Source organism: Elaeis guineensis, chromosome 3 (genome assembly GCF_000442705.2).
Source record: "Elaeis guineensis isolate ETL-2024a chromosome 3, EG11, whole genome shotgun sequence".
In the NCBI taxonomy this organism is placed as follows: Eukaryota; Viridiplantae; Streptophyta; class Magnoliopsida; order Arecales; family Arecaceae; genus Elaeis; species Elaeis guineensis.
In genome coordinates, this window is record NC_025995.2 from 87,386,741 (window position 1) to 87,458,829 (window position 72,089).

The 72,089-nt window shown below is 34.4% G+C and overlaps 2 protein-coding genes across 23 annotated transcripts in view; both read right to left on the reverse strand.

Moving 5' to 3' along the window:
- LOC105041814 (omega-amidase, chloroplastic) overlaps positions 1–10,051 on the reverse strand; it is a 62,021-nt gene extending 51,970 nt beyond the window's left edge. For 2 of the 22 annotated variants that reach the window (XM_073253922.1, XM_073253920.1), the window contains exons 1-7: positions 9,893–10,051; positions 9,562–9,678; positions 7,410–7,631; positions 7,179–7,272; positions 6,332–6,406; positions 2,361–2,498; positions 1,978–2,056 (exon numbers count right to left, since the gene is read on the reverse strand). In XM_073253922.1, the coding sequence (XP_073110023.1) occupies positions 1,978–2,056; positions 2,361–2,498; positions 6,332–6,406; positions 7,179–7,272; positions 7,410–7,631; positions 9,562–9,678; positions 9,893–9,952 (785 nt within the window). In that variant the 5' untranslated portion in view covers positions 9,953–10,051. Of the gene's footprint in view, positions 1–908; positions 1,223–1,283; positions 1,367–1,467; positions 1,555–1,667; positions 1,684–1,977; positions 2,057–2,360; positions 2,499–6,331; positions 6,407–7,178; positions 7,273–7,409; positions 7,632–9,561; positions 9,679–9,892 lie in introns of those variants that run through there. The other 20 variants (XM_073253924.1, XM_073253923.1, XM_073253911.1 and 17 more) reach the window with 19 other exon arrangements.
- Positions 10,052–19,138: 9,087 nt separating this feature from the next.
- LOC105041813 (uncharacterized) lies at positions 19,139–48,769 on the reverse strand. Its single transcript, XM_010918845.4, is given in 18 exon segments — positions 19,139–19,499; positions 19,707–19,793; positions 19,867–19,939; positions 20,017–20,199; positions 20,331–20,395; positions 23,656–23,791; positions 23,877–23,982; positions 24,813–24,963; positions 29,689–29,750; positions 29,866–30,020; positions 30,105–30,167; positions 36,658–36,729; positions 37,138–37,183; positions 43,121–43,232; positions 45,043–45,144; positions 45,526–45,576; positions 48,462–48,569; positions 48,572–48,769. Coding segments are annotated over 17 exon segments (1,593 nt in total). The 5' UTR covers positions 48,612–48,769; the 3' UTR covers positions 19,139–19,499; positions 19,707–19,725.
- Between the last annotated feature and the right edge of the window lie 23,320 nt (positions 48,770–72,089).

Genomic DNA, 72,089 nt, shown 5'->3' on the forward strand with positions numbered 1-72,089 from the left:
CAGAATACATAACATGCAAGAACACAATTTACAGGAGTCGTCAAGATGACCTGGCTTAAGTCAAATTCAGTTTTATGTATTTCTGGTCTAGGTCACATGAACACAATATTATCTCCTCCAGAAGGAAAGTAACTTGGCATCAGTGGGTGGCAAATATGGGCCCCAAATGGGTAGTCATATAGTTTGGAAGGAAACATTTCCTCCAAAGTCTGACCTGCGAGAGTATTGAGACATGATGTAGATTGTATAGCTTACACCTCAGGAAACAAGGCATCATCATGCTGGAATGCAGGGAGAGAAAAAAAATACTCTGTAGACAAGATGTTAGAAAAACAAGTGGTGACAATGGCATGACACAAAATGCTATTTGTAGACATACAGTCTGAAGTAAAGCAACATGGTTTTCTTTACTGGTATTTTGTGAGCTAAACTTGGCTGAGGGAATATAAACAAAATATATTAAATACAATTTTCAAATTTGTTGCATAAACCTCTAAGTTCTCCCAAGAACCCACACCCAAGACTTAGAAATTGGTAAGATTATGACACTTGGGTGTGGATCTGCAAGAAGAAATTCCTAGCGATTAAAAGAACCCAATATTTAGGCACATATTACACCTGAAAATCATAATCAAGTCCATGTAACATAGATCTTCGATCAATAAAACCATACAAACTTACTTGTTATTTTGATTTGTTTACACTAGTAGCATCATAAAAATAGGATCAGTAGCATGTAATTATAAAAAAAAATTCATATACAAAAATATTAGAGTCCATGTCTTATCTTTTGCTTGTTCAACATTTTATGTTTGTGTTGCTTTCTGTATTTCTGAAATCTGATTTGTACTGAAGTAGACATAGATACATTATTAGTCAATGAAAGGATCAATAAGACAAAGTTTGACTTGACAGAAGAATAAAATTTGAGCAAATATCAGTTGCCAGAAAAAAAATTCCTGAAGTTATAGATACAACCATGAATCCCTGATATTTCTCATAAATTATTCTGTTACTAGTTGATGTACTTCAACATATGGATACAACAATAAAGAAGTAATAGAAGAGCGATGCTAGTTCTTATCAGACTGAATAACTTCATGTTAGAGATGCAAAAATATTTCCATGAGCATCACTGGGCATTCCCTCCAAGGACATCAACCATCTTGTACATATCTCCCTGCCTCTGCACCTCAAGAGGAAGGTTCTCCCTGCAGATATTCTATTGTTTGGTTAGAATTGCAAATCTTAATGAGACTTGAGTGGCTACTACAGAACAATACCTATGGAACTGGATCAGAGAATAATCGACCTCCGCAATGACGGTTGTCTCTTCATGCCCTGCTGTTGCAATTATTTCACCGAACTTCAAAAATGTGAAAAGTAAAAGACTTACCAACTGAAGGCCTCCATAAAACAGCAGTTGTCAGTATACAGAACAATTTGCTGCCTTTATTTTACACTTACCGGTCCAACAAGACCAGAATGACCCCATGTAATGTAGTCAGCACTGGTATTAGGGTCCGGGGCTGGTGCACAAGTTGCAACAAATAACTGCCATGAAAATTAGTATTTGTCAAGATTAATTTGGAAAACAGGATTTATGCATTATGAAGCATAAAACAAGTGAAATGAGGAGCAAAAAGCAGAGAGCGAGAGATTATTACCTGATTATCAGCAGCCCTGCAGATTGTTATGATTGAAGCAAATAATAGCAATAATTAGTGCAATTGAAGTTAAGTTTCAAGAGAAAATTAAAAAGGTGTATGCAGGGATGCATGAGCATGTGCACATACACATGCACACATTCACACATTATGGACGATCTATCAGTTTGTGTTCATAAACCATATGCAAATGACACTTTTTTTTTTTTTTCCAAAACTATTTCAGTTTAAGAAGTCCTTAAGACATAAGGAAAATGACTGTTCAAAGTAATGAAAGAAGTCGAAGCGAACAGTTATAGTATTTTTTGACCTTGCTCTTTGCATCAATTCCCACAGCAATTCACCAGTGCTCATGTTAAATGCTCCAGGATAGCATATCAAATGAGCCCCTGAAGGTCAAAGACAAGCTACAATCATCAATCCTTTACAGCAATCTTCATTATAACAAATTCTAAAAGTCAAATATCAGATATATTGACACTGGAACAAAACATGTGAAGGAAAACATCTCTTGATTTTAAGATATTATCCTAGCTCAGAAAAAAATGGCCTATTTGAATAGAACATTACAATCTAACACTACATGATTTTGTATATTTAGATATGGATGGTTTTTATTTAACCCTTGCAAAGGGTCAAACAGTGCTTTTTGAAGAATATTCTAAACAGATTGCAAGCCTAAGATGTGCAGACCTTTCACTTGATGTTTCTGTTGTAACCAGTTTGTTGATGTCCATCGCACAACTCTCCAGTGCATCATCCAAACTTCTGTTTCGTCCTCATTAATATAGATCTGGGTATATGCTTCCCTATTTTGTGTTAGTGATCTTCCTGATCAATAATTGTACCATTAGTTTTGCAGCTTTTCTATAACTTTAGAACTTAAGGGAAGGAAAAAATTGGCAGAGCAGCTAAAGTATATTTTCATGAGTATCAAGAATGAGAATCATGTGAAGTCCCATATGTCCATGGAGATTCTGTCTTTGTTCCTTCTGACAGACTTATAGCGTCACTTATTCTTACCTCTCTCTATTGGTGTAATAGACAATGGCAGTAAGCTGCAACCTTATGAACTACACTTTGATCTCATTCCTTATCTACAGTTTGCTGATGGACTTCTAAGACATATTAATTTGTTTTCTGATTCCTTCTAAGAAAACTCTCACTCTATGATCCATGATTTATTATGATCTAAAAGAAGGGGTTACATAAGATTCCAAGCCGCTAGCTAAGGACAGCTGACAATAAAAGAAGAACCATACAAGGTGACAGTCTACTGACAATGAATATTGGCATCTAGAACAGAGATCTAGTGTCTTAAACACACCAAGAATGTATTACAAAGGTGATCCTTGCTAGAAAAGGTGACATTACCAAATTTGGATATGGGGATCAGCCCAAAAAAAATAACAAATGAATGAAATGCATATTAAGACTTAAAAAGTTGAAGTTAAATTATTAAACCCTAGTTCCTACCACATCTGGACTTCATGATCAGATCGAGTCGCAATGGATCTTCATGTTCTTAAATTTAGTAAAAAAATGTCATTTTGGATCTACAAGCTTCTAGACTAATGAGTCAAATTGAAATGAACCTCTAGGTCCTTCAACTCGTTTTGTTCTCTCTTGTGATGTCTGATGTAACTCAATGCAAATGCATTATTCATTCACATACATTTGACTTAAGCATTGTAATATGATGGAATCAAAATTAATAGAAGACAACTTTTATATTATTTGAGTCTTCTTTTCAGCATGTATACAAGGTCATTTGATTGAAGTTAACCCGATAACAAGGATTGGCTAATGGCAAATTCTTGAGCTAGATAGAACCACATACCAACATGAATAAACATGCCCTCTTGTATAAAGTGAATTATATTATACAACAAAAATAGAAGCTCTGCGTGTGCTAAGCCCTCCGTTCACCACATGGATGCCCGTATTAGTAATGTTATCAATACAGTTCGTTATTTTGTATAATAAGTAGAGTCCTTACCTAATACAGTTCTTCATTTTGGATCTTATTGATAAGATATTAGTACAGTTCTTTATTTTAGATAATACGCAGGACTTTTATTTAACATGGTGATAGTCTATTATAAACATCTAAAATGACTACAGTCATTCATCAGATTCCCTACTCTCGATGAGAACTGATCATATTTATCAAAAATTTTTTGCTCTTAATAAGTTTATAAAAGCATAATACCTTCCTTCTTGATGAATGAATTTCTTGTTTTTTATCATGAATATCTTATAACATATGACATATTGTTATAATAGTTGGTTTTAATGTCAATAGCAATCATTATTTTCATTTGCATCATTTTTCACTAAATTTTTTTTCAATATTCAATTTTTTGCATCAATTTTCTAAAAAAAATTGCATAGTTTGAGAAAAAATATTTTTATCGAATGAAATGTGATTAAAATGATCATTATTTATTATTATTACCTATTACTATTATAATATTACCATATAACTTTAAATATTAATTTAATAAAATAATATACTTTGTAGCAAAAAAAAGATATTATTTATATTTATAATAATAATAATATACTTTGTGTATTCATTTTTAGACATTGCCAATGGGGTTATATGTTGGCACTCTATTTTGGGCCCTACCAAAGGGATAAGTGTTGTGGTAGTTATAACTGTTGAGTTATATGTGTTTTATTTTGAATCGGATATATATTTATATAAGTCTATGAATATTTGAAAGGATTTTGATTTGTATCAATTAGCATGAAATATGTTCTTATGTTTATTTATGATATTTATTTTCGAACATCATATTTTATATCTGAAATACTTGGTTGAGATATTCATTACTTACTAGGCTATCAAGCTCATTACGTCTCTCTTTTATTTTCATATTCAAATTCTTAATTATGGACATAGGTACTATTTTACGAGCGAGCTAGAAGCGAGAGTCAATAATATCAAACGAGTTTAAACATAAACTTATTATTATCTGAGGTTTAATTGATATAAAAACTTCTAAATATTATTAAAATTTTATGAAAGATTAAAGTTAATTTTAGTTAGTTAAATTTTGAACTTAATTTATTATGAATTCCACTGTGATGTATTGATATCTGTTGGAAATAACTTGCATGCTTGTAGGAAGAGTTCTTCATGAATATGCGGCAGTTACTGCGATCTTTAGCTCACGATCTCAAGTCAAGGGCATAACAACTATTATAATTGTTACCATATAAATTTAAATGCTAATTTAATAAAATAATATACTTTGTAGCAAAAAAAAGGGTATTATTTACATTTATAACTGATATAAGAGGTAGATAGATCTATCGGGATTACTTATAAGTGAGTACTATATTATATTATGTGTTGTCTTAATGATAGGTGAGTATAAGTGATAGATAATAGAAAATCTTGATAGCATCAATTAAAGTTAATCAATACTTAATTGTTTAATGTAAAACAAAAATTTGGCTATCGAAGACTTTTATTATTATAATTTATTATATTTCTATATGTATTTTAAAGAAAGAAAGGAAAAAAATTGTATCCAGTGCATCATGCAGATTATACCCCTTACAGATTCTGATAAAATATGGGTTAAATTTGTGATTTGACAACCAATTTTGCCTAAAATTTCTTCTTTGTCATAGAAAGAGGGAGAATACAATAAGTTAACAATTTTCAGTTCTAAAAATCTGCAAAAATAAGCTAATAATGACTCAAAAATTTTAATGTCGATGATTTATTTAGCCTTCTCCCATAAAATATTGGCATGATTTTCGATGTTTTTGTTCTTCTGCTTTCACTTTTCCAATGATAGAGATGCAAAAGATGGTTACTCTTTCAAATCTTTCCCCTTGCTAATCAGCAACTACAAGAGAAATGTACTTTCAAATGCAATGAATGTGGCCAAATATGCAGATGTGGTCTTCAAACCACACTACTTACTGATATGTTATATTGTATATGGACAGAAAAGGCGGTCAACTCAGCAACCCACGACTACATATGCAGCCTGTGTAGCATTGTCCAGCTGCATATACAACATGCTTAGCATTGTGGGGCCATATACGCAGCCCTTTATATTGAAGTGGGGCAAGTACATGAATTAATAATATTAATATGTTACTTATTTTACAACTATTGCTATCACTTATAAACTAATATTGTTAGTTGTCGTCATCATCTCAAAATTGCTGCTGTTTATCCAAAAATATTACTATAGTTATTGTTGTTTTTTATTGTATTTAGTATACTTATTTATTCTAAATAGTTTAAAATACTAACTACTTATGCACTTTGCAGTCCCTTTAACTGGTCACATGCTTCAACCGCCTTTTAAAGCAGTGTGTGAAAATATCTTTTCAGTCCTCAATTCCTTCATTTTTTTTGTCATAAGATGTAGCTCTTAACGGACCTTCTCACTTATACCACTTTCTGCTCCCATGTATTTGCTAATCTGTATATACCCTCATCTTCCCTAGAGCTCAAGATATCTGCATACATCACTATATGTTACAAGTTTAGCCTCGCTAACTCACCATTTTCACTTCCAAGTTATCATTCAACTACACTAAAACAAACAAAAATTAAGTAATAAACAAGAATTGCATGTAGCCAAGGTAAAGCTAGTATGTCAATATGATTAATAAAGGGAAAAGAATGATACCTCTTGATCCATACAACATTGCAAGTTCTGGAAAACGGATATCATGACATATACCTATCCCAATACGCCCAACATCTGCACCAATCTTCCATATCAGTTATTTGAAATATATTGGATTCTTGAAGAAGAAACAAAATATATAGTTATCGCATCCTTAAATCTATGGTTATAAGAGAAACTCTAGAAGAAATAACGAACAACAATCTGATGGAACATGAGATATATTATGATTTAATTTTGGATAATTTTAATATTGAAACATTAGAGCTTTGGATTATAATTTTGGAGAAATAATGAACAACTATCTGATGGAAAATTAGCCACCTCAAGTGCCAAGCTTTTTATTCTAATCATCTGTCAATTCCTCGACCTAAACCAAAAAAGGTTGGATGCCAGATTTATTACTCCAAATGTTATTCCACTAAGATATCTCAATAATGTTCTCAATTTCAGAAGACCAATTTTATTTCTACTGAAAGAAATTCACATTAAGAATCATTTATATGCTGATTTTTTTTTTTTTTTTTTTTGAGATGTTATATGCTGACATATTCAAAAGTATAACTTGATCTGATTTGGACGTGGTCTCAAATTATTCAGGAGTTCATTGATTATCAATAAAGCATTAGAAGGTTAGCAGTAAGGGCCATATGTTATTGTCCAATTCATCGCTACCTTTTCTCAAACAAGACATAGAACGCGAGTAGCCAATCTAAAGTTTGTTTAGCTTAGTAATCAAACATACAACGTTCATGACTAGCATTTTATTTGCAGTACTTGGTGCAAAGTCAAAGAAATTGGTGCAACATAATTGAAAAATGTAACAGCACTCGGCTTTGAGAAGTACCTGTGTCCACAATGGTAGGTTCCTCTCCAGCTGTAAGAAAATCAGATTCCCTGAAGGCAACCTCTCCAGGGACCTCAAAATCAAACAGATGCAGCTGTAAATCATCACAAAATTACTTAAACACTAGATTTTTCCTGATCCATCAATTATTACTGAAGAACTTAGTGTACTTGGAACTGTAGGTTTTTCCATAATTACATGAATCACACAAAAGCAACAAAGAATCCTTACTTTTCTATGCTTGGCCTTTAACTTCCCATCTGGTCCAAAAACACAACATGTGTTAAATAATTGACCTGCAGACAGTTCAGGTATTGATCCACCTACTAGCGTGATTCCATTACGAAAAGCAACTTCTGATAGCATTGAGATTGATGGGCATGCAGCTTCAGCATCTATATCCTCCGCATACTTTGATAAGTTCTTCAGTGATAAAGGACAATTCCATATTTCCTATTATAAATGTTAGAAGAAAAAAAAAGAATAACTCCCCCATGATTTTTCAGTTAAGCATGAGCAAAGTTTAGGACTAGTGAATAAAATTGACTGAAAACAAGCAAAATTTCAATGGTCATACTCTTTTACCTAGATCTGCGTCCATGGTTTTACTGTTAAATTTAAGAGGCAGATACCAATTGCATGGGACCAAATTATTATAAATTACATTTAAAGCTACAAATCTTCTATAGAAAACGTCAAGCCTGACTACATCATCAGAGGTACCAAATCAAATTAAACCATAATACAAGCAACCATCATTCTATAGGCATCAAAATAACATATTAAGTTAAGAAAAGGAATGTTCAAGAAATAGAGTTTGCAGTCCCAACAACAAACTCTTCCAGTTCATAGGTTGAGATGGCTCCAGCAGACCAACCTATAAATCAAGGTGCGACGCCAACTTCATTCATGACCAAACCTTATGTTATTTTTGATGCACTTATAACAGCTGTAAGAAACTGATACCCAGATATTATGAGTCCACAAAAGGAAATAAAGTGAAAAGACAGAGATAACTCTTATTTTATTTGCATTTGGCTATAACTAGATTTTCTAGCTCCAATCGCAAGTCAAGTCCTCTAAAGTAGAAACCATCTTCAAACCCCTAAGAAATCGCATTCCGATATTCTCTTGTCTACATTTTCTCCTAACCTTTCAACATGAGTGGCCAAACCATCTGAAATAGTTTCAAGATTCTCTTTGCACCATGCTCCTTGTAGAGTTGTCCGCCCTGTCAAATCTCCTAATGACAGCGCCCAAAATCCATCCAGCCTAAATGAAATTCAATGATTACATGGCATCTAAAGGTGTATTTCTGCTTAATCTACCCAACTTCAATCCTACTTTTGACATTGTTGCATCTCTCTATTTCTTTGTATGAAAGATGCTAGCAAGAAAGAAGATTCTTTTTTAATGTAAATGCCAAACCAAAACAGGCCTGTGAACTTGTTCATTATCTTTTAGATGTGTTCTGAAACATATACATCATGGAGCATCTAACTGGCCTGGCACAGGAAACCTAAAATCTGCAGTTTCCAAATTGGACCACTCATCTCATATCAAACTAGACCACCCATCATCATTACAAGTAGCATTGGCTAATGGAGCTGCATTTTAATTAAGAGTACATAAATACATGATAAATATATATCAAGTTTCGAAGAGAAATTTATGGGGAGATTGGTGAGCACAATAACATAAGCAGTCCATACACCATTTTTCTTTTTAAAAAATCATCTTGATAATTAACCATCCTTGCATATAGAAAAACTAATTTTCAAAAAAATCTTGTTATTTTGTCTCAGCCTTTAATTGTCTATGCTCTCTCATAACTTCATAATACAGCACATAACTTTGTTACTGCATTAGTTCATGCATTTTTTCCTCCCCATTATAAATGTGTATCATGTGTTCTCATCTATTCATCCAGCATTTCTCTGCTCTTGAAGATTGATGCAGCCCCTTAGGAGATAAGATAACTACAAGATTTAAGCCAACAGAAATTTCGATACAGATCTGAAGTTAAGTCTGAATCCTAACATTTTCAAAGTTATTTCTTTCACATGATGGTATAAAAAGCCTCTGATCTGCCTTTTGACCTGTTTACCAGCAAGATTTCTGTTGTTTGGTAGCAGACTAGCCGTGCTGTAAGACAGGAAGAGGGGAGATAGGGCAAAGTACAGCAAGATCAAGAAGAATACATAAGAAGTAGATAAAGAGAGACTACTTTAAGACCAATCAGGGCTCCTAGTCAACAACACATATACCCGAGTACACATATTTGCAATTACTAATATTAAATTGAAGGGGTGTTCATAGAATGTCATATTAAGATTCCCATCGAGCATCACCATACTGTTACATTGGAGGACTTGGATCTTACAGGTAACACAACCAGCTTCGCACCCTTCCTTGCTGCATCTTCTATCAATTTCCGAGCATGAGCAATGTTCCTTTCCTTGTCCGGAGTGACCAGCAACTGGCAGAGTGCAATCTTAAACTGAATCCCAAGTCAAAAGTTACATACACGAATCACATATACAACTGAGGGAAAAAATGATGCACGATAACATGAATCATTTGATAATTTCATACTCACAAGAGAATGTTAAGAATGAAGATAAATTTTGAGAAAAAAAAAAATTATATATAGGATGGTTGATTGGAATTTTAATTTGAGATCAATCTATGTTTACACGAGTCCAGAGAGAGACCTTTGAGATCTTTGGCTGGGGCGGAGGGATAGGGGCCGGGATCCGGGCGTCGGAAGCCATAGCGCGCGGGCCAAGTCGCTCACTGTTCAGGATAGGAGTTGACAATGCAAAAGAGAGACGGCGAGATGATGAAGCGGAACGGGTTTACATAAAATGTACCCTGACGTGGAGTGGAAATTTAATAATATTGGGCACGTGCGGTGCGCGTGATGGAAGGCATGAATTTAAAGGCGGCCGCGGCTTCCGAGGTTGGGACGGCAAATAAATTATCGTTTGGGCAGGATTTTTTTTTTAAATTCTGCCGTTGAATCGGATTTATTATACCAGACATGAAAGATGCGTTCCAGGAATCAAAATATAAAATATTCGAAATATAGCTGGATCGCATGGTGTAATGTCCAGCCAATTAGCTACACTACTAGTTTTGCTGTAAGTGTGTGCCATCTCAAGAAGGCAAAAAGTATAGCAATGGCCAACAATCCCGAACAAGATGATGAAGTATTTGCAAATAATTAATCCGGAAGCTATTTAATAACTGTCAAAAAATCTCTTTCCAAGCAAATATATCTTAAGAGGCCCTTAAGATATCTGAAGTATATTTTGGGCCCCAAGCAGGATTTTGTTTTAAGAAAGATAGGAAGAAGTGGGTTGTTGAAAGAGCTCAAGGTCTGTTTGATTGGAAATAATCTAGTATAAAAAAATAAATATTATATCATATTATCATATTTGATATGAAAAATAAGAAGAAGAGACGGCGAAGAAAATTACTGAATCTCATATTTATTTTTTTTAAAAAAAAAATAAAATAAATATCATGAAAAGTTGGTATTTGATAAATTTTTGAAAGATGGTAATCAATATTTGATAAAAATATTCTCAGTAAAACTATATATGTAATCATTAAATTTATTCTGATGTCTTTTTAAATTTATTTAATAAAAAAATTTTATAAAAAAAATTAAGATGAAGGTGATATTATGTAAAGAACTATGAGATTATAATCATTATATTAAAATTGATGAAGATGACAATGCTATCTTCATATTAAAAAATTATTTTATATTGAAATGTATATTTATAAATTTTATCATATTTTCATATAAGATTAACTTCAATCAAATGTAATAATTTTTTTTTATATTATTTTTTGGAGTAATTTTTCTACTAACCAAATATAATAAAAATTATTTTCTTTCATAACTATTTTTTATCACGCTCCCGACCCGAGATTTTGAATCGAGGGTCATGGCAACCGCCGCATACTCATAGAAAACTCTTCCCATAAGCATGCAAGGCATCTTATCATACTATCTTAAAACAACAGCGGAATAATTAGTCAACAATTAAAATCTAAAATATAATGACCTAAATTTTTTTTCTTTAATATCTCGATAAATTCAACAACAATTCAAAAGCTTTGCATCAAATTCAATAAGCCTTTCAACCTAAAATAAAAGTACGAAGATTCTGCTTCTGATCACTCTTCTATTCATATCTTGTATCATCTTAATTCCTCAACATCTGTAAAAATAGTAAAATAAGAGGTAATGAGCTAGACAGCCCAGTAAGCAACGATCACTTCTCAACAGATTTCATCAGGCATATAAGTAAATAATCATTTCTAGAAAATAAGCATATAGAGTTCATCAATTCGAAATCAATTTCAATTATGCAATATAATTCATGCCAAATTCATTTCTTTTTCGAAATTTCAAGTTTCTTTCAAGATTTAATTTCTTTTATTCTTCAATTTCTTTTCGTCAACCATGAGCTATGATCACATTTTTCCTGTGGCAGGGTCATAATACCGCATATCTGCTTGCGGTAGGCTGCGAATCATCTGGCAGCCATGTCCTTTGGAACCGCTGGTCTCGCTGGCGGTTTGTCGCTGGTCTCTCTGGCGACATGTCGCTGGTCTCGCTGGCGACATAAACCCTCAGGACAATCAATTGCCAACGTATATGCCCCCATTTGCGGGGTCCTTTACATAGTCAGGTTGTCAATTCATAATGTTTCTTATATCATAATTCTTCATAAATCATATTTCATATTCTAATTTCGATAATAAAACATATAATCATGTAATATCGAAATCAATCAATATAATGCATCACGAAATCAATATGTTCAATCATGCTTCATCATAACATTTCAAATAAGATATTTTTATAGCAAAATACCATTCATCCAATTCATGCATCGTTTCACAAATCATGTCAGAAAAATACATTATAATTTGCCGATAAATCTAGAAAAAGTGAAACATTACTTACCTCGAACGCACTCCAATAAATCCACATAATTCTATAAATTTTCTTTCAAAAAATTCTGTTCGTAGATCATATCGCAATATTTCATGATCAAACATCCACAATCCTATACAGAATCAATTTCAATAATTAGAAAGAATACGAATACCATATTTCAACGGTTTAGATTGGGTCCGATCATCTAATTTTATCTAATCAAAATCTAATTAGGATCTAAATGATCCAAAGTTTGACTATCAGATCAAATCGGATTCGAAGTGATAGGACCGAGGTTTCTTCATCGATTTCATAAAATCAAGTAGAGAGAGACAATCAGAGGAGAGAGAATTCATGAGGTATAATTCGAATTGATCAGGTGACACAATCCAACATTACGATTGATCCAATATCTTGATTGGTGAAATCAACATGATCAAATCAAGTCATGACTAGATCGGGATCATGGATGATCAAATCTAAAGATTCATGGTCTAATCAAGGTGGGTGCCAGTTCGCTGTCTAACAATCATGGATCAGGGTTCTTCATTAGAATCAGATCAGACTTATTAAAAAAAATTCTTCATTCACTAACCTTTTTTTAGAGAGAGAATCAATCAAGAGAGAGAATATTTTAGAGAGAAAATTCTAGAGAGAAAAAATTTAGAGAGAGAAAACTCATCTTGAATTCTTCAGACAATATGATTCAATAAATTCTGATCGATCAGATCAAATCATGCTAAAATTATCATGTGGATAATTAAATAAGATCATGAGAAATAAAATCTAAAAATACCTGATCTGATCAAAGTGGATGTCGGTGTATCGTCCGACGATCACAGATCAAAAATCCATTACGATAATCATTTAAATTCATCATCATTCTTCTCAAAATTCTAAAAATCTTAGGAGAGAAAAATAATCTAGAGAGAAGATTCTAGAGAGAGAAAGTAGAGAGAGAAAGTCCAATTCTAGAGAGAGAAAATACTAGTTCAGGCTGAAGAGAGAGGGAAGAGAGAGAAACTCTCTTTCTCACATTTTATTATTTACATCATTATTTATTAATTAATTTAATAATTTTTCTTTTCTTTTCTCTCTCTCTTTTTTTCTTTTTTTTTCTTCACGGAAGAGAGAGGAGAAAATCTTATTTATTATTATTATATTATTATCATTTTATTTTTCATCTTTCTTCCTTTTTTTTTTCCTTTTCTTTTTTCTTTTCTTTTTTTTTTCTTTTCTTTTCCTTCTTTTTCTTTTCTTTTTCTTTTCTTTTCCTTCTTCTTCTTCTTTCTTCTTCTTCTTTTCTTCTTTCCCGGGCTTCTTTTGGGCTGAAACAGGGGACCTTAAGATCCCCTCGTTGGGTGGCCGGTCGGCGACGCAGCCGGCGTGGGGCGGCCGTTGGCAGGAGGAGGTGACTCACCGATAAGAAGAGGGCCAAATCGGTGGTCGGCGGTGACCACCGGCGACGGCAAAACGGCAAAAAAAGAAAATTCTTCCGCAACAAAATCCGGCGACTTCGGTCGCCGGCGAGCGTGCACATCGGCACAGGAAGGAAGGGGGAGAAGAGAGGAAGAGGAGGAGGCTTACCTCCGTCGCCGGCGAAGCTTTTCCGGTGAGAAATTGGACGGCACAGCGACGGATCTCCGTGAGGAATTTCCGATAATTGCCGCCGTTTTGCCCCGGGATTTCTCGATAAGAGGAGAGAGGAGGATTCTCCTCCTTAAATAGAGCCGGAGGGAACTCATCTCCGACTCTGATTGGGAGCCGACGAGAGGAGGAAGAAGACTCCCTTCGGGAGTCTTCTCCCCTGTTATCTGTTTTTTTTTTTTTTTTCGTTTGGGCTGGCTGGATTATCACATTTTTTCAGATAAATAATCTTCATAAATCATTAGATTACCTCATAGTCTGTTATACCCCAACCAAACATATCTTTGGAGCTACTAAGGGCAAGTAATCCTTATTTTTAAGAGAGAAAAGAAAATAACCTTAGAAATTAGATCACCTATCGTATTACTAGTTGTCCAATCGAGCACCTCTTCTGCTAGCCGGATCTCATTCAACTGCCCAGTTTCAACCGTGCCTTCAAGAGAGATCTCTACATCAATTATTTGATTTGTAAGATCTTTCAGAACCCTAAAGGATCTGGATCTATAATACAAACCACTCCTAACTTCATCTCATCCACTCTCATGCCATGGGCACCCAATGTATTCACAAGAAGGTTACTGTTCACATGTTGCGCAGCTGGCAAGACGGGGTTTGGTGCAACTCAAAGAATCTTCTTCCTTTTTTTTTTTTTTTGGGAGAATGTATGAGATTTTATTCCTATATCTCGAGGTCAGTTGATTATAAAATTGCTAAAATCAGCAGTTGTGGGCTGGATATGGATAAACTTTGCATTGCATGCACGCATAAATGATCTGATGCACAGCCTAACGGTGAATGAGAAGCGACGCTTTAACAGCACTCATGGGCTAAAAAGAGGTAAGGTGGCAAGGTGGAGCCAAGTCTAGGTTTTTCCCCTTTTTTTTTTTTTTTTTTTTTTTTTTTGGGGGTAGTAAAGGCAGAAAATTATATGAAAGTAAGTTGCAAGGAAATGCAACCATGCGGTACATTCAGAAGATTAAGGAAACTAGGATAAAACAGAACATGAAGAGAGATACATATACAGCCAAACATAATGTACAAGGGAGAGAAGCAGAAGTCTGTAATCCAGAAAACATCCAGTGCAAGCTCTGAAGTATAGTAGTCAGTCATCTGAACCTTGAAACTAGAAACGAACATACATAATGATAGCATCGCCAAATGGAATCCCGGATGAAGTGGCGTTTGATAATAAGGGAGCAACGGTAACTACGTGTGAATAACCTGAGCAAACCAGCAGCATATAGAAAACTTTTGGATATAGTAGACATGCTTGTAGCAATTAGAAGCTGAACAACGAACAGGAGTTGATTCTTTGATAGAAATTGTTGAGCTAACTATTCCTGGATCATGAGTGAGCGAAATAGGTAGCCCATGACTGTAGAGCAAAGCCAGTTGTGAAAATGCATAGTTTTTTTGGTAAAAGATGAAAAAACATAGTTGACTATTGAAGTAGAGCAACAAGAATGGAATGACAGCATCCATATGATAGAAAAGAAGCACCATATATATATATATATATTTTTTTTTTTTTTTTTATATTATATATATATATTAGCATCAAGCCACATGACTCACTAACAAGTAATCTTGAGCAAAGAAAGAGTGCCGATCCTTCGAGAGATAATAGAACAACATGCAAGCAACATTCAAGAGAAGAGGACCCTATAACCCTGAATCTTTGCAGAATATTCCACAACCCATTGGATGTGCCAATAGTGCCTCTGATTGAGGACACCTGAGAAAAACGCATGACTGATAGATGATATTCTGTACCATAGTAATATCCATTTGAATGGCAATATAAGCAGAGACAAAATGAGAAGTCCAATTGCCTAGAGAAAAACACCAAATTTGCACTATAATTGGGAAATTTAAAACAACTGCACAGCAATTAGGTTTCTTAGATGTAACCAACTTCCGACACTTCGCAGGAGCTTTCAGGTCTGAAATAGTCCAGTAAGGTTGAATACCTTGAACGAAGGAGGATGCTATAGAATAGAAAACATATGCACTGATCCATGCAGACTTTGCCATTCTAAATAGTGATAATCTCAAAAGACTCTGAGAATCATAGGTAGGCACAGAGAAATAAAGAACCACGAATTACAGAAAGATAACATTGATAAAAAGCAGTAGCCGATATAAAGTTTGAGTAAGCAACAGTTGTGCACATGTGACTTGGAAGTTGAACCAACCATGCAAAGAGCAGTCCTCCTAATTCCAAAAAGTGTAATGTGTTCAATATGTACGGGCAGAAGCAAAGACATCAATAAGCTGTAAGGCAATGCACAATCCCAAGCAGCACACAGTAACCAAGATATCAAGACCATTGTAGCACTGAATGTGGATACCAAATGCACACTAGGCCTACGTAACATAATTTCTATATTGTTTCTGTGGAAAGAATATGCCATAAGCATCAGCCTGAGAGACACGCAGCATCAACATCAGCCTGGGTATCCCATTAAAAGACTCCTGTAGAGCTTTATGGGCTACATAATCAGCAGCCTGGTTAGCTTCTCTGGGAACAAGAGACACCTTAAGATAAGAAACAGTGGTTGGCCAAAGAAGGAAATCATGTATTAAAGGTGCATACTTAGAATTATTGGTAAAAGGGGCTTGTAATCAAGATACCACATTGGATGAATCACCTACAAGCCAGATACTATGTGCATGAAACTGGGTGACTACATTTACCATAGCAAACTGCATGAAGCTCAGCCACCAGAACAGCTGAAAGCAAGATTTGTTTACCCCTTTCTCTCAAGAGAGCGCCATTACAATCTCAAATGACATACCCAATGACAAGTCTAGGTATCTTCAAAGTTGGAGTCTAGACTACATTCCAAAGTAGCTTCGTTCCGAAGTAGTCGTCACTACCCATCACAGAAGATGTTTTTTCACCAATTGCCCCCACATATTGGGTCTCTATACTAGTTGAATTGCATATGGATCAAGCTATGTCCCATTTTGAGCAAGTACTATTATTTAAAAAACTTAATTTTCTTTATTATCTCAGAACTATTTGATAAGAACATAAATTCAAAGAGTAATTGATAAGTTCAATAATAAACGTGAGGAAGTAATGGTGAAGCACAATAGCGTTGAATATATAAAAGTCAAAAATGCGTGACCAAGCATAATAATATATGGTTGAATTGGATAAGGTTTGGGACAGATAAACTCTCAGTAGACTCAAACCTACACCCAAAATATTACAAAGCTTTATCTTAATTTGGATACATAGGGGACATTTGATGATCCAATTGGGATCACCACGGTCATCTAAGATCATTGGTGATCCAAATCCTAGGATAATCTGATCCCTAATGATCTAAGATCACAATATATGGTTGGTTACAATGCAGTGATCAAAGATCTCCGAAAATATACAAGTAACTTATTTAATATGCTATAGAAATCTAAGATCACCGACAATCTAATACTAAAAATATCCCTGACATATCTCAAATAGAAAAGAAAAAATGATAAAGAAGAGACAGAAGAAAAGGAAAGCCTCAAATTACCGTGATTAGGTTAAGGAAATGAAATCACTGTTTCGAATCACCTTCTCAACAAAGCTGTAAAAATTGGGATTGAGGATTGGGGCAAAAAAAATTTTAAAAAATATATGTAATAGATTTTTTCTCTTCCTAATCACCACAGCGAGAAAAGAAGGGATTTTCTTTTTTTCTTCTATGGAGATGATATTCTAACTACCCACTCAGCACGTGTAAATAACATTGCATATATGCATGAAAAAATATCACGGCAAAAAAAAATTAGTTTCCTCCTCCAGAAAGTCTCTCAATTATGAAGGTATTTTGGTTAACGTATTTTAATATAAGATCATTGTGATAAAATGACGTTGAATACCATCTTCAAGAGTGAATTTTTTATTACCGTGTTGGACAGTGATTTAAGAAGTGAGGATGATTTGAAATCATAAATTTTTTATTACCGCGTTGAATAGTGATTTAAGAAATAAGGATGATTTGAAATCACTACCACGTAGAACCACATGATGCAACCAAAAATGATGATCTTATCAACATCATCCACATCATCTTTGATCTTGAATAGATCATCAATACGAAATGCCACCCATACGGAGTTTGGTTGTAGATGTTTTTTTGCATTGGGTATCAATCTTCAGATCTAAGTGACAGCAGGGTAGACACGATACGATGTTCATTTGTCGTCTGTAGTTCCGACGCCCAAGTAAGAACCGTCCAGCTTTATCGTCCGTCAATTTCCTATGCAAATTAAGGTCCGAGCTCAACCTTATCTTGGGAATCAACTCATTGCAATGGCTCACGAGGCTAACAATTATGTTTCTGCTTAATTTGAGCTAGATTATCTGGCTGAGCTACATGCAGATTTAATTATTCGTCTCATTAACTCTTTACTTGTTGGCCTTTATTCTTCACTACCAGCCCTAAAACAGCACCGATCTTATGACAGTTCGCCTTAGCAGGGTTGAATAATCCATCGTGAAAAAGACATCGCTGCAGCTAGCAGAGCGCAATTTGAAACTAACCGGAGAACAAGGTGAATTTAAGTGTTGGTGCCCCTCCCCACCCCCACCAACCCCCCCACCCTCCCTCAATGACTAGCGAAAAGCAGTGTTTCGAAGCTGAGAACCTTCTTATAACCACGCGTACCTGAATTTAGACTGAACCATTCAATCCTCTCCTATATTTCCTCCAACTTTCTATGAATACATGGTGACAGTCAGAGACACCACATGTAACGTCGGCAGCAAAAATAGGGTGACAGCATCTAGATTTTATTATTATTGTTATTGTAATCATCATCCAAAAAGAAAATAGATTTTTTTATATAATATATTTCATAGAAAACGGAGACTCGTTCCCATCAGCATTTGCCAGGTTCCATCCGCCAGCAAAACCAGTTTTATGGAAATCAACCAAACACATAATTTTATAAATTCAAATTAGACTTCATAAAAACCCATTTTAGCAAAACCTAACAACAAAGCAGACCCAGAGGATACGTGTTCAAAAAGCAACCTAAAAAATACAGCTAGGAATTGTATAATACCGAACATCCAAAGATAGATCAAAAGAAAACCACCCATAATAAAGCATAAGCAAAAATTAGGTGTCACTAAATCATAGTGGTTTAACCCTAATTGAATCTTGACACCTGATTAAATAGGAACCCGACTTGAACACTCCATACCAACAGTCTCAAATTGGATTCCATCAGCAGTAGTGCATCGCCAATAGAAATATAAAGAAACTGGCAAAACAACAAGCGGCAAGCAATGCTCAAGTAATTTCAGCTCATCACACGCGGAGAAGGATGAATGGCATCGCACGTCAAAACATAAATGACAAGCTCGATCATACTAATCATAATGATTCCTGTTGCCAGACCTGTGGAAAAATTGCTAGCACACATGTATAAAGAACTATAAAGCAAGTATAGACAAGCCACGCTCAAGTAGTTTTAACTCACACCCAGCGAAGGGTGGTATTTCACCTCATAAAACAAATGACACAAGCTCAATCGTGCTCATCATAACGCTCTTCTACTGCAACTAGGAATCAAGATCCACCTTGTTTATCCTTTGTTGCTCTAGATAAAAACCACAGAAACCTCAAGGCTGCTTCAGAAATAACGCTCATGTTATTGAATAACCGTATTCAGAAAGTTGATGATCTCTCGTAGTACAGAAATGTCTCTTCCTGCCAGCAACATTGTTAGTTATGACTTGTAGAAAACCAAAAAAAAAAAGAAACAAAACAAAAAAAAGAAGATGCGGCACTCACTAGAAAGTTTTGAGCAACGGATACATGAACAGGAAAATTATCAGATTATTGCGGAAGAGACCTATATTATCAATGAATGGCAATCATAGATGGTAAAAGAGGATAAACAGGGATGTCATGTACCTTCTAAACCAAAATTTGTTTAAGATGCAAAAGCTGAGCGTCCTGGAGGAGGAAGTGCAACAACTTTCCCTACTGCAACTGTTTTCCCTGTTGTAACAGCACAAACCATGTTATCATCACAATAAGCACAACCGCATCATCACTCCAAAATTCTCCTCACCTTCAGTACGAAGGGTAAACCTTCCAAGCTGGGCAAAATCTGGAAAGTTCTCGATGCATATCAAGTTATTCACCTAGATGACAGATTTGAGTAGATATTTAGTACTACGAAAGTGTATGGTATACCTTGCCAGTATTTCCAAGGGCATACCTGAATGCAGCAGACAACAACAGCACCATTCTTAACAAAAAGAGGCTTTCTCTTTGGCTTCTTTTTCTTTGGATCAGTGTTCTTTTTCTTTGTGTCAATTTCTTCTATAAGATCTACAATCTCACACTCCTCAACAATTGCATGGATGTGTAATACTGCCTTGTAACCAGCAGTAAAAATTGCCTAGCACAAAAATAGTACAGTATCAATAATGCTTGCTGATTAAGAAACAAGACATTTGTTTCCATAAGCCAAACAGCACTGTCATAGCCAAGAAAGACTTTGTTTTTTAGTTTTTAAGGAAAAGGACTTACATTGTCAAGCAATTCAAGGATCTGCAACTGGGCATTGAATTCAGTAACAGCATTGATTGGATTTGCTGTACAGACATGATAAATTTTGTTAGCATGTATTACCAGCACAACTTTTTGGATACAATTGGAGACTTCCTTCTATCAAAAATATAAATATAATTTTTTATTCCTAAAAGAAACTGCCAGCACAAACAAAGTAATTGGGCAAAAATATGAAGAGACAGCCTACGGTCATCTTGAATTTCAATGATTCTTATCAAGCACATGACCCTGTAAAGATCTACTCATCTAAAAGGAAAGCTAAATCGAGCCGTGGTCAATCCCACCACCAAAAAACATAATACAGCCATTCAAGAACTTCATGTACGGTCTGAACAGAGCACGTGCGCAATGAAAACCATCCAAAAAGAAGCATACTAGAAAAACATAAGGTACGTCACCAGACCCGCAAAATTGGATTGTTATTATATGATAGTAGTTGATAATAATCAATCCAACAAGACACATGGTAGGTGGGACAAACTGGAGGAGAAGCAACTGAGAAAAGTATGGGCATGTTTAAGATTTAAGGAGGCCACAACAAGAAATAGTTTGAAAAAGCCAGGTGGGAAATGATTCCGACAAAAGGGATGGAAGTCAAGGAAAAAAAACCTAGAAAACTAGTAATAGCAGATGTATCCAGGGACAAATGTCAAAGTTAATGAAGCCAGATCCATACAACTGGAAATGGTTTCTCAGTTATGGTGTTGAATTTTTTAAGATAAAGAAATCAATAGTGAAATGCATATCTCAACCAGACAGCAATCATCAGACATCCCTAATAAAGAATTGACATGCATAGGTTTTAAATAGAGATCAGGTATCCAAAATTCCTTGACAATCATCAGGACCAAGAAGGCACAAAAACAGAAACAAAAAAACAAAATTTGATTTGTTCCAAGCAAGGTATACTGAACCGGTACCGTCGGCCGTATCGGCGGCCGATGGTACGGTTCAGTATGATTTCGTACCGTACCGAACCGACGAAGGCAAGCGAATCCGAACCAAAAGAAGAAAAAGAGAGAAATAGAGAGAGGAGGAAGAAAGAAAAAGAGGGAGGGGAAAGAGCCGGCAGGGCTGCCGGACGGCCTCCAGCTGGCCGGCCGAAGGGCGCAGTCCGCGCGCGCGGCGCTGCGGGGTGAAACAGGAGCGTCGTCCCTGTTTCGCGAGTTTTTTTAAAAAAGATAGTTTTAAGTGAAGCCGACAAATAGTTTGCCGACTTCATGATTTTTGTTTTTTTTTTTTTTAACTCTTAAGTCGGCAACTAGATTGCCGACTTCATGAGTTTAAAACCAAAAAAAAAATCGAAACAAAGGACCGTCTATTTCGAAAAAGAAGGCTTCGCGGCTCCGCCCGCTCGACCGCCCTCAGGCCGTTGGCTCACCGGCCACCAGGGCCTCGCGACGGAGGCGCCGTCCGTCTAGTAGGTCCCTTCCCCCCCGCATCCGCGGCTCCACCCGCTCGACCGTCCTCAAGTCGTCGGCTCACCAGCCACCAGGGGCCTCGCGACGGAGGCGTCGTCCGTCCGGTAAGTCCCTTCCCCCCCCCCGAGCGCTCCATCTCTCTTTCTCACTCTCTTGAAAGCCCTATCGGGCGATACAGGGCTCGAAAGCCCTCCGACGGCCGCAGCCGGCCACCGCCGACCTCCAACAGCTCCCACCTCCCTCTCCTCCTCTCTCTCTCTTTCTCACTTTTCCTCTTTTTTTCTTCCATACCGCCAGTGCACCGAATTTATCGATCGAATCGTGCCGGTTCCCCGCCGGTCCGGTACGATACGGGGTGTACCGACCGATTCGGCACGGTATGGCAAACGCTAGTTCCAAGTTACCTTGATATGCACCAGTTGAGTCAACAAAGAATTGACCAAGAGGTACATTGAAGACCATAATAAAGACAATTCATTTATCCATTAGCAATTATCTATAATCGGGTTCCCATGGCTTATAATTTCAAGCATATTCAGAACTTGAAGTCCGATGCATGTATAAATTGTCAGATTTTAAAGATCACCGACTTGGAACCGGACCTTATGCAGATCTGCCAGCAGTACAAGTCGAAACGCCCCCATACGGGACTATACCGGCCCCGAACCGACACTGAAACTATGGATGAACCAGGGAGGAAAAAGGAGAGAAAGAGAGGAAGGAGGAAAGGAAAGGAAGGCCGGCTGAGATAGCGATGGTAGCCACCAGAGGGCCGTGGAGAAAATGATAGCAGAAAGAGATAGAGAGAAAGGGGAAGGGAGAGAAGATGAGGGAGGGGAAGGTAAGGGGAGGCCGCGGATTGCAAATCTACTGTCGGCTTCATTATGTATCGTGTTTTTATAATGAAACAAGAGCTTCACCCATGTTTCGAACCCACAACAACCATGGGCTATTTTGGGCTGTCCGAAGGCCTTCTGACAGCCTCCCCTCCCTCCTCTTCTCTCTCTTCCCCTCTCTCTTCTCGCATGTCATGGAAGACCACAACGCTCCGAAGGCCTCGACAGCCCTCCAATGGCCTCAACGGACCACCACCGGCTTTTCCTTTCCTTCCCTCCCCTCCTCTCTCTCTCTTCCTCTCTTTCCTTCTCCCTCGCTCCATTTTTACTGGCATTCCGAATGCACCAGATAGCCACCGGTACAATTCGACATGTCCCAAACCATCCAATTCAGGGCAGTTCAGCGAACCATGGCCAGAGTGTTCTTTAAAACCGACCATTTCTAGCAAGTGCTTGCAGCATCCAATGACCAAAAATTGTTGACTAAACCTCTTTCTTTTTCAAATCTTTCTTAGTCAATCTATCTTATATAAATTAAATTAAAAAGACTGCCATGTTGTCTGTTACTTCCACCTTATATATTCATGGCTTCATTAGAATATTTATTGAAATCTTGTATAGCCAGACATGGTGGTGTCTGGAGAACATATCACTAGCCTAGTAATTTTAGTTCTGGAGTAATTATCTGTATCAGACTTGAGATGAATCTTTTCACTTCTATAATTTATGACTTCAGGTGAATCTTTGCACTTCTATGAATTACAGTAAAAAATAAATTCCAGTATAAAAACCATATGAAATGAAAGCAGCAAGATGCTCTCACGTGATTAATTTTTTAAAAAAATTTAAGCGCATAGCTTCATCATATTTGTCATTTCCCCCTATTATGTACTAATGGTGGTTTACTCTGGTGATATTTCCAAGAATGACCAGAACAAAATATAGAACCTTTCAAGCACCATCAAAGAAAGCCAATCTATGCCGTATGTTTTCAAGACTAAGTTTTCATAAAAAACTAATACATACCAATGCTTGAAAGGACAAAACCAGCCACGATATCCTCCTCTTCAATCCCTGACAACTTGACCCGGACATTCTCACCAGGCTCCGCACGATTTACTTTATTTTCATCACAATGAATAGCAAGCACTTTTACATTAGCCTGTAGATCAGCAGGCAATACAACATAACTGACCCAAGAATAACTTTAAAATTATGAACAGATTAAACCTAAGATGAGATTATACTTTGTTGGGCATGACCCACAAGTTGTCACCCTCACGAATACTTCCGGACTCTATTTTTCCCATCACAACAGTCCCCATGTCTTTGTATTTATCAATAATTGGCATCCTGCATATCAAACTTTATCATTCTCTTCAAATGGCATTTCCAAGAAACTCTAAATGATTAGGCACAATGATGCAAAAAGATTAACATGAATCTCCACCACATCCATGAAACTGCAATGATTAGGCAAAAAAGAGGAAAGCTGAAGTTCTGATCATAAAGCTGGCCAAACATAATTATTTCAAACCTTCAACTGCTATATAAAGCAAACTACCATCCAACTCCACAAGACTATTCAATCTACGGTATATGCTTTCCTTTTCCTGTTCCAAGTTTACCTTCAATGTTTTTTCTCTTCTCCAAATTTTACCCTTTTTAAAGTGATAGGTTATAAATACATTGTCTTATAATAACCAAACAAAATATGTATCCAATTGTTTCACAACAGAAGACTGCTTGGTGCATCAAATCATGATCACTCATCCTGAAATATCACTTGCAGCACATGGAATGGGATAATCTATGTTGTTCAGATCAAGAGTTGGAATACTATGCTACCAGTGCCTATACTAGTAAAATTCCAGTACAGCATGGATCGATATAGTATGATGCCGTACTAAAACAAACCACCTATTGGTACTGGCACAGCATGACTAAGATGCATAGCAAGGGATGTACCAATACTTTACTGGGACATGTACCGTTATGCACCAGTACTTAAATCCTTTATTTGAAATAAAAAAAAGATTGACAGTAAACTATGTGATTCATTAATTAGTCCTTTCTGTTTGATGCATCATGTGAATAGTCATTATATTGTATGAAATCCATCATGCCCATTCTGGGTGCCAATAATTGTTTGGCAACTAGAAGAAATAAAAGTGATTTCTGACCTGAGAGGGCCTTTAGGATCCCGTGGAGGAACCTGAATTGAATCCAGGACTTCAAACAAGCACGGACCATCCCACCAATCACAAATGCTTTTCTCCACTCTGGTCTTCATATTGGTACCCACCAAACCAGAGATGGGAAGAAATTGAACATCTGGATAAAGTGCATAAGGAACAGACAACTGTATCAGATAGTATGAACCTCATTTTTAATGATAATGATGAATTGATCATTATCTTTCACTTCAAATCTTAACACATAAAAGAAATGATAGGGTACAATTTTAGCAAAAATAACGATAGCAAGCAGACAAATCACAAGGTCCATACTCATGGTAGAACCCAAGAATAATAATTTAAAAAGACTTGCATGGTAGATCAAAAATAATTCCTTTAAAGTGGCAGACTTAATTCATTGCATCTGAACAAAAATATTGTTGGCAAGTTTCACATCATTCCTCAAACTTACATTTTAAAATAAGAGAACAAGCACCACCCAAAAGGAACCTAGTGGGCCATCAAAATAAATCTCAATAATTGTACCAAAAAAAAAAAGCTGGCCTAAGGTATGAACCAGAGACATGGATATATGAAAATACGCCATGATATGAATACAACAATACAGAACTTGAAAAATATGATACAGTGGCAGGAATGTTGCAATCAATAAATATGCATTTATTTTATGTACACGTTCTTCATTTTACATAAAATTGAACAAGATTCCTGAAAGCATAATGGGATATTATAGTAACACAGCCCATATTCTACAATAACATAAATATCCACACACCCCAGTTAGTTATCATTCTAATCCACAGATCAAAATTCATACTCCATGCTATCACATCAACATCACATTCTATAATTTCCCACCAATCATGTCCATGATTAAGAGGTTAAGATTTATGGAAAAAAGGCCCCCTCATCCTTCATCTCTAAATCCAACTGCGCCTCATCCCCCCACCTCCTCCCCCTCGTCATTATAAAAAAAAAAAAAAAAAAGATTCATAACTCCCAAAAAAACTCCCACCTCACCTCAAAGTCCAACCACAGCATCCCTCTTTATCTCTCTCCTCTGTTTTAATTAGGGCACATAATCTTGAGATCAAGGATCTAAGTGCCAGGTGATACCACTCCATACCGCCTACACAAGGCATACTATACTGGACTAGTAGGGCCCACATTCAATATGCCCCCGCACTAAGTGTCAATACCAATGATGTACCATAACTACACTCTGTATGGCATGCATTGGTTGGGTGTAAATACAGGTACTGAAACCCATAATTAAATCTGTGCATGAGAAAGGGGCTAGAGGCCCAAGTTTAGCAGATGTAAATCTAGGTTTGAAACCACCTAACCCAAACCAATGCCCAATCAATTGTCCAGAAACACAACCAAGAAATATGATTCCCACTTGAAATGGCAACAGCATGCAAATTTGAAGCATCAGTAAGTCCTAACCAAGAACGATAATGCATGGAATTGCCAATGACCAAATGATTAGTTTTACATAACAGTGTATTGATTTAGAATAAATAGGCCTATTTTTTTTAAAAAAAAGGCCTTTAAAAAACAACTAATATATTCATGTTAGGATGTTATTAAGTAACAGACAGAAAATTGAGAGATCAACCCAGTAAAAACAAGAAATTTTACCCAGCCAAAAATTAGATGATAGCCGGTCAGCAACGGAATGTAGGCCAAAACTGAATAAATAACCTGGAAGAAGCAGGTTTTTCTTTCTCCTCTGGGATCAAAAGGACCATATAAAGTAAGCCAAACTCCTATTATCCAAGGAAATGAAAGAAAAATAAACCCTTAAGCAGTAAAGGGAGCATTAAGCTGCCAAATGAGCAAGCTGCATGTAATCAGCCCATGTCCAGCTCAAAATAGGCTCACAAGATTAACAAAAGAGAGGATTTTGAGCTCAAAACACATAAGCCAAAGATGACCAAGTCAAGATCACTCTCTGCTAGGCTCAAGGGAACATTAGGCTGCCAAATGAGTAAGCTGCATGTAAGCAGCCCATGGTCAGCTAAAAATAGGCTCATTCGATTCACAAAAGAGAGGATTTTGAGCTCAAAATATATGAGCCAAAAGATGATGTAAGCCTAGATCGCTCTCTTCTAGGCTCAGTATAGCTCAAAATAAATAAATATATACATGAATTATATTAATCTATCGATTATTTAAAGTAACTCAAAAGGGCTGTGCAAACATAAGACATATTCATACAAACTATTCAAGGCAACCACCAAGGTGCCTGATTGGGCTAGGACACCCAGACAAGCCTGCTTAAGCTATGTTCTTAAGATGCAATTGGATCGTAAATCATATAGGGGTTTCATAGGACCAAATCGTGGATTGCATAATAGACATTTGACATTTTCAGAAATCTCTAAAATATATGGAAAAATATTAAAGAGACTGAAAAGCAACGAGTCACAATAAAGAGAAGAAAAGTGGCTATCAAGAGAAATATATTTTTCAATAAAAGTTATTAGCACAGTTAAAAAAAAAAAAGAAAGAAAGAAAGAAAACATGGTTGAGTTTCCTCAAAGAAAGAAAAAAGGATTGAGGACAATAGTGGGAGAGCATAGTAGCAGATTAAAAGAACAAGAAAGAGAACGAAAGTAGGGTCCTGTGGTCACATATTCTACTTTCTTACAAAAAAAATTTAATCCAATAATTTGCATGTACTTAGGCAAATTACCATTTAGTATGTACCACTGGAGGCGAATCACCATTTAGTACAAACCACTGGACTCCTTGTCTTGTAAGGACTCTCAGACATTACATAATAAATCCATGAATACTTGACTGATATTGACTGCTAGAGATTGGAATCTTCATGCAACCAATGAACTATTATTTGAGAAACCAGTTGGCCAACTACTTAACCCCAATTTGAGTTCTAATAAAACTCTTTAAAAGGAAAATAAATCAATGGCACCTCGATTTGAATTCAAATAAAACTCCTAAAAGGGGAAAAAAAATCAATTTACACCCAATTTAAGGTCCAATAGAACTGTTAAAAAATGAAAATAAATCAAGACCCTCTAGGCTCCAAAATTCCTTTAGAGTATCCTAAAAGTCACTAAAGTAATTCCTAATGGCAACCTAGAAAATCTCCATCTATAAAAGGGACCAAAGTAGGTCCTCAGGAGGATTGTTCACAGTTCACACATGAAACAGGAGAGTCATCAATCTGTTACGTGCATGAGCAGTGCACTAACAGCTCATTTAAGTGCATAGTGTGATCTAACAGATTGCACTGTCCATGACTTGGATTGTACAGTCCAAAAAGTGGATCACCTGATCATTTCCAAAAACAATGCAGATACCCAATTTGGACCATTTTGCAATCGAACAGCAGCCAGCCAGCTCATGAATGTTTACTGGTGGTAAATCAGAGGCAATGGGTACAATGGCATCAATCGCTAATGCTAGTACCACACTTGTGTGTGTGTGTGTGTGTGTGTGTGTATTTAACCCCTCCCTCTTCCCCACCAGGGAAGGAAAAAAAACCTTTTTGTTCTTTTTCTTCTACTACTTTTTTGTTAAATCTGCTTCCCCTGTTTACTGTTTTCCCCTTTCGTATGCTTGCTAGCCTTGTTTTTGCCGACCTCCTTCCCCTTGCCCTTTTCTTCTTCTCCATAAGGGGGTGTTCCTCATTTTGCAGCACACTTGCTACTGCTTCCCTGCCATCCTCCTCATCCTCCTTGCCAGGGACTGGCTTTCTGGCCACAGCCCTGCAGCCTATTGGATGCGGCAGTGGCGGCAATGCATCACTGCCCTCCATTTTCTTCTTCTTGTGGACTTTGATTTTTGGTCATTTAAGCATTAAGACAGGTATACCTATGCCATATATAGTGAAAAAGGTTCATGTGTCTGTGCACATAGTTATGTATATCATCAAAGGTATGTATATCACTAAAGGCATGCATAATTAAGGCATGGAAGCTGTCCTCCCTATGCAGCTCCCAAAACCACAGCAGTTCGACAAACAGGAGACTAGGTTTTTATTTGCTCAACCTGCAAGTTGTTTAGTCACCCAACCAGATTGTTCAAACAGTTGGAGAACCCAATTCACCAGTTTAGGCAGGTTCATGAACTACCGAACTCCAAGTTTTAACCTTGATCGAACATGCTTAGCAGGTGGCAGGTTAACCGGGTCAACCCAACAGTCAACCAGGTTTCAAAAAGCTGCTTAGCACAACTTTGAATTAAATGGTTGTGAGCTAACTAAATTAGCAAAGATATCATAAGAGAAAGCAGTACCAACCAACAAATGAAAATAGTTCACAACACCGAAAATAAATAAATAAATAAACTAAAATATTCATCCACCAATATAGCAAAAGTGTGCATGGTAAAGCAAGAATGCAACAAAAAACATCTTGGTGCACGAGGCTCCTGCCAATGAAGGTCTAGGGAGGGTCAAAAGTATGCAGCATTACCCTGCATGCTAAGAGACTATTTTCATGTTTCAAACCCGTGATACCAGTCATAGTGGAGCAACCTTACTGTTGCACCAAGGCTCACCCTCAAAGTAAGAATGCAATGTCATATTTAATCATACCAACCAAACAACCATTACAAGAATATGAAAAAGAAAATAATGTTAATGATAGAATGAGGATTCCTGAAAATTTTGCATGTTTGCTGTTTTTTTTTTTACTCCAAAAAAATGGCTCAGAATGAAAACAATTTTAATTAAAAAGCCAACACAGAAATGTCAAGTATATTATATAAGTAGATGATCAAAAAAAAGTGAATATGAAATGGTAAAAATGTGGGAAAGGAAATAAAATTAACAGTGGGAAAATGTGAAAAGAATGAATATAGCTCATGAAAGCTTAGACCACAATACCTTTCCTTGAGTAACCTGATGACTTAAGGAAAGGACCCATCTTACTCTCTATTTCATTAAACCTGTAAAGGAAAAAGGCCCCAAAAAAAATAAATGAAACCTACCGATCTTGAGCAGCCAAAGTCATAAATTTAAATTGCTGGCAAAGAAAAAAAGGATGAGAACATTTGAACAAACCTTTCTTTGGACCATTTCACAGTAGGTTCATCCATTTTGTTGACAACAACAACCATCTTAGCAACACCCAATGTTTTTGCAAGTTGTACATGCTCTCGAGTCTGTCCTCCTTTTTCAAATCCAGTTTCAAATTCACCCTTACGACCAGATATAACCTTAAAATAATAACATATCATAAGATTATGCTATGAACTTTCAAAATGTAACATTGAACAAATAAGACGCCAAGATATCTTTACCAGAACTCCAATATCAGCTTGCGATGCACCACTGATCATGTTTGGCACATAACTTTTATGACCCTGCAGAAGTATGCAATTTGATGCACCATTGTCAACAAACCTTCTCAATATATCAGAATTATGTATGTGATACCCAATAATCAAAAATCTATACAAAGCATTAAAGTTGAGACCAGGACTCTCTTGGCGCTATATTTGTCAGATGTTAAACACGCCACATGGCAGCCCACCAACTCTTCTCCCCCCAGTGTTTTTTTTTCCCTTTTTTGTTTGGCGCACTGTGGACTCCCTTTGGAACCTTCCTGAGCCCTCCCAAACCCTCATTTCTCCGCTCTTCTCGCCGCCACATCCCACCAGTCACCGTCGTCACCTCTCTCCATCGTCGCCTCCATCGACTTCTTCCCCGCTCTCATCGCTGCCACCTCCTGCCAATCTCCACTGCCGCTTTCCTCCCGATCCTCACCGGCGTCGGGTCCCCCCCCCAATCTCCCGCAGGTGCTTTCCTTCCCCTAGATCTCCGTTTTTTTTCTTTTTTCTTCTTTTTTTTTTGCTTCAAACCCTTCCAAAGGCCTTCGGAAAATGGAAGTGATGAGGGGAGTTGGAGGAGGCAGAGGTGATGGCGGAGGGCGGCCACCGATAGCGATGGAGGGAGGAGCGAGGGAAACAAAGAGATTTACCGATTTAAGGGGGAGGAGGTGGGGTTCTAGGAAAGCAGCAGATAAGGAAAGAAAAAACGAGGCGGGGAGAGACCGCTGGCACCTCGATCCCCGCACTCGCCGCTGGGGCACCGCCGGAGCCACCACCGACGTCATCTATATCGCCAGCAATGTGGGCCCTGACTACAACACCGATGTCTCCCACCCCTCTCAATTCTGCCGCCGCTGCCTCCACCTCCCCTCCCCATCGACCTCCACCCCCCCGGGCGTCCTCTCTGCTCTCCTCGCCGCCACCTCCAGTCGGTTTCCGCCGTCACCTTCCCTTCGATCTCCCTCAGGTGCGTGCCTTCCTTCACCTCTCTTCTTTTTTTTCTTTCATTTTTTTTTCTATTTTTCTACCCATCCAACACACAGCACACAGAAAAGAGAGAGAAAGGGAAACATGGGGAAGAGAGAGGGTGGGGAGGGGAGCACAGCAGAGAGGAAATGTGGGGAAGATCTAAGGGGGGTTTTGAAAGGGTTAGGGTTGGGTGGGTTAGGTTAGGGTCGCACGAAGGGTGCGGGGGGCGGTTGCATGGGGTGGAGAAAGTGCGGGAGACGCCCGAGGCCAGAGAGGGGAGGCGAGGGGGGTTGGTGGCACCGAAGCCAGGGGAGGGGAGGCGAGGGGGGTTGGTGGCACCGAAGCCAGGGGAGGGGAGGGGAGGGGAGGAGGTTTGTTGGGCGTGTGGAGCTGGGTGCGGCACAGATGGCGGGTGCAGCACGGATGGCGGTGGGACAGGACCGCGACGGGGGCGGTGCGGATGGCCGCGACTTGGGCCTCACCCGGCGAGGGCAGAGGGTGGGGTGGAGGCGACAAGAGGAAGGGAAGGGAAGAGGGAAAAAAAATATTTAGAGAGGGGGAGGGAAAAAATATTATTATTTATTATTAATAATAATTTAAAATATTATTTTTAAATAATAATAAAGTAGTATTTTAAAAAATAAAAAAATAATATTTTAAAAAATAAAAGTAGAGGGATAAGAGACGAAAATAATATTTTAAAAAAATATTATTTCTAAAAAAGAAAATATTAGGGAGGAGAGGAAAAAAGAAAAAAATATTATTATTTTATTATTAATAATAATTTAAAATATTATTTCTAAATAATAATAAAATAGTATGTTAAAAATTAGAAAAAAATAATATTTTAAAAAATAAAAGTAGGGAGGGATAAGAGACGAAAACAATATTTTTAAAAAATATTATTTTAAAAAAAAATATTATAAAATAATTAATAATATTTTTTAAAATATTTATTTATTATTATTAAAAATATAACATATTATTTTCTAATTTTAAAAATAATAACATACTGATTTATTTTTTTTAAATAATATTTTTATTTTTTAAAAAATAATATGTTTCGAGGTCTAAATCGATCCACCGGATCAGATCAAACCTAATAAATTATCCACAAACAAAGCACAGTACTCCATCGATTTGAAAGCCAAATCTCGACATTAATAGCCTTCGAAAGTTACAAGATACTAATGATGGAGTATGTCGCCTTCCGTTCCCCCCGCCCCTCCCTTCGAATTTCTATCTCCCTCGATTTGGGGGGGGGATGGTGGCGGGGGCACCAGGGGTGAGCAAGGGGGCAGGCAGCGAAACCAAGCCCCTCCATCCTCTGTCCGCGCTCTCAAGACTACCATTAGATTTTTAGTGATTTTAGCTCATAGCCCTATAAATATTTTAAAATATATTTAGGATTTATTTTCAATTAGTTGTCTCTTAATTATAATTTCATACATGGATATTGTTGAAATTTTGTCAGAAAAAATTTGGAAGAAATTATGAAGAAATTAAAATTACTTAAATCAATATACGAAATCGAGGTTCAATACAACATAATGAAGTTATCGATCGCACTCACCAGATAAGACTGTGAATCTCTGCTTTTTTTTATTATTAATTTTTTGTTATGTTTCAAAAATATGCTACTATTTTTATAGCATTTGGTTTGTACTAAAATGAATTTTAAATCAATGCGAGAAAAGATTGTCTTTTCATTTTTTTCATTTTTTCTTTGTTTTCATTGATTTTTCGCATATTTTTTCCTTGTTTTTCCTTTACTTTTTCTGTTCGCAGGAGTCAATTTGATGGGAGGCTTGGAGTAGTTGAACAGAAAAGTTTAGATTCATCTCAATCGAATGAGAAGTTTCGAGCGATCGAGATAACTCTCTCTCCCCCTCTTAATGAAATTTATTGAAATATATTATTTTTTATAGATTATTTTATTTACTGTCATTTAGTAGTTTAAAAAATTTATTACTATTTTGATGCTAATTTTAAATAAAATTTTAAAATCAAAAATAAAGTTCTAGATAAGATGATACTTGATGTCTTATACATGATGTATGTAGCTGTTTGTTGTACCACTGTTAAGTACTAATTACTTTACATTGAATGATTGTATGTTTCTAGAAAGTACAAATAGAATCAATATAAATTTTTAAAAAATAAATTATATATTCCAAAAAATATTAATTTTTTATTATTATTTTTTTATTATTTTTTAAACATTATTTAAGTAGAGCCCGCTGCATAGCGCAGTCGAACGCAAGATTGCTGCTTGGACCTTCCTTCCAGAAGGTAAGATCGTATTAGCTTTCTTGGTTAATTTAGACATTCTGCTTTCTTTGGTTGCAAGAAAGGGGTAGGATGATATGAGTTTGTTAAGTATTTTTTGTTATAAAAAGAGATTTTTATTTGGATTTTCTCAAAAAAAAATTTTGTTCACAGTACCGTCCAGACATGTGCAAAGGAAGCAATTACGGCGTTCAGTTTAATCGGATTAACGAAGCCTATGATGTAAGCATTCTCCACTCTTCCCCCTTTTCTCCCCAAAATCCCTTGAGAAAATTTTTAAATTTTTCATGTTGGTATTTTTTTTAAAAAAAATAGCTACTACAGAAACATTTCGTCTAGATTGAATGCTCCATTTTTTTTCTTTGGGTTGATTTAGACTCATCAATTTTAAACTTTTAGTCATAGTAGAACAAAAAGAAAGTACCGCTTTGAATGAGCACCAATGTTTCGTTCTGGTTATGGAAAGTCGGTTAATGTGAAAGAGTCTTCTATGAGGAGGGCAACAGCTATTCATGAAGGAGTAGATATGAAGAAAGACAAATATTGCTTTCTTTCTTTATTATTTTCATTATCCAATAGCAAAAAGTTTTAGTAGTTCATAAATCCATCATGCCTTTTGTTCATTGACTTATGTTAATATACATTTTTCTTTTAGATTCTACAGTAAGTTTAGAGGATGGGGGTGCTGAGTGTCTTCCAATGTTTCATACCGGTTCTGGAAGTTAGTTACAGTAAGGCAGTCATCTCTTCTTTTCGTATTCTGCTTTTGACTAATGCTTACCTTTTATTTGCATGTTGTTGATGCCTTTTAATTATCAAGAGTGACACTGCTTTCTTTTAATTATTGTGCATGAATGTCGAAATTAAAACGATGAATGCATCTGGAGGAACTTTAAGTTTGTCTGAGGCGCCAGCAAAATTTATTTTTTTAAAATTTTAAAGTAACATATGATGATATCTTGCCAAGAATTTTTGAATTAGTTGTAGATGAAAATAAACGTATTTTAGAAATCATAAAACATTAAATTTACTTTGTCTTTTTTTTTTTGAGACACATTTTGATAAATTCAATAAGAATGTCTTTGTATTTTCTGACATGACTGCTTCCATTTTTCTTTATTTTTTTCTAACTGAAAATATATATATATATATATAAACACACACACACACACACACACACACACATATATGCATGTGTGTGTGTTTTCATTTACGAGCTGCAACAGTTTCGGAGGGTAGTGGGGTGATGTGGGTTTTCCAATGTTTCATACTGGATCGGGAAAGTCAGTTATAGTGATGCAGTCTTCAATCAGAAAGGTAGTTCTCCTGAAGAAGAAAATATTAAAAAAGATAAATTATCAATTTTTCTTCTTTTATTTTAATTACTTATTTTTTATTTGCTTTCGCCCTTTATTTCTGTACTTTTGAAAAGGTATCTTTCTTACTTGCTATTTGAATGTGTCTTAGAACCAAATTTGGTCTAATAAATCATTGGAATCTTTTGTCATTTGAAATGGAACAATGCGAAACCTGATCTGAAATTTTGAATGGGCTATGCATGTGAGTGCAAATTATTTATTTTTTTTCATGTATTCATACATCGGATACCGATAAAGTGCAAATATTAGTGTATGATATACTTAATTGGTGCATTATATTTGATGAGGTCAGAAAAGTTCTACATTTATATGCACTTGATACCTATCTAAAACTTAGTTTTAATTTTTTTTCTTTATTTTAAATAATATTTGGTTGGAAAAAATTTGGATTTTTTGAGTCTTTTTATGCATGGATTTTCTAATTGTAAATAAATATTTGGATCATGAAATCCATATTAATTTTGATCATGAAAGACGAACCATCTAACAATCCTTTCATATCAATTTACCATTTAATCTGGGTCAAATAAATAATCAATTTTTCACTATGATTTTGTATTTTATAATTATTCTTTTTTAGAATTTTTAGATTGATTTAAGAATTTATGTTCAAATGTATAAAATATCTAGATTTATTATATACAGTTAAAAAATATTAGAAGATTAAAAAAATTGATTGTATTAATTGGATAACACTAATTCATCAAAAAAAAGATTTTATTTTTTTAGTATTTTAAGATTAATTTTAGGATTCTATATATAAATTTATTATATATGGTCCAAAAAATATGCAAAGATCAACATAAATAAAGTTGATAGTTTCAGTTGTTGTGTGTATATATATATATATATATATATATATATATATATATATGATTTAGAAAATTGATTACTAGAAAAATAAGTTTAAAATTATGGATTATATTTTTTTGATTGATTTTAAGATTTAATATTAAATATTTAAAATTATAGGTTATTTTTCTAATCATTTTGGTTCATATTTTATTATGGAACTCAATTCAGTAATACTCTAATTAAATTTTTTGGTATTCATATTTTTAATTTAGACGAAGGAGTTATGATAGATGAAGACTAGCATTAATGTAAGTTCATCAACTAATAAAAATATTATATATTATATTATATAAATAATTTATATATTGATAAAATATTTTAAATTTTTGCTTTGACTCAAGGTAAATCCCGCTGCGAAGCGCGGGTTACATGCTAGTAGTAATTCAAACATGATACCAAAGAATAATTTAGGATATTCACTAGACTGATATAGCATTCCCATAACGTGCTAGATTCAACATTAACAATGCATGCAGATACCATTTACTTATAAGCCAGTAATCAGACAGATTGAACTCATTTAATAGAACATACAACGCATTTATGCACTCGCAATTTGATCCTTCCAAAAATGCAGGACTTTGATACTAATGCATAGTACTTTTTCAAGGAATAAAGAAAACAGGGCATTTGTTGTAAGTAGATAGAAATATAAGATCAACGAATTTCAGGTTGCATATGAGAGTTATTGAGTTAATAACAATGGCATGGTCTTTCGATGCCACATATCACCAAATAGAGAAGTCGGATTACTAATGATGCCAATTATTTAAGATTTTGACTTTAAGCAGAGTCTGACATCTGCAATTGTGAGGTTGTTCTTTAATTTTATACCAGTCTTGTTACAGGACCCACTCAAAGCTTGTTATGAAACCCAGAATCTTGCTGATTCATTTGTTGTGGCATAATAAGTCAATATTGCTATACAATATCATCATGGAATTGAAAAATGAAAATAAATTCCTTGTTCTGACAAAGCAGATGCCATCCAATAGCAAATAATGAATGCTAAAATATTAGTAGAAAAATACCGGAGCATCTAAAATTGTGAATCTTGTATTTTCTGTCTCAAAATGAGCTCTGCCAACCTCCACAGTCTTTCCCTGAAATCCATAAATATTTAAAAAAAAAAAAAGCAAAAATAATTGATTGGAAAAATCATGCAGTCCATTATGAGATGATATGTTAAGCAAAAAAATACATAGAACACATGAGTCAAGTCTTTACAAGTAAGATGATGTTTTCAAACATAACATAAATGACAAAGGCATAAGAGACTTCTTGATTTCAGCATGCATGTAACAATTAGACCTTATCATATTCATATAATATTGAAAAAAAATGACCCAGGTATAACAGCGCAGGTAAGCAAAAAAAAATCTAGAGCTTGGCAAAAAGATCATAAAGGAAGTTTAACCCACAATAGATTGAGATAGGAGAAACTAAATTGAGTAAATTCCATAAGAGATTGGCATTCAAACAAAATGAGAATTCAGGGCAGCAAAACACACCTTTACACGTTCTTCCTCATTCGTGTCCATAATATAAGCCATGTACCTAGAATATCAAAGACCAGGCTGCTTAATAAATATATATCTATGGATGTGTGTGCGTGTGTGTAAGAACTTAAAAAAAACAAAAAGAAAAAATAATCATGAAGTTATTCAAGACCAGTCCATAGCAAATTGTGAAAGAATAGACCCACCAGCAAATGCTACATAACATGCAAATATGTCAAAGTAGCAATAACTTGAAAAACACTTAAGTCACAAAATAGAACAATTCAACCACCCACATGCCACATAAATAACAGTTAAGAACTCAGCCCTCTGATTTATCCCTAATTTGGTATTCACTGGAATTTAATGCCATCCCAACAAAGCTTACATATCCTGACATGACATGTATTTGTGAAAAAAAAAAAAGATATTTTTCTCGAGAACAAATGCTCCTAAGTCCAGACATTAGAAGGCTTAGAGCAAAATATTCTAGCCCTTGAAGATACAAAAGATTAAGAAAATATGGAAAGGGTACAAAACAAACAAAGAATTTAATAAAGTATAAAAACATAAAAGAAGAATCTTGAATTTACTCATGAAGTTCAACAAGGCATTCAATGTTTCCGTAAATGCTCTTTCATGTACTTGCATAAATATCTGTCCTCCTCCTTTCAGAAGAATTTTTTTTCACCAGAGAAACAAGCAAGAAGATTCTGCTGATTCTTTTTTGACAACGGATGAAAGAGGATCAATTTATAAAATATGGATACACCACAAAAATAAGTTCACCATACCAACACACTATGACCATGGTGGATAAGGCAATGCTCTTGCCCATCAAAATCTCCTCAATCAAGAGAAAACATTCCTAGTATATCATGCATCCCGTTCCATATAGTAAGTAAATGCCTCAGGCTAGCATTCATTGAATAGAAATCATATCACAGCATTATTTCCTCCAGGCAGACTTATGAACCCCAAAAGACTCATTATAGAGAGCCAATTCACCAATACGAACCAAATCTAATTAGAGCAACCACAAGCTTGGCAGGCATCTCAATGTAGGTGACACACAGATTCTCTTTTGAAAATGGACAGCACAGAAGAGAACATTGTAATTTACCTGATTCTTGAATCTATACACCAAGACATTCCTATTACCAAAGCAATGTTCATCATGTTCCTTCACAATCTCCCCATGCCACTTCATTCATAGTGACTTTCGAGTTTCTTTTACCATAAAGCTAGCAACTACAGAAACTAATAAAAAAAGCATTTAAGGAAATCCCAATTTTAAACATATCCTCTGCAAAGGGATTCCAGATTCTTTACGAAATTTCAAAACATTAGCAGATGATCAAGCAATTTTTTCTTCTCTTTGAGCACATAGATCAACAAAGCATCATATTAGATTTGTGTTCTAGAGGTCCTTTCTATATGATTATATTTTAATGAATAAAAACATAGTCAACCTAAAAAAAGACAAATCCACTTGCAAACCAAAGACCTGACACAGGAATAAAAGGAAAGATGTGTAGGACATTTAATAGATGAAATGGGTGACAACCTCCTCATATCTTCAGAATAAAATGCAGATAGATAAGAATGTAGCAAAGCAAGACACCTCCTCAACCACAAGATCTCCTCCAAAATACAATCATGCACACAATCATATCACCTAAAATTTTTTTGGCACTCAGATAATGATTTTGATGATTTTAATGAATAAAGTACTTTTTGGGGATGTATCACCTAAAAAGTACTTTCCATGTGGAAGAATTGCATGCTAAGAATGAAGGGAGTTCTTGACATGGAGTTGGCACTTGGCAAACAGTTCCCTATTTGCCTGAGAGGGGAAGGCTTGAAGCATCATGGCCCTCTGCTCTTCAACCATGCCTAGCTCTTCGCAGGCTCATGGCCTAGCTTCGGAATGGGATCAATTAGTCTCTGACATTAACCCACCGCAGCAGGAGACCACTTGGAATTCTGTTGAAAAAGGTGAGGAAGAGGGAGGGAGAGACACACAAAGAACGGAAGATTAACTGGAATATGGACAGAGTAATGGAAGGAGGGAAAGCATATGAAAAATTAGTAAGATTTTCTTCCTTAGGAGGAAAAAAAATTGCCTATGAACCTTGCAATTCCTTTTTCCATGAGTCAATAAATTATAGCCAACATGAACTATATTGCAATTTGCCTGCCTTCTGCAAATACTTATCAAGAATAAGATATGAACCCACTTTGCTGAGTCCATATCTCAAAGATCAGTTTGCTAAAGCTTCAGGTGTGTCTGTTGTATTTACACAACATAATTGCTATGCACCTTTATCTAGGAAAGGGCAAGATTTGCATCTCTACGATATTCCAGAAAAATCAAAAAATGGCATGTTAGCTCATGGAGTAGTAACTCTACTAGAACAAAGATGCATATTTATCCCTTCAAGCCAAGGTTTACTATACTGGTCAGCATGGTGTGTACTAACCTTACCATACCATACCGAACTTATATGCAGTACAAAAGATGTACCAAGTGTCAGCATGCCAAACCAGACTCTATATCGGGTGTACCAATACAGTAATAGGAATGTTACCGGTACAGAATCCAATACCGAGATGGCAAACCTTGCTTCAGGCTCCATTTTTCCCCAAATATTGTCTTTGGAATGCAACAACAACACCACATAAAAGTTAAGAAAAGGTCTGGTAGAAGGATCATAAGAATATAATATCACAATTAGAGAGTATAAACTTCACTCTTTTACATCTTCAACCCATCTGCCACCAACCTTGGTTATTCTTACAAGTTCAATGTTCCTACAAACCACATAACTAAAAAATCTACCAGAAATTTCTTCTCAAAATTCTATACATTCCCCTCATTCTCCTCTTACACCCACCACCTTGACTTCTTCAAGAACCTATCAGATGCTCTAACATCCAGGAAACTGCTATCTTTCTCAAGCATCTCCAACGAATTCTGTTTTGCACTCTCACATAGTTGCAGAAATCACCCCCTACCTTTCCCTTCTCAGACTTCCACAATCTCAAGCCACAAAATTTTCAAATTTTCTTTTTTGGTAAGCCAAAATTTTCAGATTTTCAAGGGGATTATTAAAGTGATGTACCAAAAATTTCAAAGGATCAGGACAATGGTCTGCTAGTCAAAACTGAGCATAGGCACCATAGATCCACAAGATCATCTTATAATAATATATCCACAAGCTCCAAGTTTCATAACTTATCAAACTCTAGATATCAAAACACTAGCATCACATACTCCTTTCTTTTCACAAGAAAATCGCATCACATTTAATTCTTTGATCATATAGGAAGACAATGCCATTTAGTGCTAGCAACTTTAGCTCCTGGCAACAATCCACCCTTTCAAGAAGCAAGCTTAGGGCATATGAACTCAGGAGATACCCTTTATGACCCAAATTTTTCCACAGGTGCCGAGAAAGAGAGAGAGAGAGAGAGAGAGAGAGAGAGAGAGAACCAACCTGAAATTCTTTTGTATTTATTTGTCTTTGTTCCTTCATAACAATTGTACTGACCAAAAAAGGCCGTACCACCCAAACCAAGTGGGTGCACAGAACATACCACCCCCAAACCAGGATTGTATAGGCCTTCTCCTCATGACAAGGCCCAAACCGGGCAATTCAAGCCTAAACCTAGTGGTACTAGCCCAAACCGAGCTGAACCACATGATTTGGCTTGATTTAGGATCGTTCAGCTCTCTCCCCCTTAGTTGATTGAGGAGGAGGCAGAGAGGACTCCTATGCCTTCTCCACCTCACCTTCTTATTTTTTTCTTTCAGTTAAAAAGATCTAGAAAAGGAGGGATTTTTACGATTTCAGTTTAGATGCAACCCCAAAACAAGTAAAAAGCCTTCTCCCCTTCCCTCTCCTCTATTTTCCTTTTTTTCCTTTTGCTTGCCAAAATCGGAAAAAAGGGAAAATAAGGGAAGATCATGCCAAACTTTAGATTTTGACATGCTTTCATGATGTGTTGTATATCTACGGATGATCTATGCAACCAAAATTATAATTTTTCTTTGTCTATAAATTTTATATTAAAATAATAATAATAAACAAAAATAATAATCAAAAAATATATGCTCAAACGGATCCCATCGGATAATGGTAATGAGCCTATTGAGGTTGTTTGGGATACAACCCTGCTAATGCAGATGACCTCGCACACAAAGTAATGTCCCAAATCTAGATCTAAGTTGTACATCGGATCATATTCCACACAACCATGCTATGACCTACATGGATATCCTTCATCTAAGATATCATATTCGAGTGGGTATTATCCTCCATAGCCTCAAGCAACTTATAGGCCGGATTTCACTACCACGATCTTCAGATAGCCAATCAAATAAAGGCTTAATAACAGGGTGGCTATCCAGCGGGTGCATACTATGGGGTGCAAGATTATGGGATGGTCCTCTTGAAATCTTGTACTAGTATCGTAGGACCAGACTATGATCACGATTCCAACATCTATGAGGGACACCGATACTCTACAAAATTTTAGATGTTGATACATATTTTGTACTTTAAATCCATTAAATCGACTCCATTTGTTATATTGTATGCATTTTCACATAGTTTAATTGTACTTCAATTCATGACCAAAAAGCATCAAAGTGACAGCAAAATTACAAGTTAAACAACCATAATGATCAAAATAATAAGTGAAAAGCAAAAAGATCAAAAACAAATAGTAATTTAAAAAAAAATAATTAAAAGAATGGCCTATCAGTCAGATAATACGAATGCCACCCCGCAGTGGTGACCGACCAGTATGGCACCTCATACCGGTTTGAAAATCCTTGGACCTTCCAATGACCTATTAAAGCCTCGTCTAATATCTCAACCAGAAAAAGCAACTCTTTTTTATATTCTCACAAACAAGAATTTAAAATTATTGTTTCTCCCATACCTTCTTTTGCCACAGTCCTCTTTCCTTCGATCCCTCCCTCATACATTTGGAGCTACCAATAAGAGTTACCAATGATCGCATTAAAAAAATTAGAACTCAGGTTAAGTAATTACCCAACTGTTTTGGTATTAATATTACCTCACTACACTCAAAAACTACATCCTTACACTTGGAAGTGAAGAAAATCTTATTCTGTTGCCTAAATCAAAACATCAAATTGATAGTACCCTGTCACTATTTCACTCCCTAGAAGATTGTTGAAACAAAACATATTCAAATCAAAATTTTCAGGACTCTTAAAACCTTCTGGAATCCAGCAAAAGCACCTACCAGAGAAAATTAAAGCTTCAACTTTAGAATATATAGTGCAGAGTATATCAGTATTCATAATGAAAGTATAAAGTATAAAGAAGAAAATCTCATAATTTATAAACCCAGATACAATTTAAACAGATCTCTAAGTCAACTGTTTCTATATAGATGCACCGATCGTTCTCAATCTCATGATATCAAGCTTCAGATGCAAATACATCATCCTTCAGGTACATGTGAGTTGTGATCTCAACTTCCTAATGATGTATGAATATATAAACGTATACACTCCTGCACAAGGCAATACCTAGCATGACAAGGTGATGATTGCTTGGTGGCATAGAAGCACAACCCAGAATTAATGAAACATTATTCCCCTAATACAGCAGCAATCAGGGACTCCAAGTATGTATGAGAAATATAGGACAGAATACGTCTCTTTTAGACAACTATGACTTGGCAAGAACGTCCATGATTGAGCATATGACTTTGATGCCAATGGAACAAAAGAAAAAAAAATTGCTGAATATTCAAACTTCATAATGTGATGATATTCAAAACATATCATCATCAACAACACAAAACAGATATGGTAGACAAATGTTGGATCAAATTATTTGTAATAGTGGCAGAGTTGTGACATATAGCAACATATAGTATGTAAGGAAATAACAAACAGAAGCACCTAAGTAACAAATAAACACAACAAACAATGAAGACAACAAGTGCCTACCAGCTTTCTCTGCTTTTATCTTTTGCTTCCTTCTCATATTTCTGTATAGTTCGGTCATCAACCTGACCACTGAGGAAAAGTATCTGGCCTCCGGTTGTAGACTTACCAGCATCTGCATCGATGGAAATACAAGAACAGAGAAAACAGACATGATCCATTAGCTGGTTTTGTTAATATAACAATTAATGTGAATGTGAATGATGAATGCAGTCTGTGCTACAACCTACCACCAGATCTTCACAGGATCAATGGTCCAGGCAGCAACATCAGGTTAGACGTTGAAATGTAGTACAATGACATAAATTAATTTGATAGATGCTTTAAAGTCATGAATGAAACTATGAAGTTGGTATTTACAGTAGGCCTGCCATACAACTAACAGGTAATAAGAGGAGAGGAAGGGTGCATTCCATCCATATATCTCATATTACCTAGACTTATCTATAACAGTTAACTAAGAGAAAGAAGGATCAAGACTTGATAAAAATCTTTGATCAGAAACATATCTGCATTAAACATTGCATTAACATTTAGACATCGGATTTGGTTCAACATCATCTATCTCCTGAACTTTTTCTGTGTGAATTCACAAAATAATTAACAAACTGCAAAGAACTAGAAGTCCAAATGTGAAATACACTCTCCATGAACTCTCATGTACATGTTTGTTGAACCATAATCTCAAACACATAACATGTCCCAAACTTTTGGCTGATATTAAATCCTTTTGAAATTCAGCAAATTAAATCACAAAATATGGCATAGATCCTATAAACAGTTAACTGTGCTCGGACTTGTTTAACAATTCCAAATGCATGAGAATAGAAATATATATTTCATATCTATAGACCTGAGATGGACCTTATAACTATCAGAAAAAGAAACCAGCACATATTGAAAGAAACATATCAAAATCTAAAAGTGATGCTTAGGGCCTGTTTGGACGGTTGGGCCCAAAATCCCATAAGATTCGTAGGTTGGGCCAATACAACCACCGACAGCAATTAGATTATAGGCTAGGCTAGGTCTATCCAAGATCAAGATTTTAAATCCCATGGGACAAAGATATCCCGATTTCTCCCTGAAACGGGATGCCCCACTGTCCCGTTCCATCCCGACAGCAGTCCCAATCATGCATCCCAATAGATATCCTCCATCTTGCCCTTCTTCTTTCCTTTCTTTCTCTCTTTTTTTCTTTTTTTCGTTCTTTTTCTCTACTTTCCTTTCCTTTTTCTTTCTTTTTCTCCCTTCCTTTCTTTTTTTCATTTTTCTTCCTTCCTTTCATTTTTCCCTTTTCTTCATCTTTCCTTCATTTCCTTCCTTCCTCTTTCTTCTTCTCTCGTTGCAAGGATGGGTTTCGAAGTCCTAAGCCCATCCCAATCTTGTTTTCTCACAAGAATGGGATAATCCTGCCAAAATGCCGCCCATCCCATCGGGACGTAAAACCTTATCCAAGACTACCTTCTAAGTGGGCTAGCATGAATCCCATAGGGAGAAAAAAAAAAGATCTATGAAATCTTCTCTTTTTCCCTATGGGATCAGGCCAGCCCACTCAAAAGGTAGTCCTCGCTACTTATAGGTATAGGCCCAACCTAGAATACAATCCAATGTTTTTTATGGTTGTACTTATCCCATCCATGAATCCCATAAGATTTTGGGCCCAACCATCCAAACAAACCCTTAGTGAGATTAAAAAATCCCAAGGGAAAGAGAACACAAGTAATTCTAAGATAAAAGAAATAGAAATAGCAATTATAACAAGATAACAGGCTGGAAAGATATCAATGACCACTAAAGTGTTTTTTGTCATGAAGAAAGCAGAAGAAAGATGAAGAAAATGAGTAATGAGGTGAAGAAAGCTGAAGAAAATGAGTAATGAAACATGAAGCAGAAGAAAGCAAAATTCTAAAAATGAGGCATACCAACATGACCAATGAAAACAACATTTAGGTGCCGCTTCTTGTCTTCTTCCTTTTCATCCAGCTCTTCAACTTCCTCAGTTGCAGCTGCCTCCTTATCTTTCACTGTGATTTTACCAAAACAAGCATAAACATGGAGGGAAAAAAATCATGAACATTGTGTAAATGATGAGGATGAAGATCCAGCAATATTGGATCCATTGAATGGCTCAATAAAAGAAAGTTGAATCCCTTGATCCAAAGATCTTAGTACATTGGTAGGCATGGAGAAGGTAAAGAACAGTGATTAAAAAAGCCAACTCATAAGTAGTTAAATGAATGTTTCCTAATTATGATGGAAGTAATCATCAACTGATATAAAATGAATGGTGAATTTTAATCAACCTTCCTGCCCAGGCAACATTTCTCAAAAACAATAATAATATTATATTATTATTATTACTAATCAACTACACGATATTTGTGAATCTAGATAAGACACTTCACCTTTTGTTTCCAACTGCAATGACTGAAGGTTTGACTGAACCACTTTGACATCTGCAAAAAAAGCAAACATCAAAATTAATTAGAGCTAGACTTTTATAAAACTACCACAAACATTATCCTGCAACAAATAGCAGAGAAATTTCCTTAAACAAGTTTTCCTTCCTTCAGGCTTATTTGAAAAAGCTAACAGTTATGATTCTACAGAGACAACAGTGAAGGTTCATCAAAATACGAATTGGCATTGTAGCTTCCCTATGCATGTTTTGTAGCAAAGCTAATTAATTTATGACTTTTTTGTATATTGGTCACACTCCCAATAATCAGTTAATGAGCAGGGGACTTTTTTCTGGTAATCAGTCCATCTGGATCTTAGTTGTTATAACAGGGGGCAGGTATGGGAACAGGTGCGAGTATGGATACCGAGAAGCAAATATTTTAGAAGCGCTTTAAGTTGTTATGAAGTGAATGTGGGTTTGATATTATGAAGAGATTTTGAAGCAGGTACATTATCCTAGATAGAGTCCAGCTAGCCATCATCTATGATTCGAACTAAGATATTCTAGCAATGCTCCTTGGGGCTTGTCACATATTTGCATAGTAAGACATCAGTGATATCAAGGGCAACAATAACATGATAATATTTTGTGGTTCAAGCAAAAGGAAGAAACCACTATTGCACAAACAAAATGCATTATGCCTGTCCCCTTCTATCCTAATCTAGATCATCCATTAATGCAGTCAAACAGTAAATGAAGGAAATGATTATGTTATCGTTTTTCCTTTAAAATGATGATTGCAAAAGAAGGAAAGATAAAAACCAACCTGGAAAAGATGGGAGAAGGCTTGTTGATTAGTATTACGGTAAACCTTTGAAGATTTTATTTTATCATTAACCATCGCAAAGATCCTCAGCTATCATTACAAAAAGCGCATGAAGATTAAATGCCTTGCCTCCGAACATGTGACCAGCCATTGTTGAGAAATTACATCAAATAACAACAGTGGAGACAATGTCACTCAGTTGAAACCACAACAGGATGCAAAGACATGATGGCAGATTTTTGATGTACTCATAAACACAAGTAGAGTATATTCATTAACACCCAGCCAATACTTTCATCCATCATAGAAGAGTATTTGAAGCACATACAGCCCATTGTTTGGCAAGTCAGTCACTGTAAGTTAATAACACCAAATATATAGACAGAATGGTCTTTCTAAATGATTAATTGACAGATTATCCATCACCTCAAATCAGTTTCATGGTTGCTAAAAATTCCAAATACTTTCTGAACATAATATACATAGGTCTATCTAAACCTAAAAAATCTTGCTAACTCAATGAAGGAAAGAAATGCCAAAAAGACAACTATAACGGTGCCCTGAAGCTAACTCATGGCTTTCATCTAGGCCCAGATATCATTTTGCATAGATATCGGGCAGTTACCATTACAATGTAACTTGTATCTGGGCATAAAATATATTGGCTGGTATAAATTGATATATCCCAATATATTGATATGACATCAAAATATTGGCCACGAACCCTACTATGAATTTTAGAATCTTAAATTATTGTTTTAACCATTAAATGCTTACTTTGTCTTAATATGGAAGTCATCTGAGTTACTAAATTAACCAAGATGTCTTGGTTCCCATAACATTGGCTGAGATCTCAAAAATCTTGATCTTCTAAATTTTCCAATATATCCTATCTCACTGAGATGAGGATGATGTTGGTCCATCTCGGTATCATGCACTGATGCACAATATGAGATGGTTGATATCTCAGTTACTAAAAACCTTGAGCAAAGATACCCAGATATTATCAGAAATATCTGAAAAAATACACTCAAACAATATTGTAAAATTGAGAGAGAGAGAGAGTGAGAGAGAGAGAGAGAGAGATTTATTGCATAGCCTTATCCTCTTGCTCTTTCTTTGAATTTTGAGAAGTTCAAAATTCACAAAATCAAGCAAAAAATGGATGGCATTAAACAGACAGCATGATCATGACAAGAGTGACACGACATAAGATCATTCTTCAGTTAAGGACAACACAGTTATATATCATAGAAACCATTACTCCCTGGATCCAGTTACAAAATCAAAAGCAATAACAGGAAAGATCAAATCCACGTTAAGCCTAACTAAAACAAATGTTTTTCCAGTTCAAGCTTTATGCCACTATCTAAACCTATAGAATCATGAAGATAAAAATGTTCTCCCATAAACAACTCTATTAACGCCAACAGCCTCCCAAATATATTTTGTTCCTTCTACAAATACGCAATACATCCTCTTGTCATACAGGGGGGAAAGAACCGGTAATATGAATATCGACAATATCCTTCTTGATCAACAGATGATGTCGCAATTTCCAATAAATTCTAGACCAACCAAAGCAAAACATCCTGAATGATACTAACTAGATCATCTTGCATCCTTTAGATTTTCCTTTTGTGGGCCAAGTCGCAAGATGATTTCATTTCTTGCGAAAAAAGAAATATAAAAGCTACTGAGAAAGAAATGGAAAAATCCGCATCATCACAGAATTTCCGTCAAAGAATGATTTGTAATAATCCGGCATCCAAAGGAACTGCAAGACAAATTATTTAGGAACCAAACCATCGAGAAAAACAAAAGATACGAAGATGCAATTAGAAAATCCGCATCATCACTAATTTTCTGGGCAAGAATAAGGCTTGCGCAAGAATCCAGCGGCCAAAGGAACCATAAGCAAAAAAAAAAAAAAAAAAGAACAAAACCATTAAGAAAACTAAAGCTCGAACGATCTGAGCTATACTACTGCGACCCCGTGTCCCAAAAAACATCATTGCAAAGAAACACATCAGCTTTCCAACAGGACCAGATCTAAATTCACGGAGAGCTCTTCCAGTATGTAACAAAATTAGGGTTTATGGTACAGAGCGGACCTTCGGCGGGAGGAGGCGCTACAGTTTCATCAGCGGGAGGCGGATTCTCCGCCATGGGCTCGTCCTCCTCCTTGCTCCAGTCGTTGATCTCGCCGTCGTCGACGAGGGCGGGGGGTGGTGGGCGATCTCCGCTCTCGCTCCTTCCTCCATATCTTCGCGAGGGCGGCCAAGGGGCCTCTCACGCCCTCCTCTCGGGCACGTACGGTTTTATCGCGAGGAGGGTTTCGATCAGTGGGCGCGGTGGGGAACGCGACGCTGGTGGCAAGCGGAGAGAGAAGAATAGGCCGTGCTGGGGAAAGGCGGTCGATAAGCAGGCGAGATGCTTCGAAAACTTTGGCTGGGTGTTTTTACATATTGCCCCCTGGCTAAAGCTTATTAGTGCGAAATGCCTCGAGATCTTTCGCTCGGATTTTTACATATTGCCCCTTGGAGAGACGTGATAGACAATCAGCGTTCCTCGCTCGTTTCTTATTGAGCAAAGGCAGTACAGTACGGTAGGGCGTAATACAGGAAAATTACCATGTTCAAGCGGAATCGGAACATTATGTCATGGAGCAAGAGAAGACTTTTGGAATGCACATCATCGACGTTTATTGCATTTTGCCAGAATTAGTCAGAATGCTCTTAAAGGGATCAAAAATATGGAGCCCATCAGATTGACTGCCTGTCTGGAGACTGAACTGTATCTAGTTTACGCATATCTTAGGGCCGTGGCATCATTTGCGCTACTACATACATGTGTTTGGAGCTACTGCTTCTGTGTTCTTCTATAGGTATAGAATTTAGTAATCTTCTTGACCAACCTGCTTCCTTCGATATGGAGTATGGTGGAGTCATCAACCGTGGTATATACCATTTGTTCATAACACAACTCTTTGGGCATTTTGTTATGCCACGCCCTTTGGTTAGGAATTGGTTGGGGACCTGTTTTGTTTCACATGTGCAATACATCCAAGATATTAGCTAGGAAGTGGTTTGAAAGCTTTGTACAAGGCAACAAAATCGATTATTTGTGGTTGGAACCTGTTTGTTCCACACCTTCAGTGCATCCAAAATATTAGCTAAAGACTGGTTTGGATGACTTTACGTAGAAGCAAGTCTACTGCATGTTTCGCAGCTTGAATGCCTGAACTTCCTGAGAGCTTTATCTCTAGCAGTTTGAATCCCCGATCCCTATTCCCTAGCACAGGAGAGAGGAAAAGAAAAGTGATGCCCTCCGCTAGGGTGAGTATATTTTTCTCTTTTTTATATTAAACTAGATTTGTACCGTGCGACGGATTGTATGACATTATTTATTGCTTTCTTAAATATAAAATCGAAACAGATCATATTATAAGAAATGATTTTATATTTTCATATGAGTGTAAAATGTTGAACTACGATGTTAAAATGGTTAAAGAAATATTAAATGCATGGTTATCAAAAATTGGCTATCATAAGAACCATTATATTTAGAGCCTGAGTGTATGAGAAAAAAACTCGCAATCCCTTATACATTGTAGTTGCTTCATTATCTAAAGAATCAACAGAAACTATAAAAAAACAGCTTTTTATCTGTATTAAGAAGAAACTATTTTGTACTACATCAAAGCTACTGAGAATGAAATTGTTTCAAAGAAACTGTTTATGCTAAATTTTGGAATACTTCTTTGAATACAACATTATTTATAGTATTAAATATGTAGCCTTCATTGCCACAAATCAATATTCTCTAGAGACTGCAACATAAAGTTGACCATGGCTAAACACTAGTCTTCAAAGATATAATCCGACATTTGAAAGCGATTGTCCCTAAACTCTTGTTGATTGTCATAGCAAAGCAAATAGCTATGGGATATTGCCTGCGCTGGAATTTAAATGGCAGCCTTGAATTTGAAGAAGTTAAGGCCATCCTTGGGATGATTACCTTGTGACCTATATTGCTCCTGGAGATAACTTTACCTTCTAATACATGATTACGTAGCTGAGTTATTATCAATCTGATTGCATTGCACAAGCTAGATGAGGGGTCTATGTTTCTAAGCAATATCACCGGAACACCGGTCTTCAATTTTAGTACATACTTTGAAAGGTCAGAACATCAGATACTATTTAAGAACTCAGGTGTATATAGATCTTCTTGACTAAATACATAAGCATATGCCTTGCAGGCAGTATCAGAACTCAGTACACCTTATCTTCCCCAGACAACAAAGAAAGCATGTATTCATTGACAGTGTCTACAATATCGTGTATAGGAGCAAGAATGGCTTTATCTTGTAAGTAGCCTTCCTCATGCATATTTTGTAACAATAAGGGATACGTAGTTTCCATAATAGCTGCTAGAGGATCACTTTTATCCTTAATAAGGAATTATTAGGAGTTTCAACCAAGTCTTCGCCATCATTAGGATCACCAAAATTACCATCTCCAATTTTCAGAATCCATTCTGAAAATTCTTTCAACTCATTTATATTTGAATCAGATGAGCCTGTCTGAAGTCTTATATTTTTAGTAAGTTCAAGTATTTTACAAAATCTCCATAAGTAAGAAGAATTAATAGTGGCAAACATAATGTCCTGTCTGTTTTCTTTTAGAATGACTAGCAAATTTTTCTGAAGTCACCTCCAAATGCCACAACTTTGCGGTGCCAAAAGGTTGCTCCAAGCTGGATAGATTAGAAAACTTGAGAATATCTCTCAATGTCCTATCTAAGTTCTCAAAATAATATTTCTAAGATATAGGAGCTTCATCCCAAATTATTAACTCTGCTTGCTTAACAATTTAGCCAAAGCACTTCCTCATTTATTGTTGCAAGCGGAGTCTTTATTTATATTCAAAAGAATTTCGAATTTAGAATCGGCAGTTCTGCCACTAGATAACAAAAATGATGCTATTTCACTTACTGCGATCGTAAGCACGATTTGACCCTTAGATTTTAGAGTAGCAGATATGGTTCCATGCACAAAAATTTTTTCTGTGCCACCATATCCATAAACAAAGAACAAAACTTCCATTATTTCTTGAAACAGCATCTAATATACTTTCATAAACTTTCTTTTGTTCATCATTGAGACAACAAATAAGACTACTAAGTTCTCTAGCTAGAGCAATTCTATCATAAGATAGCTCATCTTGGATAAGTTTGTTCTAGATTTCCAAAATATTCCTTCATTAGGAGAAGGCATTGAAGGAAAATCTCTAAGACTCTTCCCACTGTTGTGCAACAGCTTTTCTATTTAAGCTAGAGCATATCTTTCAACTGTTCATCATTAAGTATTAAAGCTGCACAAATTCAAGATGAAATAAATGTGTAAACATGTTATTTGAATTATATATGATACAAAGAATATAGTAATGATATAAAGAAAAAATTAGAGGAAATTGATTTTATGCACCTTCATTTTGAAGCAATCTTCTTTGGTTATGTAGTATATCTTCACTTAAGAGCTCCCAAATTTTTTCCAAACAAACTCAGATCTTGAAAGACTGTTTGTAAATAATAATATAGCAAAAAGACTTTTAAGTAATGGCCAGAACCCTATGAACTTGCTTCCACTATGCCATCAATGTACTCTGTCATCATCCAACAATCCCAACGCATAACATACATCTTTAGAAGAATAATATTAAATACCTTTAACTTTCATAATGTCCTCATAAGATTTGGGACCCTTTGCAATATTTAGTAAGATTCTGAAGTAGTACTTCTCTCCAATACCAGGTAGGATATAAAACAATCTTCCAATTGAGAAACCATGTTACTTTGGAAACCATTCTTCTAACTGTGGTTTATATACAAACTTTGTTAAAAATTCTATATAGGTCAACTTTCTGACCTCCTCATATTTTTTTATTTGCCTCCATCCAAACCAAGAACATTATCTTCTTATTTCTATGTGTGTTTACAACAGAATCAATTGGCTCATCATCCCAAAATATAATCAATTGCTCATCAGAAAGATGAAAAGATAACCTTTCAATAGGAGGATCTCTGTGATAGATATCAAACCCAAAAATCCCCAAACGGCCTCACATGCTGATATATATCTACAATCATAATACATGTTGATTTCGTCTTTGTTTTCTTCTGATTAAGAATTGCCATGCATTTGATAAAAAGATGCGGCCACTTGATCATGACCTTTATTACATATTTAAACAAGTACTTGATTGATCTTGACTGATTGCACCATTCAATATTTACATGAGTATGATACTTCAGCAAAAGCCTTAGGCTATATGGAATCACATATATAATGTTCAAAAGAAAGCCATTCTTTTCAAAAGAATTTTCATTATCTCGTCTTCTATAGACGAGATATCTATCTTCACCAACAGCTGTTGTCTCATTAAAATTCTTCGAATATTATTTTGAATATTTTCCGACCTTCCTACATGGAGAGTGTGTATTAGCCACACCACACAGAAAATATGTGCATGAGGCAATCCATGCTTTTAAAACTCTATAGTATATATCACTGCATTAGCAATGAGCCAATGATTAAGATTAATAATATGAAAATAGATGACAATGCAATAATTTAGCCAGTAAAAAAATTTTTAATAAACAGATATTTTTTTATTAAAATATTATAGACAACACAATGCATATATGTTGAATTAATTCTTATTTTATAAAATGATGTATTATTTTGTTTAATTTAATATATATTAATGCATGAAAAAAATATTTTTACTTATATCATCATTTCATTAGATTTTATTATGAAATGCGATAATAAAAATCAACCCTTGATTTCTTACCATTAAATATATCAGAGAAAGGGGTTCTCAAATTTTCAATCAATTTGTTCTCTTGGATGTCATTATCATTTGACTCAAAGTGGAAGAATTATTGCTTTCAGCTGAAAGTCTCATGGTTGCCACTAGAGTTGATATATTTTCTATAAAAAATGAGATCAAAATAAAAATATTTTTTTTAGTTCTTAATATAATGTATTTGGCAAGATAAAATACTATTTTTATATTATCTTATATGCCGATAGAGATTTGTAACGTTTTTCTTTCCTATCCATCATCTTCTTAAGCCTTGCATTTTTTCATCATCCTTATTCATACCTTTCATTATATGACCTACTGATTGACATGAAGGTATTTAGATAGAATGATAGAAGAAAGCTCAAATACATATATTGTGAACCTCTTCAAGTGGCTAGCTTTTGCAAATCATAAGAATGACAAAAGGTTTTCTAAGCAGCAGCAACATGAATTTATATATCATCAATATATCAACAAGCACATGCACGAAATACAGTCAACATTAATAACAAATTAATTCAGCCACTTAATGGTTTAGTTGATTTTATTCATGACTATATTTAGGTAGCAACAATTTACTGTTAAGGAAGAGTACATATTTCATTAATTGATTGCTTTGAAATAGCCAAGCTTCAATTTTCAACTTAAAAGCACTAAAGATTTTGTTGGTTATTAAATATTAATTATGATAGAATTATGGGTAGATTGTTTCCTCTTTCCCATTGTAGGAAGATAAAATTCCTACTTATGCATTAATTAGTCACCATCCAAAATTATGATGCATAATAGGTGGAACCCATTCTCATTTAAGAATCATTGATGAGTTAAATGCTAGCGTTCATAAGTAACTATTTTTAATAAAATTAAAATATAAAAATTATTTTATAGTATAATTAAAATTCACTTTATTAGCTCTTTAATAGATAAGATAGAATGATGAAAAATTATAATTAGATATTTTTTTTTAAATTTATATTTTTTTTTATTTCTAAAGAATTGAATAATCAAGAAAGACTTTATATTTTTGAGACTTTATATTATGATATAACCCATGCATAAAATATTTGATCTTTTACTCGCAACATTTTAACTATTTAGCAAGACCGAATTTCCTTCAAGTGTGCCCTCATTCATTTCAATTTTTTTAGTTTTTGAATACTTTTGTTCATTCAATGAATATATTGAAAAATATAAGATTCTTTCATCATTAATTGTCTTATTTATGTTTTATAGATATTTCAAGCTTTGGCTATAGACCGACTTGAACGTTTGAATGCATCTCTTTCTACATTATGTTAGATATATTTTCATGTATATTCATTTTTATTGTTGGTCCTTAGTACTGTTGACTTCTTCTAGTATTCTTTGGAATCAAATTTTACTTTTTAAAATATGTGATTTACTAAATATACTGATATTGTTCTTTTTCTATAATATTATCTGAAATATTTGTAATATTTAACTTCTTGAGAGAATACCTAATATTTTTTTTTATGTAGCATAAACTTATTTTCCAAAGAGCGAAAGCAATAGTTAATGCAGAAAAAAATATTAAAATTTTTTCTATTTTCTCTTATCCAAATAAAAATCAGCATTCTTGATGGCTTTGGTAATCTTGATGAAAGTGGATGTAGTGGTTTTGGTATGGTCAAAAGTGGCTGGAGTAGTGTTGGTCTTCCTGAGTGAGAAGGATGGATGGAGATAGAAGAAAGGTTGGCTAGTCAATTTTTTTGATGTAAACAATCTATTCCTAAATTGAGTGGAGGACAATGAGGACTAGACTCATGTCAGTAATTTATCATGTTAATGTAATATAAAAATAGTATTTACTAAATAAAATAAATATGATATTATATTATATGCTCACTATTAACAACTTTAAGTTAGGACATGGGATTTAAGAATAAGCATATATTATTAACTTATAAGTTATATACTGAAAGTTATAAGTAAATACTATAAGTTATATACTATAAGTTATAAGTAAATACTATTAAGTTATAAGTTATATACTATAAATTATAAGTATATATTATTAACTTATAAGTTATATACTAAAAGTTATAAGTAAATACTATAAGTTATAAGCAAATACTATTAAGTTATAAGTTTTATACCATAAGTTATAAGTATATAACTTTTACTTAATAGTATATAACTTATAAGTCGTAGTATTTACTTATAACTTTTAGTATATAACTTCTAAGTTATAAGTTAAATACTAAAAGTTGTAGTAAATACTATTAAGTTATAAGTTATATACTATAAGTTATAAGTTATATGTTATAAGTTATAAGTAAATACTATTAAGTTATATACTATAAGTTATAAGTAAATAGTATTTAATTATAGATAAAAAAGCTAAGAAGGAAATTTGAGGAATAAAAAATTATATAGACATAATTAAATAAAGATTATATATAAGGAGAAGATATAAATACCAATAATATAGTAGAGAGATCGGTGCATATATTTAAAGGAAGATAATTCATGAAGTCCTGAATACAAATAGCAACATCTTACTAGCAAATGATATTAAACTCAAAAATTGAAGGAAACATCAAACTCAATGATATATAACATCATAGTCAGCTTATTTATTATTTCTCAATCTCAATAGAGTTATTTAGTTTGCTTATGGACATATGAGCAGTCAAGTTTTCTCCCTCCACTCCATCATCTGGCATACCATAAGAGTTTAGCCTTTTAGTAGAACTTGACTTGCTGGTGGATATCTGAGCAGTCAAGTTTTCTTCTCTCAAACTATCATCTGGCATATCGTCACTGCTTAGTCTTATTGTAGAAGTAAAGTTATTCAATGAAGTCACCTCAACATCATTTCACCACCAGCAAAATTTGTTTTCTTAAATATCATTTTAAAAAATTAATTATAAAAAAAAATATGTGGCTTAACAAATCCATAAAGAACATTAATTATCTTTAGCAAAAAATTATTACATACCTCTATTGCAGATAATGGATGGATGCATTCTTTAAAAAAGCTCTTTGGTGACTGAGCATCCTTCTTAATTTCCTTCACATAAAGTATCATTATGTATAAAGTTAGAGAACCAGAAAGTGCCAATCATTCTACAAGGTATATTGCTAAAGAATATGATAAGCTTATATCTGGTTACCATCAAAAGTCTTCACAAATTTTCAATCAATTTTCATCATTACTCATCTTCATCATGGTATAGACAAGTTTAATCCATCTAATTCTAAAATATTTGATTTAAATCTTAAATAAAAAATACTTTTCAGAAATTCTTCAAGTCTTTCAGATACTTGGTTGATGTCACCAATCTATTATTTTATTTTATTTTGATTTCATAATAAAAATAATCAAGAAAATGAAATTGATATATCAATTATAACAACATAATGATTAATATATATTATGGTCTTACTTCTATCACTTCCTCTTGAAGCTCACTTGCTATCCTATATAGAAATTGCATAACCTTACGATCAAACATCATGAGAAAAGCACCACTAGTGGTATCAACCACATGAACCTAAAGTTTGAATCTATAATGATGTGCATTAGATACATGATTGGAGCATACATTATTAAATTTATATATAATAGTAATTGCATATTTTTTGTTATATTAATGTTTTCTTTTTAATGCTCACCTTGGCACAACAAAATGCACAATTTTATTGCATTTTTCACAAAAAAATTTACACCATCAGGAGTGACCTTCTTTGCACCCTTAATACAAGTATTGTAAAAGCAACCATGATCAGTCTCTAAACTTAAAATAGTTGCAAGAGTCACACAAATAGAAGTCTGTACTCACATAATTATTGCAATGAATTAATTATTGATTATCTAGTAGCCATAAGAGAAAGTATTAAAGCCATCAAAATAACTCACCGCTCGACTATCTCTGACCTCATTTAGAAATTTTTTTAGGGTAAGTTAAAGAAAATCATTAGTGATAGATATTGTAGAATGACTGGATATCTGACTGAGTGTCATGGAAAGGCCACCTTCCATATGTTCAAGGCTGGCAAAAAGAATCAAATAGCATTGATGGAGATATTAAATATAAGTGAAAAAAGTCTTTGAATAGGAAATAAACTATCCACACTCATATAATTACTAATACCTATTTTTGAACCCAACAACATCTGATACGTCTGCATTAATCATCAACCTATTGGCGTATAGGAATTTCATATCTTACACGATCCGATATTACTTGTTTTATAAAGATTAGAGTATTAAGATTTATGTCAAAATAATTTAAATTGTATAATTTGTAAGCAGAATGAAATGCATTGAAGATATCATATATACCCACAAAGTCCTCAATCTTGTACCATTGAATTATAACAATGGCAGGCCCTTCATTGTCTAGAGCAAGGTAAGCATCAACTTCTTTGGCAAATTGATCCCATAAAGTGCAATTAAGCTTATTTTTCTATAAAGATTTGTTGAATAGTTTGTTCCATTTTGTCAAAATATAAATAAAAAAATTATAAATAATATTTGTGAGAAAAATCTTATGTTGCAGATAATAATTTACTCCAAGTCTTCAAGATCGATAACAATCCTCTTAGTTCTTTTCCTATCTTTGCAACACTCTTCAATATCATTAAAACTAAAAAGTTTACCAATCACATTTAAAATAGGAATCATAGTGTGCATCAATTATTAGAATGGTTAAAATTTTAATTTTATAATAAATAAAAAAATTGAGTTACAATTGTTCATCAACTAAATAGTTGTCATCAGCCATGCTATGAAGGATTTCATCAAAATACATAAACATGAATCTAAGCTTTGAGATCAAAGCTACATCCTCACATTCATTAACCAAGGTTAAATATTGAAAATTGATCTTGAATGCATATCATGTGGTTTTGTAAGAACCATATTTTAGCCTACTCCAAATTGAGAGATAATATAAACTTTTTCTTCATTCAGCATCCCTCTAAACTTATGGATGAAAGATCTCTTAACCGTTATATGAATTTTTCCATCTTGATCATGATAACAAACAACAGTAAGAGAAAATTGATATACATTTTTAAAGAAAGAAACAATATTCAGATAGTAAAGCATTAAAATATCCTCTGATCCTACAGCACATTTCAATGGTGTTCACCTCATCTGAGAGATTAAAACCCGATGTAGTCCACAATCGAATGATCCTAACCTTTATTCTTCATTGCTCCTTAGAGGAGTGATATCATTAATGAAATCAAACATTAAAGATATTTCTTCAAAACAAATAGGAAAGTTAAACAACGCACACGAATTCTATAGAGAAATAATTTCTATTTCAATGAGGATGAGAAACCATATTCCTTATGATGTGGTTCTTTTATAGTACCACATTTTTATTGGCAAATTGAAAATCAAATTGACATTGAAAATCAAATAAGCATTTAAAATCACCAAGTCCAAGATATGTTTTGATTGAGAAACCTCAAATAAATGTTGCTTCACTTCTATCATCTTTTTATCTTTTCATTATTGCATTTATGCACATACTTATCAAGAAATTCAGCCATTAAACATTACATGTGGCAAATGGAGCTCGAGATAATTATAATATGCATGGTGGAAAATGTAGACTATCATATGTGGGAAATGCATAGCCACTATCTTTTCACCCTCCTCATTATTGGTTTATGAATATACTTATCAAGAAATTCACCATTAGATGTTACATATGGCAAATGGAGCTCGAGGTAATTATGATGTGCACGATGAAAAATACATACCATCATATACAACTATTGATTTTTTTTAATAATTTTTGAAATTAAAAAATAGCTGTAATCAGCTTTCACATGTTGTAGTTTCATTATTATATAGAGGGTGCAAGTTTGGTGAGAAAAGGCTAGGAGAAGCTTACATTTGGCAGCCATTGAATCCAAGAAGTTCTACTTTAGTTATATATATAGATAGATTTTTGGAGATTAGAGGAGACTCCACATGCGAGACTATACAAGAGATAAAGAGAGAGGTAATACTAAAATATGAAAGGAGTGAAATTAGAAATACAAATGAGTTAAACCTCGAGTAGCAAGATTTTTTTTTTAAAGAAAAATTTACTTCATTCTAATCACAACTTATCTATACAAATATATTAAAGAAGAAGCCACTGCTCTCCCAAAGTGACAAGTGTCCACATCCATATTGCATATGTCCATAATATGAGATGCTATGCATCAAGCATTCAATAGTCCACAGATAAAACTTTACGACTGAACCCATTCCTTCCAACAAATAATTTAAAATATAAATAAAATATTGAAAAATAATGATGGAACCCATTTCTTCAACAAATAATAAAAAAAGAAAAAATAATAAAAAATTATGATTGAAGCCATTGTATTCCACAAATAAAAAAAAAGAAATGAAATGATAGAAAAAATTATGACTAAACCCATTTCAATCAACAAATGATCTATAGCAGTATTATATTTACCATTAAAAAAAAAGAGGCACGTGTTCTGAATCCCCTTATTTCTTCTCAGAAACCTCCATTTAAGATAATGTGAGATGGGATCTACACATTCATTGCAAGATTGGACTGTTTTGAATAGATTAATCCTCAGATGTTTCTCCTGACCATAGCTGTGCATAATGCTCTGTTTGATAGGGAGTCAGGGTTGCTGGATGGTTCTTTTTCAATCAATAGAGGGACTATGAAAATTTATAATTAAAAAAAAAAATTCAATACATTATCATCCTGGTGTTTACAACCTATATAGTCAAAGATGGATTTTTTATGTAGAAAAAATACAACATGTAGAAGAAAAAAAATCTGTACAGAAGGAAAGTCTATTTCTGTCAAAAATCTTGTTTCTATTTCTATAGCTAAAATCCCTCAATATGTAATCAACACAATTATGTACACCAGCTAATTTATGACAGCTAATACTTTCCCTCAAGTTGACACATATATGTCAAGAATGCCCAACTTGTTAAGTAAGAACTGGAATCGATCACGACTAAGGGCCTTGGTGAAGATATGGCTAACTGAAAATGAGTGAAAATATATGTTGTGATTATATCTTATTTTTTAAATAATTTTGTACAAAATGACAATCAATTTAATGTGATTGGTGTGTTCATGAAAATAGGATTGCCAGCAATATGAAGTGTGGCTTGATTATCGCAATACAACTGTATCGGTTGATCATGATTAATGTCAAGAGATCGCAAAAGACTATGAAGCCATAAAAGCTCACTAGTGGCTACTCCATAGAATGATACTCAGCTTCTGCTAATGATGAGATAGTAGTTTGTTTTTAATCTTTCAAGAAATAGGATAGCCATCAAGTAATATAAAATATCTCGAGATCGATTATTGTGTCATCGGACATCCTACCCAATTTGAATCACAATAAGCAGTTAATTGCATATTATCAAGTTTGTGAAGAAAAATACCCCAAATATGCTTTGAAATCTTGACACTGATTTGAGTTATTACATGCTAGAATTAAATCATCAACGTAAACCAGAATGACTATATGAACTAACTATTTTTGATATGTAATTAGTGAGTGATTTGCACCTAACTGAAGAAAAATGTAGTCATATAAGGCTGAAACAAACTTCACAAACTAATTTCTGGAAGCTTAAAGAAGTCCATAAAGAGGTTTTCTAAGCCGACAAGCCTTCCCTTTATCAGCTACATAAAATTTCTTTGAAAATTTTATGTATACGTCTTCTTCAAGATCACCATATAAAAATGCATTATGCACATTTACCTGATGTAGTTCCTATCCTTTAAAAATGAAAATAGTCAAAAAATAATGGATACTAACCAATTTAGCCACTGGAGTAAAGGTCTTATGGAAGTCGAGTCCTCCACTTGAGTGAATCCCTTTGTGACTAGACGGGCCTTGTAACGCTCAACTCCGCCATCCGCCTTGTGCTTTATCTTGTATACCCATTTGCATCCTATGGGCTTTTTATTTGGTGGAGATCTTCAATAATCTATTCCCATTTGTTAGAAAATCCAATAGCATACAACATTAAAATTTTAAAACATAAATACAGTAGAAAGTAAATAGATTAAAACTATTTTAATCAAACATACATGCTTACTTGAGATCACATCTCAAAACACCAAGATTCTTATAGATTTAAGATTAAGATTAAGATAAAAGAGAGCAAGATCTGATCTTCACCTTGCGTGGATAGATCTTCACCACGATCGATGATCGAGGATGTCTTGACGGTTCTTTTGAAGTCGCATATATGTCCGACCTCTACAAGTATCCACACAAGATTGATCTGATCAAGAGATCCTGATCTCGTTGAGGTGCTAGATCTCTTATAGAGATCGGTCCTTAAATACTAAAATTTTTTATCCATTTCTCTTCTTAAGAAAACATTAGAAATCAATAGAAGTAAAGATGAGAGGAGATGGACATCTAACTCTTGGATATGAGCTTGTAGAAAGATGAATGCTAGAGGATATCAACTTTTGGACATAGCATGGAAGAAAGAAGAGGCTTGAGAATGTCCAACTCTTGGACATCTCATGTCAGAAAGAAGAGAGGAGTACCAACTATTTTCAGCACCCCACACCTTCTCACGCCACCCACCTTATTTTTTTCATGCTAACAACCTCATGCATTATTTTTCCTCTTGCATGCCCCTCTTATTTGATTTCTCTTAATGCCTTAGGGTTTTATGGTTGAGTGTTTTAAGGTGTATGGACTCCTTAAGAAGGAGTTGTGCCAACTAATCCCATGCAAGACCAAACTCCATGCTAAAACCAAAAAAGAACTTTTTGCGTGAAACCTTTTCATGTATGAGGGAGAGTGGGGTGCCCCATCTGATAGAAAGAGTCCTTTTGCACAAAGACTCCTTATAGATAAGATCTAAGGTGGTTTAGATTTTTTTTTAAATCAAACATTGATTGAATCTAAACCTTTTAGGCTTATAAAACTCAATCTAAGTCAAACCCAGATCATGACGAATTAAATTAAATTTAAATTTAATTTGAGTAGGACTCAACTTATTTTTGGATCAAATTAAATAATATAAATTATTATAAATAATTTCTTCTATAACTCACTAACTGTTAGCGAGTCCTCTCATATAATTTTATAAATCAGTCCAATCATCAATCACATTGATAATCGAATCTTACTATGATTCAAAATCATAATTCAACTATCTGATCGTCAGGATCTCTTATGTATGTGATCTCATAATTCTATTCTGTCTGATAGTAAGATATATTATGATCTTTATTATAAATATCATTAAATTTTTTTGATAGATTAGAATAATTTTAACTTACCAATGAAATTATTGATCATCAAAATAATTTTTATTGATCTCACAATTCATCAGTGATATTAGCAGCATGTAGTGACAATCTAGCAGAATGGAATGAATGAACCTTTTAGGTATAGTTACCATATGATACAGTTCTTCTATCGTAAATTTGACAAATGAGATTATAAAAATTCATCAAACTCCATCATCTATCATATGTAAGATTTATTCAACTCGATTTCATCTTGTAAACTTTTATAAAACTTTTTTTATTATTCACACTGCCATGGTCATGATCTTTAGAACTCAATCTTATAAATCACATAGAATTTTTTTTATCTATCAAGATTAGTAGATCCTATTTAGGTACACACCCTACCCCTACAACGAACCTACTGTAGTCAATCTGTACTACAAAGATCTGAATGACTAAAGACCAAGTGAATGCCAGTCAAACTATAGCAATCTCGTTGTGAATAATTGAGGCACCGTAGGTCAAAGAACCAGTCACACAACTACAACATGGAGAAACTCACTGACGAGTGAGTAGACATCCAAGTGATATCTCGTATTGATCATGCTTGGTATCTTTGTTCTCTAACAACATCTGTACTCTTACTCTAGTATTTTCACACTGTAGACTTGAGACTCATCTATTCAAAAGAAGTGATTCATGCATCAAGCTTATCGAATCAATCATCATTTTCATGATGATCCATCGATCAAAAATAATTTAAAAATTAATCACTAATGACACATGCCTCAAATTTTCAACACTTAAGAATATTTGTCATCATCTTATTAATTTTCTGAATGATTTATGGACACATACATAATATGAATAAAAATAGATTATCTAATTTTATTAATAAATAATAAGATCAAGTATAAAATTATATCCTAGAAAGAATAAATATGTCGATTCGATTGACTTCTAGGGCATACATCTAACACCATTATCTTGTAGTGATTTAATTTTTGCGGCCATGGCTTCTCTCTATTTAGGATCTTGTATTGCCTGAGAGAAAGTTCTAGGCTCGATATGCTCATCAAGAGTAGCTACAAATGCTTTGTGAGATTCTGACAGTTTATCATAACATAAGTATTTCTCAATGAGATGGACCGTACCTGAAGTCATCATGGAGCATTATGTCTTGCGAGGGGGATCAGGGTTGTGAATAACATGGCAAATGTAGTCGCACAAGTGGATAAATTTTTGCCAAATTCTAATGGACCGTGTGTCTCAATTTTTTGTCAAAATCAACCTAGTACCCATGTTAGATTCACTCCCCTTTCTGCCAAAGTCAGTTCCAATTGCTTTTTATGTTCATTGGGTCGAATATCACGTGATTCAGATGTGTCTTGGGCCTCCCATTCATTTTTCATGGAGTTAATGGCCATATCCAATTATGGTGAAGAATCATTTTTAGTAGCCATATAGTTGCGGTTTGTCCATTTTTCTCATTCAAGATCACTAAAATTTGATGGTATTGTTCACTAGTGAAGGCTGGTGCCACTTAGATCATGGTTCTGTTGCTGCTTTGGCCGCATCTGCTCGTTAGGCCAAATCACCTACTTAGACCGAATGAGCTACCACAAATGGATGATTTTGTGGTCCATTCATGAAGCTTCTATTCTACTGACCACCCGTGAAGCTATCTTTGAAATTTAAAGTTCTACCCTTCTGATTTGCACCTCTAACACCACATCCTCCTCTTTTTCCTCTTACTGCTCGTCGAACTACCCAATGTTTGGATAACTATGTAATTCCTAGCATCCTTGGTGGTCATGGCCTAATTTGTGACAATAATCACACTTCAATTTTCTCCTCTGGTCACCTTCACCTTCTCATCGCTATTCACGAAAAAGGCCGACATTTCGATTTGATTGTCACACCCTATCACCATCTGACATTGCCACTCTTCTTGTGTCACCATGGCATAGGCTTTGTTCAAGGGGGGCAAGGGCTCGGTGTTCAAATTTGTGAGTGCACAATCCCAAAGGCGTCCGTGTCAAGCCCCATGAGAAATTGGTAAAGCTTCTCCTTTTTCTTTTCTTTCAGATGTTCTTGAAGACCTCCATAGTTGCAAGTCGACATCCCCGAGCAATTATCCAACTCATCCCATAAACCTTTCAATTTGGTGTAATAGTCAGCAACAGTACATCCATCTTGAGTTATGTGATTGAGGTCTGATTTGAGTTAAAAAATCCTTGGTGCATTCCTATGAGAGAAGTACTCCTTTAAATCATCCCACATGAATTTTGCCGTTGCGGCATAAGCCACACTGCTCTATAATGATTTATCGATGGAATGGAGAATCCAAGCCTTTACCATCAAATTACAAACTATCCATGCGTGGCTTCAGGCGCACCATCATATGGCATTTTTAGTGTTCCATCCACAAAACTAAGCTTTTTTTTGCTTGGAGGGCATTTATCATTGCCCTGGCCCAAGTCGAATAATTGCCACCAGTAAGCACGTTTGAGACCAAAGGTGTTCCTAGGTTGTCTGAAGAACCCAGATGATATATGCTCGATATCTCTACCGATTTTTGCTTTTGTTCAGCCATCAGCATCAAGGATAAAAGCTACTAGATTTTATTGGTGATTTTGGGATCGATCACTTTGATACCATTAAAATTTGTAATTAAGAGAAATTTTCAATGCATTATCATTCTAGTGTTTACAACCTATATAGTCGAAATGGCTTTTCTATGTAGAAGAAAAGAGAATTTATATAGAAGAAAAGTCTATTCTACCAAAAATCTTGCTTCTGCTTCTATGCCTAAAATCCCTCAATATATAATTAACATAATTTTATACATCAGCTAATTTATGGCTAATTTATAATAGCTAATAGACTGTTCGATCAGAGGAGTGGGTGACATGATTTCATGTTTGACAGTCATTGAGCAAGAGGGGATTATGGATATCCCTCTCTGCGTAGTGCCATGGACAACAAGCATGTGAGGGATAGGATCTTTCAGGTGAGTTTTTTTTTGCACTGTACTAAGAGCTTTGTTTCACTATATTTTTTTTTTTTTCCAACTCACCAGGTTGTATATGGGTGGTTGCTGTAGGTGTGCTGCAGCCGTCTATTTTCTTTGGTGCATCATTTGAGAAAGGGGGATTCCAGAATAAAATGAGATAAGGTTCTTCTATGTTTTGCCATCAGAACTATGAAGGTTGTTGCATCTTTCGGCCCCCTCCTCATTCGATGTTGCATCATGTGGGAGGTTTCAATGTGGCTATATAGCCACAGTTGTCTAACATTTGGGAAGGCCGCTGCATGCAGCCTTCTATTCTCGAAAAATCATCATGTGTGGTGTTTTTAAGAGACCTCTATGGTGGTGTGAAGGAAAGAAAAAGAGAAGAGAAAAGGGATCGGGGTGGTTGCTGTTGAGGTTCAACAAGCCCTTATTTCTTAGTTTGTTTTGGATCTTGGGTTGGATTTTGATCCAAAAAACTTAGTTAAGGGTTTCGAGATTGGACAGAATGTTAAAGGGTTTTAGGTATGAACATAACTTTTTGGGTTTATTAGCTGGCCTAACGGATCCGATCTTATAGATCTATATTTTTGATATTAACTGGTTTCGGGTTAGGTCTTTTTAATTAAGTTTGGTTAGCTTGGATGGCTGGATTAGGACTAGGTTTGTCGATAAAATTTAGTTTAGCCTTAAATTCTGGGTTAGATTCGTGATTAGGGTTGTCAATGGTGGCTGGGTCGAATGGGTTAGGGATTGGATGATGGGGGTGGAGACAATGGTGGAGAGAACTAGGGTTCTCGATTGGGAAGGGCCAGAGATGGTGAGCGTTCAGATTAGGAGGATAGGGATGGTGGTAGAGAGGGTGAGGGTTGGCACTGGGGTTTTGGGTTAGGGTTAGGATTTTGCCCAGGAAAGTGGCGGTGGACGTAGATTAGGGTTCCGGCTATGATTCGAGTTAGGATTTTAAAGAGGGAACTCAAACGGTGGAGGAACATGGTAAGAATAAAAAGGTTCTCCTTAGGGTTGCAGCTAGGATTGGAATAGTGGTGGGGAGGGTCATGGTTAGCTCTGTGGTTCGGGTTAGGGTTAGAGTTTGGTTGGCTAGGGTTTCGGATTTGAGAGAGCTAGGTTTTAGGGCTTGGTCCAAGAAGATAGGGATGATGACGGGGTTGCAAAAGGTCTCGACTGGGGTTTGGGCTAGGTCTAGGGTTGGGTTTATAGAGATAGGGATGATGACGGAGAGGGCCAGGAGAAAATAGAGAGCGATATTTGCAGGAGAAGAAAAAAAAAGGGGATCAAATCTATAAAGAGGAAAAAGAATAGGACTAAAGATGGTATCAGAATAGCAATGAGCCATCATCGATGCATCTTGCTGATGGTGTGCTTCTACATCGACAGAGAGGAGGCCAGTTTTATGGCTGTGACTTCACTCCTCTTGTGCACATCCTCAGATGATAGAATCAACCCATAATGGTGGGATCCATTGACGTTAGGAGTGGCGGTACAGATTCAGCATAGAGTAGATGGTTGGAAGATCGATAGATGAGGAGCAGAGGAGACGAAGTAGCAAAATAGAAGGAACAGGAGAGAAAGTGGATCAGGATTTTTAAGAAGGTGCATATTTGTTCCATGCGCCCTCATTTTATGCACATGTCCTTATAGAAAAAATTATGCGGGAATTGAATTTTAAAAGCCTTGATTGCATTAAAATTTTATACAACACTTGCATGGTTTTATTTTTTTTTTTTACGTGGATATCCTCATATAAATATTATGCATTGGTTGCAAAGAAAATATATTGCTTTGCCTTTCATTTTGCATTATATTTCTAAAAAAAGATAATATTTTAATAATCAAAAAGTTATATAATATTAGCATAATTATTGATTTTTTTTAAGATCTAAATTAGTTAGTAAAATTAGCGAAAAATATCTCTTTTCTGACATAGGATAATATAATATGTCTCTTAAATAATCCTTTTAACTAATCAAGTTAATTTATGATTTAATTATTAATTAGTGTATCGATAATATAATATAATGTATTAATTAGTTTTTTTATAAAAAGGGTTTACCTCATATTGCATCTTAATTACATGATTTTTTTTGGTTAATTATAAAAAAAAGATAGTTTTTATTTTTTCAAAAAAGTTATCTTATTATGCTCTCGATGTACAATACAATTCCATAAATCTACATAATATATTCTACACGATAAATCTTATAAAAAATTACCCCTTAATTGATGATATGTGATCATAGTTTATTTATCTTATTGGTCTAAAAATTTATTATATTTTTTTATTTTTTTTAATTGAAACATTAATATTTAGTCACTTATGGTTGCATAAATATTTATCATAAAAATTTCATCGAAGGTCATGCTCGAGAAATAACCAATAGATTAAAAATGTACAAGACTGTTCATCATGACATTGAATAATGCTATCTATTTTCTATTGAATGGTAGTATGCTGCCAAAAAATATGTACAGAATCCAGGGTCTTCTTTGCTATTAAACAATATAATCCAATTGAAAATATGGAGATGCTTTCTTCATTATATTTGTCTCATTGACATATATGAAAAGGTTCTAATTAAATATAATAGGCATATCATCTTATTAAGTTTCAGATATTGCTACCTAAAAGTCAATAACAAATGGTCAAAATGCTCTTAGACAATTATATTCATGATTTAGTGTGAATACTCAAAAAAAAAAATGGAAAAAAGAATGTAGAAGAATAAAATTAGATTTCTTTCACTCATCATGAAAGCTATTTGTTAGATCTTAGCCCAAAATCAATAACAATGGTTATCAGGCTCTGATGAGCTTTCTCTAAGCCTCAATCAGAAATATTCTTCATAGATAGACATATAAGATAGGTAGTGCTGCTCACTTGTTGCTGGTCGAAGAAAATATAATAGACCTTGATATACAAACATAAAAAATCACCATATTCAATCAGCGATAATATAGGATCAAGAAAATTCTGAAGTAGGGCCATCTATCGCTCAATGTAGTGGGATGCCCATAACCATAGTTTTTGAGTACAGGTACAAGATTAAAGATTACAACCATATGTGAGAGAAAGAAATTGCACTAATGTAGGTGCATAATAGACCCAAGCAGCAAGAGTGGCAAAAATTTTTTTTGGAGAGCATTCGCATCCATGAACTTAGGTTCATTACATGTGGATTGTGCTAAATTTGATTATCATGCTAATAAAGGGATTAAAAATACAGTTACAGAATTATTTTGCTTGTTGGACTGGTTATATTTGAAAAGTTAAAACTATTTAACTAATGTATATCCAGAAGTTTTAGCCATATAGTAGCATTATTTGCTCCACTGCATGATATAAAGTACAAAGCATCATCAATTACTTCCATATTCATTCATAAATATAAAGTCCAATAAAATCGTTGGTTAATATTCTTCATTTATTTGCTTTCCTAGATATAGATCCACTATAAGAAATTTAATTTTTAGTGGTAATAAAAATTATCACTGAAAATATGAAATATCGTTACTAATAATTTTAGTGACGATATTTTGGGTCGTCACTCATTGTCACTAATACTCAAGTCACTAATATATTAATGATGACTTTCGAAGTTGGTCATTATTAGTAAATTTAATAGTGACCATATTATTGTCACTAATATTTATATTAATAGTGACGATAAATATATATTCTCACAAAAGCTATCACTATTAGTGATAACGATGTCGTCACTAAAATTTATGATAATAGTGATATAAATATTATCACTAATACTATTACTATTCGTGACACAAATAGCATCACAAAATTTTTTTAATAGCGACTACAAAAATCATCACTAATGTTAATATATTAGTGATAATATTTTCTATCATAAAATAATATTAGAAATAAATAATATCATTACTAAAAGCATACAATATTAGTGACAATTAGTGTCACTAAAAGCTTCATAACCATTAGTTATGTCTTTAGTGATGACAAGATGTCCTCACTAATGATTTTTTTTTGAAAAAAAAAAAGATAATCTTATAATAAGGATATGTCATATCACCTACTTTATAAATTAGATCAACTCATATTCATAATAATAAACATCAATGCATACAAATTAATATATTAAATCTTTACATACCATTAAAGTATCTAAAATACAAATGTACCTTCAAATCCATACATATCCATAGTGTATCAATTAAATTCTTATATATCCATTAAAGCATCAAAATATATCCTAAATATAATTATAATTTTAAATACATTACATTCATACTGAGATACAAAAAAATACAGTATGATCCCACGATCCTTCATAATGAATCAAAAAAAATCATAATTACTCCAAAAAAATTAATCACGATCCTATAAAATAAACAAAAAAAAAAAATCAATTAGTATAATTTAAAAATATAATTTATATTAATTTATTTATATAAATATTATAGAAAGAAAAAAATAAGTAGTAAAACTATAATTGATTCCAAGAAAGTTCAATCACGATCCTGCAAAATGAATAAATAAAAAAAATCAATTAGTATAATTTATAAATATAATTTATATTAATTTATATAAATTTATAGGAAGAAAAGAATAAGAAGTAATACTTATGAAAATAAAATAAATTTAGCTACTAATATAGTATAATTTTAATTATAAAACTGACATTATTAGTAGGAGCAGTCGAGAAAGATGTATGAGATAGGAATGATCCATCACCATTAAAGCATGTAAAAAAATGGTCATTTGACATTGTATGCTTTCTTAGATCTCTTTTTGTATTTACGCACGTGCCTCGATAGTCTTAGTTGAGCTTCAAGTTTTACATGTTGAAATTACAATTCGACTTAGAGTTATGAATTAGTCTCATCTTGCTTTTTTGTTATTTTAGTAAATCTTTAGACTTCATTCATCAAAATATCAGCATGCTTCATGTAGCCTCAGCCTCTACATGAATATATATTTTGCCTCTTTTGAAAATAGATGTGACTCCTCCTACTCCTAAACCACATGAGTACTTACTTTCTTCATAATACAAATGCGAAATGCTCAACTAATAAGACTGATGCAGAAGAAATATTATATTGATGTGTCTCACCCATCTCTTGAATTTGTTATATATTTGTACATAACGATAAATAAGCATGATTAAAAATTATCAATGTGAAATCATGGATTATAATTAAAATAATTATATTCTACATACCATAATCTTTTTTCATTTGGAATGGACCAACTTTCATTAGATCTCAATCGAGTGACCTTCCAAACCGTCATAGCATTTGGCCATTCTTCAGACTTTGGATCTTTCTATTAGCAATGAACAAAATAAAAAAAAAATGGATAAAATTTGATTTATTAGACCCTAAACTAGAAAAGTATTTTATGAACTTCATATCTTATAGAACAATAGTAGAAATTAATATGTGTTACCATCTCATAAGCTTTTTGAACTATTGACTTTATTCCTGTAATTGATCCAACCTCTAATTTACTCATATTAGATGTATTCCAAATGCTCGTATCCTAAGTTAAAAAAGTATATTAAATTTAAAAATTATTAAGATAATTAGAAAAGCGTAGTATGGTCAAAATGATAATAATAAAATATCTTAAATTTTGTATATTCTATTTATTCTCAATCAACCACTGCCAATCTTCTGAGACACATCATTTGGGCCATCCTTCTTTTCATGGTATGCTTTGTATAAATTATAAAGTTGAGTTCTATATTATCTTTGCACTTGTTTCATTACTTGTGGATAAATATCATCGAAGAAAGAAAAATTATCCCAAAATCATATTAATAATAATACTTATTTACAACAGTCAATCAAATAATAATACTATATAAATTTTTCAGTAATCATAAAATTTATTTTCAAAATAAATCAAATATATGTATATGAACTTTCAAGAATCTCCACATTGCCTTGATATCCTCATTAGATATTTTTTTCAACCTTTAATTTAAAGAGGTGCAAGCTGCCTAACACATACAATTACCTCTAATTTGAAACACTTGACATGTTCTTCACATACTTTGTCAAATGAATGAGGAATTGAATATCAAAATTTTTTTTCCTTAACTTTCTTTTAGCAAATTTTGCATTAATGGTAAGCCCATACTCTCTCTTCTTAAAGGTCCTAGAACCTATTAAAAAAATTTTAGCAAATTAGACGATACATATAAAACTCATAAACTAATAAAATAGAATATAAAAATTAATTTATTAAAAATTAATTTTAAAAATTATTAATTCAAGGCTCTAGCATCATGGTGAGTAATTTTAAATCTTACTATTAACTATAGATTGTTGCGTGGATGGAGATGCATCAATAAGCATATTGATATATTGCTGTTCATCATAAAAAAAATTTATAGGTTGAGTCGAGCTTATTATTGATAAACTCTGTGATGATATATTTTATCTATAAAAAATTAAAAAAAATTAGTTCATCATGCTATTTCTTAAAAAAATAAAAATATTTTTAATACAATATCAAGCAAATCAATTTTTAGCAATTATAGTACAAATCTACTAAGAAATATTTATCATATGTTCAATATAAAGTTACTAACAAAGTTAAAGTATTTACAACAATGTTAC